The sequence below is a fragment of the Conger conger genome, chromosome 8, assembly GCF_963514075.1.
Source record: "Conger conger chromosome 8, fConCon1.1, whole genome shotgun sequence".
Lineage (NCBI taxonomy): Eukaryota > Metazoa > Chordata > Actinopteri > Anguilliformes > Congridae > Conger > Conger conger.
Window position 1 is genome coordinate 10,496,935 of NC_083767.1, and position 59,006 is coordinate 10,555,940.

Genomic DNA, 59,006 nt, shown 5'->3' on the forward strand with positions numbered 1-59,006 from the left:
CTTCAATACAAATGTTCAGTGGTTGGAAAATGTACTATTTACATGATTGTTATTGTTATTTTTAAGACTACAAGGATATTATTGCACTGGATATTATTATTCAAATTATGACAAACATCATATGAAGTGTTTTACTTTATTGCAGTTTGGGAATGAGTACTGACGTTGACTGACTGCATACATGTCTCTTTCCTGCACTGCATGGGCAACGATTATTTCATGGGGGATATCTATAGGACTTAGATTAGTGTGTACATTATCACCAATGAAAGATAACACAGAATGTGGCCACTATAGCATTCACAGGGTATATATTCGAACCTTATATTGCAATGAATTGTGAAATTATATTCATATTTTCTTTCCGGAAGGCAGTGAGAACAGCTAAAGTTCAAACAAAAGAAAGAAAAAAAGCTGTTAACTCCAGGACTGAGAAAAGGAAGCCAATAAACTAATTTCCAATATCATGAAGGATATCTTTAAAGCAAGCCTCATTTAAAAATGCTGTATTTTATGTGATGTGATGTGAACAATCACATCACATAAATGCATTTTCTATTTCCATATACAGAGAGAGAGAGAGAGAGAGAGAGAGAGAGAGAGAGAGAGAGAGAGAGAGAGAGAGAGAGAGAGAGAGAGAGAGAGATGCAAGCTCCAGCTATTTAAAGGTGCAATTTATAGCTTTGTGTAGCACCCAGGAGTAGGCATAAAATATTATTTCAAACAGGAAGCCTTCACAGAAGTAATTAGCTGCAATTGTTAAATTAACAGGTTTCATGCCACACTTTCACATTCTTGGACAGGTGTTATTTCTTCATTTAAATGAGCCATGCTGTACATTTATCTTTCTCTGTATGGGATAATAAGATCATTTTCTACTTCAACATAATATCGGAGGTTACATCACGAACCACTACATCAACATAAGAGTTGAACTCTTCACATTTTGCATACCCACATTATGGGTATTATTGTATATAAGTAAGGAATTTATTTAAATGAACCATGAAGGCATTTTGCTCCATCATGCTGAACAGCACTCGAAGGGAATATAACATAGGAACCGTTTTCACCAAACAACGTTCTTGAATCCGGTTTGTTTTCGACCATCTGAGCCATAAAGAGTAAAGAACACAGAGAAGAGCGATTTTTAGTCCAAAACAAGGTTGTCATGACAGCAGTGAGGAGAATGTGAGGGAGGGGGGGGGGGGGGCTCTTTGAAACACAGGGGGCTTCACAGGTGGGAAATGAAGAAGCTGAGAGCCCAGGGGAATGGAAGAGCCGGAAAAGTGAGAGGAAAGCTGGAATAGTTCAGCAGGAGCGGTCTGCTTTCAGAGTGCTTTGAGCTGTGCATTCAGGGAAGGCACAGCAGCCTCAGAAACACACAGTAAAGAAAGTGGAGTTAAATATTACCCACACAATCTTGGAACAGGTAGTCATTAGTTTACATGCTAAAGATTCCCGCTGTCACCTTTCTATGTTCAGATGTACATAAACATATATGTTTACTATGATGTGCATGCATTTATATACATATGAGGTTTGTAATGGAGCATCCAGTGTGTTATTGTTGGGGTTTTTTTGGTTTTTGTTTTTCGGTCCACAGACACATTAGCATTACCTGGTAGCAAATACAACCTGCCTGATAATTTCATTTTGCACATTAACAATTTGCAGAGCACTATAATATAGCTGTGTGCCAGCAATATTTAGCATTTGTCTTTCTTACAGCAGTGTCTTCTGTATGGGATGATTCAAAAGAACCCCCACAGAGTCGTAACCCTGTCCACTCTGACAGAACACGGCAGTCATGATCGCACAGGGTGTTCATCTCAACACCCAAAGCCAGAGCTACTTTCTGTGGCCAATAAGTCCCCAGAGCGCCAATTACGCGGGCTGCAGCCGGCCTGAGCTTACTCTTCCTGCCACAAAACGGTGACATTTGTTGCCGGCTAGGAATCTTCCGGTCTTCGGGAGACTGTCACATGAACTCACTCATCTGAAAACGTGTGTAGAGCAGATGTGTGTATGTGTGTATGCATGTGCAGATGTGTCCAGCACTCTAATCTGTACTTGGTCACAGTTGTTTCAGTTTGAGAAGAGCTTTGTCTGGGCTGACGTTTGTTCTTTGATCAACAAAGACAGCAAAACCCATGTCGACTTTATTACATCATTACAGTACAAGTTAATAGAGTCTTGGGTTTAACATTATGGCCCAGTTACACCAATTGAGTCAGGTTTTTCTGAATCCCATTTTCTTCTGCCTCAGATTCCAGACAGATGCTTTTGGAGCCACTCTGTGTAAAATAATAAATATCATGTATCTGTGTAAAACCTTGTTTAACAAATCCACTGTATAATGTTATGAAATCAGGGGAATTGGGATTGATTGACAGCAATCAATTTCAGTCTGACTCCGAACAGTCCTCTAAGCTTGGCACAGTTCCCCAGTGGTGACATTTTAAAGAGGATTCAATCACTGCAGCTGTTCGTGTATCCATCTATATTATCCTAATCAGCCACACACTACATCACCAATGGGATTTCCCCACTCTGTTTCCCTCTCTGCATTTATAACAGCCTATATCACATTATTACCCCAGAGGTGTCCTCATGCTGCATGGAAATCAACAGCCTTATGCCAGTAACGTTACTGGCCCAAAAGTCCTGTGAAAAGCTCTTTCTCCTGACAAAAAGATCCTGCCCACAATGGCCAGAGATAAGTAGTGAAATCTATGTGTACATAGCAGCCATCTCCAATAAAACCACAAGAAGGTATGGCTAAAGTTACTGAACTTCCTATTCCGGAGGTAGTTCTTATGCATGTTTTATTTAACAATTATAATTATTTGTACCTCTGGTATCAAAGTTTCTGGTAATAAAGATAACACATAACGAAAGCAATTCCTAAACTGAGATGTTGCAGTATTATACCATTTTCCTTTCAGACAAACGGTAACCTACCAAGTCATAAACTGACCGCATATGTACTGTAAAAGAAAAAAAACCTAGTTAAATCAAAATATCTCAATATATAGAGAGACTGATCAGTTGGAAACAAGCCACACCCTAAAGCCATATTGTCAGAGTGTTGTGTCAACATCTATGAAATAAAACATTAAAATCTCTGAAATAAAATATACACCAGTGATACTGTCACACTGCAATATGCTTTTTTCACACAAAAATGTAATGACATGGACACTTTCCCTCTTAGATTGTTCTGTGCATCAACAAACTAATCCCTCTCAAACAAATAATTCATATTAATACGAGAATCTGAAGACCAAGAGGACCAGAGCTTCCTTACAGCAATGCAGATCTTCTGAAAGGGACTCGAGGGAAGTCAAGTTTTGGCTTAACTTTCAACTGATATGTTATGAAATCATACATTTGTCATTTGCATTACTTCTTTTTCTTTCAGCCTTCACTGGGAATGAAAAGTAGAACAGCCTTAAATTTGTTTTTGAAAGTTGAAGCCATTTTCTTGGAATTGTATGAAAGGTTAGACTAAGATAGAGCCCATTAGACAAGAGGCTGTCTAATTAAATCAAGTGTTGAAATGTCATGGCGCCTTTTTCAATAATTCACATTTTCTCTTAAATTAAATTTAAATACATGTCTTGGAGCTGCTTTTAAGAAGTAAAAAAGTCAAGGTCTGCTAAGGATAACTTGTACTGATAATACATATATATTGGAATAGGGTCCAAACAGTATGAGCAAGCTAAAATCAATTTCCCAATGTCACTTGTACATTTCTTTGGTTTAATCATTTCAATATTGTCCTTGCCTTTGCCAAGGTTTTTAAACTAGTAACATCATATTTTTATCCTTGAAATGTCTTGTTTCAGACAAGAGCAGAGGGAAATAATAAGAAACTTTTAGGCAAAGTTCATTTGACTATTGTATTCAAACAGAGGCCTAGCTTCATAACTTTATGTGAGATGTAAGATGGAGATTACATTGTACACACCCAAACCGAGACCATATACTACTTCTAAAGTATTTCAAATGCATTCAGGATCCGGTGGAATGGGACCTAGGAAAAGGGCGTGAAATGGTGCCTGTGATCCAATTCACTGTAACCCTAAAAAATGACAGCATCTTCCAACACTCTTACTGGATGTTCATTTTTCTCTGGTGAAAATAACACATATAAACAATGAGAAATTGCCAAACACTACATGCTACATGCTCCATCATACCAAGATATTTTCCAGTGAATGACATGATCTTGCATTGTCCAAAGTAGTATGAGCCTGACTGTATTGACACTGATGTAAGGAAATATGGGTGGACCTATCTGATACCAGAGTGTTGATTTGCTCGCAATCATAGCACTGGTAAGGAGTGAGCTGGATAAATTGGCATAAAGGCAAAAAGTTAGCATGACCAAGGTCAGCAAGGTTTTCACTTCCAGGAATGACCACTCTCTCTCCGCATCCTTTTGTGAGTGCGCTGCCAACTCAGAAAGCGAGGGGGGGGGGAAAGCAACTGTTCTTTTTTTTTTTCCTCCCCCCCAAAGTAAAATATGATTGATCCCTGCTTGAGTGAAAAATCCCCCCCCCAGGACATCGAGTTTAAGGGAAATTTGGCTGCAAGCTGCCGATGATAAGTGAAGCCATTAGTATAAAGAATGCAATCTTCAGAGAGCGCTTGAAGAGTGTCGGGGTCACGGGAGCGTTGGGGTGTCAGCCGGCGGGTGATTCATCAGTTTTATTCCACTTATTTGTTAGTTACTGGGATTACCAGAAACAAAGCGCGGCCATATTTCATCCGCCATGGCCTGCATACATGCCCTGACGTCCGCTTAATGATTCCCACAGCCTCATCTTTTGTTTTCTTAAACAAATAAATGTCCAAGGAAAATACTTTATCCCACTAGCCTGAAATAGCAGCTTTTTTGAGGGGAGGGGGGTAAATTTTTATTTGTCTAGGAAGAGAAATTAATGAGGAAAAAAAATTTCTTGACATTTTTTATAAACATAAAAGCATCAGACTTTTCTTTTATGTGATCTGTACTATTATAATTATAAATTAATGTATTTTCAAGCAGTCATCACTGACCTTTTAATGACCTCTTAATGATGGCGGTGGCACTTTCTCGTCTAACATGATGCAAACGTAAATGAACCAACAGGAAGGAATGTTTACAGCTGTTGAGGTGTGTACATTCCTCCATGGTACTGACCTACGAACAACTGGTCAGTCCATTTTAGACCTTACAGGTGCAGTGCTACAGTAAATTAAAACTGATTGGAAGATGGGGAGAGGTGCATTTCTCACTGACAACCGATAGCCTTTGGGCACCTGTCTATTGTTGAGAGAAAATAATGCAGTGAACCCTACCTGACTTAAATTGACTCTACTATGCTATCTAATACATGCTAAAGCTTAGCACCTTTGTCAGCTAATCCATTCAGCACCCTTCTAATCCCTGGCAATTATCTGTAAAAGCCAATAACCTGAAATCCTGAAAGCCTCGACATTAATCAGCCTGGATTTTTTCGAGGCAGGTTCTTTCTAAGTAATAGTTACAGTATAGAAAACAAGATCCTTTATAATCCACCTTACTGCCTGCATTAGTGTTGTGATATATAAAAATGTTTTTAAGAAATTGAGTTTTGTACTTCTCTAGTCCTGTGTGTTACGACGGGGAGGACAGAGGAACCAGAAGCAGACACAGGGGTGTGGAAAATGGCAAGTTTACTCCCAGGTGATGGGGCAGACAGAGCGTAGTCACAAAACAAGCCAAGGTCAAAATCAGGGGTCAGTCCAAACAGGCAGAGGTACAGAAATCCACAAAACACAAAGAATAGTCCAGGGAAGCAGGCAGGGGTCAAAACAGGAAAACCAGATAAACAAGGGCAAGGGCAAGGAAACAAGGAGGCTAGAACTAGGGGAAGGAATCAAGGGCTCGGGAACAGAAACAGGACAAGACGAACTAGCAGCGTGCAACTAGACTAGACTGGACTAGAAAACATTCAGACTCAGACATCACAGGGGAAGACGAGTGCAAAGACAAACAAATATAAACAGAACCAGACATGAAATATGAAAAATAATAAATTACAAGAATAAATAATACTAAACAATGATACACTAACACACAGAACACAGGAACATAACACTGTGTGTGTGGGCATGTGTGCATGTGTGTGTGTGTGTGTGTGTGTGTGTCTGTGTGTCTCTGAGGGTGTGTGTGAGTGCGCTTGATAAATAAGTTGTTGTAAGAACAGAAGCAGTAAAAAACCTTGTCAAGCAGCCAGCCAGGCACATACAATTCTTTGCGAAATTGCAAAATTCCATTGACTTTCAACCTTCAGTCTTTTGAATGGCAATTTTTGTGATATTTAATATTGGCTTGTGTCCATGGTGAATATTCATCCATGTGCAAAGAATTGAGGAGCACATTTTTATCTGAAATGACAAAACGTTTTGTACTTGAGCAGAAAATAATTTTTAAATGATCTGGGGAGGTTCTTAATTCACCGCTTAAATTGTTATGGTCATTGAAAAAAAGGCCATGCGAGGTTTTCTTCTCAAGGTTTCAAAACATTTTGCTGAATGTCATAACAAGGCCAAAATCAATTATAAAATTGATTGGACTGCCAAATTGAATGAATACAAGTTGATGGAGGGAATTCAATTCCTCATTCATGGGGTTGAGTTAACATTCTGTGGGATTTTTCTTTCGTTCTCCTTTAAGCAATTCACATTTATGTAATAATATTAGTAAAGCGTACTACATGCTTTTAGTCCTTGAAACTGTTTTGAAAAAATACAGAGTGAGGTAATTACATTTTGTCAATGCATTCACAGGCTCACATAGCTTGACTGTCTTCATTTGAGATTGGTGACTGAGATAGAGATTGACTTGTGAATAGTTCATGATTGTTTTTTAATACCCTGCAAATTACTTTAGTTGTTAGAGGTCTATAGCTGTTCCAGGTGAGCACACAGCAAATCAATGTGGCTGTGATTAGACTAGAAAATTATGTAAGATAAATGATGTCCTTAATTGAGAATATATGCTTGTAAACATTTTACAAAGAAACAAATACCAGAAGAATATCCAAGTCTGAGTAAAGTACATCACGTGAGAACTAACTGGGTAAACCTTAGCACAAATACATTTTTTCAACAGGTATAGTTTAAAAAAGGATAAAATAAAAACATAAATAAAAGATTTGCAATTCATTGTTACGACCATAAACAAAGATATGATAAGCGATTGTAAATCATGAAAGCATATTACAATTCTGTATATTTTGGCATGTTTAGTTTAAGAACCATATGTGATGTGGGAACAGACAGTCAGAGTCACTAACAACACCTCCCTCTGCTTAATGTGTGAAGACGGTCTTCTTAAGCCAAACATAAATGAGGGCACTAGATGAGCACGATAAGAGAACACATTTATTAGGGTGAAAGGAAAAGCAGCAAATAAAATAACATTGACTAATAGTTTATATACTGAAACTGCATTTTTCTGCATTGCTGTGAACAAGAAGGAAATCAGTAATATTATGTAAGACAGCCCCAGTTTAATCCAGAACTAATCAGTTGTTTGAATGGCTGAATAAGACTTATGCTCAAGATTAAGATTTATCCTTGAGTTTTAATTGAATGCAGGGGTTATTCTTCAGGTCAATAACCATACAACAAAATAAGGAAAAGTGGTCCTCAGTTTTTAACCCACAGCATACTGAATATGGAAACTCATTTAATGCCCACCAATGACAGGCGTCACTTGTCAACACTCACAGCAGGCTCCCGAAGCGGATCATTCAGCCACCGTACAGTATGGCTGCCTTTGAAGCCATTGATCATTAATATTTTACTCAACTTGTCTGCGCAGGTTGGTCTCCTGGGTTTGGGACACAGTTCTGACTGTGTGTGTGTCACATCGCCAATTTGCTCCAGCCGCCTGACTGCTGGTGTGTGGACTTTGAGATCGGCGGGACCGCTCTGTGGCCTGCTCATATTCCCAGTTTCTGCCTGCCCTCATCCTCACACTGCACACAGATGGGACCCGTGCTCTCGTCTTCTCGGGTCGTGTGCGTTTTACGAGTGGGAGACGCATTTCCATACCGAGTGCCATATTCACAACGGCTCCACGAACGCCCCCCCTGTCACCTCTCCTGGCACTGTTAGAGAGCAGATTGTCATGCACTTAACAGCAGAGGATGCTGGGAATTATGAGTGCTGCAGGTAACAATGTGTGCTTTTAACCTGCAACCTTGGGATTTTTTAGTAAAACATAAAACATCCACATTGATACTGAATAACTGAATCAGTAAATGTGAAATAAGAATAAGACAACAGAAAGTTGTAATATACTGGAATGTGTATTTTATTTATTTACTTATGAGCACATAGATTGATTGCTGCATTTTCTTTTTTACTTTGATCCATTCTGAGACAAAAATCAAGGTTTTATTGAATTGACTTATTTTTAATTCAGCATAATAGAGGTACTGCAAGCCTGCAGTGGTCAATTAAATTAATTTTCATCAACCAATAAACTAATGCATCATTATCTACTTTAGTGGAGGTGATGGCAGTACATTTAAAACATATTGAATGCATTATACTGCATAAGGTGTGTTACATACAGTATAACCATGCCCCTCAATCTTTTTAATGTTAATTAATCTTATGAAGAAAGCAAAACCAATTTTCAGAAGCCATCCAAAACATCTACGTTGATGACTAAAAGAAACATACATACAGCGGGTTCAAGAAGTATTGGTACCCTTTATAAAAATGAAGAAAAAAGGCTGCATATAATAAACAACACAGATAATAATCTGTATGTTATGTTCAAAAATATGAGTCATATACCACATCTCATAAAACGCAACCGTAACAACAATCTCTTTGGAAGGGTGGGGCAAAGAAAGCCCTTACTGAGCACAATAACCAAATCCAAACATATGAGTTAGTGGAATTATCACTGAAAGAGAGTGTTATGGTCCAATCTCTCCAGACTTTGGCCTTTCCATCACTTTGGTAGAAGTTAATCATCAGTCCAAAAATTTTTGTTCCAGAACTTTCGTGGCTCATCTCTGTACTTCTTTGGCAATCGTAATCTCCCCTTCCAATTCTTAGTACTGATGAATGGTTTGCATCTTGTGGTATAGCCTCTTTATTGCTACTCTCTTAGTCTTCTTCGAACGGTTGATTGAGATACATTCTCCCCTGCCCTGTGGAGATTGTTTGTGATGTCACTGACTGATGTTTTGGGGTTTTTCTTAACGGTTTTCACAATGTTTCTGTCATCAACTGCTGTTGTTTTCCTTGGTCGACCTGTTCAGTGCCTGTTGCTCAGTACGCCAGCGGTTTCTTTCTTTTTCAGGACATTCCAAGTTGTTCTACAAGCTATCCCCAATGATTTCCCCTCTTTTCTAAGCTTCAAAATGGCTTGCTTTTCTCCCAAATACAGCTCTCTGGTCTTCATGTTGGTTGATCTTTTCTAACATAAGTGTGGTCTAACATAAAAAACCCAAAGAGTAGAGCTAAAACCAAGAGTAGACATTCAGAACTATTTATTGTTAACAAATCAATCTAACAGGACACATCTGGGCAACAAGAAACACCTGTCAGTCACACGTTCCAATACTTTTGGGTGGTCTGATACAAAAGGTGATATCTTCTGAGTTGTTTAACAAATCTAGATAAAAAAATTTGTTAGTTTACAGTATTTTTTGTGGAGCTTTATCAAGGCTGCCAATAATTCTGGTGCCCATTGTATATGTAGGTGACATTTAACATGGTTTATCGATAACTTTACAGTAACTATAAACTTGGAAATAAATAAGTTAAGTGTCCATGATGAGAAAATATAAATTATATTTAAGCATATGATTAACTCGTAATAATTTTCAAACAAAGCAATCCATGATATATTTTCTTAACACATTTTTTCAGTTAACATATTTTCAATGGGATAATTCATGCAGAAATCTTTTTAGCCAGTTCACTTTGAAACTGTTTAATTGGCTACGGAAGTTAAAGGGCAGCAACTGTATAAAAAATGAAATATTTGTAATTGCAATTTAGGTAAAATTGGCAAGATTTGCAAGATTATGTCCATGAAACAAATAAGGCAAGCTAATGAAAAACTGGAGAATTGCCTTCCTTTTCTGAATTTATTTCTTAGTTAATTTTCTTTAGAAGCTTAAAATAACACCGCCCATTTGTACGTATGATTCAATATCTAAAGTTTTTTTGGATATGGTTTCTCCTTCCTCAGAAGACAAATCTGTTCGCCTCTTTGTTCCGAAGCCAGCCGTGAAAGTGAATTCCTGTGAGGTTTTCCCCGTTTTGCCAGGCGGCAGTAATGTCGGTTTTATCTACCGTAGCTGGCGCGGCACGTTATCCCGAGCCTTTCAAACGCCACTGGCCCTTAAACCGAGCTCAGAATAGAAGAGCCCTCATGAACCTCTCAGTCTGAGCATGTGTTACTCAGCCCACTCTGCTGACGAGCTTCTCCTCCATCTGTCTCACCTCAATATCACCAATCCAGCTGGAAGCTATGAGCATGTTATCATTCTTTTGTTTCGCAAAAATGGGGCGGTAGCTTCAATGGTGCAATGGTCCTTGGACACCACTTTGGACTCTGTGGTACAAAATCATCCAAATACCCAATTCCACTTCTCACATATAAGTTTGGCCCTGTACAATGGTTAACTGAGAGAATGCAAATGACTGGTGGTGAAATTAGCCATTAGTTACAGGAACTGATGTCAAAAAATTATAATCCAACTTTTCTTGATTCACCAATAGTTTGATGGTTAAGTCTTATTCCTGGCAGAGAACTATGCTTATTGTTTCCAATTAAACATTGCACTTCAAAACCCTAGAGTACATGACAAATTTGCTTAATTGTTGAATCTCTGGTCCTGGTTATATGAATTTATTTTCTCTCTGCATCTGCATTCCGAATTTACTTTTATTTATTTTTTATTTCACAGCTGGAATGCTTCTACAACTATTTTTCGCTAACTGCATATGGTGAACATAGGCTAGTGGCTAATGTGGTTATTCAGGTCACCATGGTTGGACATTTTTTTCAATATTTCATCAAGAAAAAAACGTAGCACAAAATATATGTTTACATATTGTTGCTGTTTAAAGATCATCTTGCAAGTGGTGATAACACCTATTGATTTCAAAACAAGCGTACACCCTGAAAAATTTCAACTGACAATCTTAATTCCTCTGAAATTTTTAATTTGGGGTCTTAAGTCTTAAGTTAAGTCAGAAAAAAGAACATGCACAATTGCAAGACAACTAGCTAGCTACACTCCGTTTCTTCGTCTAGTTTTATAGCTAGCTAGATTACCCACTTTCATATTACCTTTACTGTTAATATTGTTGATTTTCTATATGCACCCACTCTGTACAAATTGGCATATGTGATAAAAATGGTCTATTGACCACTGAGGACCATGCTGTGTGCAGGTGCAAAAAAAAGTTCTTTTTGCAACTTGAGAACTGTTAACTTCAGAACTTCAGTGTATTTGCTGTAAAACCACCATATGAAACCAGCCAATTACTTTTTATCTTCCTCATGTCAGGGTTGGCTCAATGCTGAATGTAGATGACTACTATTATTTCACTGGATTCTTACATACTGTATATTTTGAGGATCTGTGTGCTGTTTCTAATTGTTACTGACAGATGGGCACACTGACCGTAATAGCTCCTTGATTTTAACTCACCAACCCCAATGTATAGAGTCCGACTTAAACATGTTATAGGCTGAATAAATCGTATGTCAAACATACGTGTAGGGCTTCATTGATTTATTATGAATTTTGTTAATGGTCCTAAGAAACCATAACAAAGAACTAACACTGATTATTGACTGACTAGCCACAAACTCAGATTATAGTTGGGGACTTTGTACTTTGTGAGCCATCCCAGAGAATCAAAATGGTCCCCCCCCCCTCCCATGAATTGAATCCAAAGTTAATAATTTAATCACTGCCTTGAGAGAAATAAACTTCATATTTTAATCCTGGAAAGATCCTTATCGCACTTTCACAGACTCATAATTTTTTATTTAAATTGCTTTGAATTGCTACAGTTGTCAAAGGCTGCCAACAGCCACGTTTTAATGGAAATTACCCTGACAAACCACATTTTAAAATATCAGAACCAGTTTCAGGAGGTTACCTGAATTAATTTGTCCTTCATCTCAGCTGATCTCTGAATAAAAATATTAAAAGGAAAACCTGGGGACAGCATTCCAGAGTGAAAAACATTTGTTGTTTACATTTAATGTTATTACTGATAATGTATGTACATGTGGCAAAATTAATGACATAAAATATCAAATAACTGCAAGCATGAAAATAATAATCATCATACTATAATTTATGCCATAATAATAACCCAATTTCTTTGTTTTCCCCAGTTTATAATAATTACAGGAAATATACAAGTACCAACATACATGTATCCTAGGCCTGCCAGCAGATATTCAAATTATGGTCTACTGTAAGACATGTTATCATTCAGCATCCCATCTATTTTATCTATGGCACCTTTCAACTTTGCTGATAACAGCCTCAGGGTCCAGTTTCAACAATGTAGTATGTTACACAGTAAAGAGGCAGGTGTTTATTCAACACTTCCAGTAGGGACCATGTGTACTCTATTAGAGTTAAACATACTCTGTACCTGAGTTTATTTAACACTGAACATAATAGAGTGCAGAATCATTGGGTCTGTAACTTGTAAACTGTGTCTTTCTATTATTCTAGCCAAGGACATAAGTTATGTTATATCACCCATTATACTGCATTCACCTAATGCACCCTGTACGTTACCCTCAGACATATCATTCCCCTAATATTTTTTGTGTGATATCATCAGTCTACATTGTATCAAATTTTGAGCTAATGTGCAAATTGCATCAAACAATGTACAATATTATTAACCCCGTAAGTATTGCCTTTTCTTGACACAAGCTTAAAAATGACATAACCAAAATAAAATAGTTACTGTTCTTGAACCATTTTGACTACAGGCATAATCCTGGTCTCTTCTGAAAGGTTGTTGTCCAAATATCAGCTAAAATGCATTTTAGTCATCACTTCAACAACATGCCTGTTGAAGTTTCTGTACTGAATGTTCTTACACATGGATGGGGGTAATGCATTTTCTCTGAAACTAAATTACAAATACTGGTTAGAGACGGTTGTATTTGGACTCATCCTTTTCGAGAGAGCCTATACAAACTTTTCTATTTCTATGTACTTTTGTAGAAGCATCCACTGAAGAAACAACAATGATAATTCTTCCAGAGAAATTCTCAGTAAACAATGGACATTCTATTAACCTTTCTCAGAGTTAGCACATTATTAGAATGAGAAACTATGCATTTGGTCCGCTGTACACTTGTCGTGAAAAGGACACTGACATTACCTTATTTCTTGTAGTATGTGGATTTCCACATACTGAAGTGTGAGGTCCCCCCACACTTCTTTTACCACCCATATGTTACAAAATAAGGAACTGTTGTCACTAAAGCAATGGCATGTCAAAATAGGTTATACAGATAGAACCGTGAGTTTTAGCAGTTTCAAACAATATATCTTGTTACTATAGTGATTGAAAATTGCAGGCTGAAAAAAGGAATCAATGCAAAAAAAGATTTAAGGAGTTAAAATATACACGTAAAAAAAGAAAGAAATTTAAGCATTTACCAAAAATATGACTGTGTTTATTTGTTTGTTGCAAAACATTTATAGCCAGATGGTATTGAAATACTGCAGACATTTACTCTTTGACCACAGTGAGATTTAGCCAAATGCCATCGCAGAACCCTGTTTTTTCAGCCAATCCTGTTTTACATGATGTTCTGAATTAAAAATAATTGCCTCGGCATGATAAAGAATAGCGGTTATTGTTAAAGCTGGCCTCACTGACGGCTTATGCTTTTGGAAAGAATTCATTTCCCAAGGATTAAAATTCTGATTTGGAGTTCCCCCTCAGTGGATTTAATTGGGTTCTGAGAGAATAAACAGGTGTTAAGTGCATTATTTAAGAATACAGCAAGTATTTCAAAGACACTCAAACTCATGAAGACATTTTCATTTAATCACTAGTTTTCTAAAAGTTTTGTGGCTACAGACGTCCGATGATCTATTTCACATCAGCACAGATGGTGTCTCATGGGAATCTTTAATCAGGTAACCTTGTGAGATCAAAGAAGATTTACATAATTCATTTCATATTTAATATGAAAAAAAACGTTCCATCTAATAATGATATTTTTTCAATGATAAAGCCAAGCCAAGTTTCTACCTTCAAAATAATGCATGTTTACCTGCCAAGAATTGTTAATTGAGAAGATACCACTGCTCCTGATACTAAAACTAAAGGGATTTTATAAGAATTAATTAAGGCCAATTATTTTGCTCACTCTTTGTGACATTCTTAAGAGAACTTATTTATACTACCGAAATTGAAGAATGTAGCAACCTTACATTTGAACTTCAAATTAAACATCAGATTCTTCAATTAGAGGGGAGACAGCCAATGCCGCTATACTGTAGAAACCACTTATGTTAACACATATTAATTAAAAGCTGTGGTAGTCTATGAAAGATATTGTTTTGGAGCCTTTATTTGGCCTTTATGGGAAACATTGTGTGAAAGTTGAATACCAAGGTGCCCTGGTAATGCGGATTCACTGGGGGAGGAAGAAGGGGCTGATTGCTTACAAGAGCTTATTAATGCTCTCCTATCCCTGCTGTAGGTGGCAGATTCGGCCCTTGGAGTCCTGTTAGCTCGTAAAACTGCTGTGGTGAAGCCTCTTTTCCAGCTGGGCCTCACACGACTTGTGCTTTGTGGCCTATTCATTTATTGTCCCCAATATAAGCATTTAAGGGAAAGATGTGCAACACAGGAAACTCTCAAGGTGAGTTTATTAACATTATTTAAATTGACAATACACAGCGGCATTTGAACTTTTTTGTAAGATCTTGCATTTTTGTGTTCCCGTAATTGCATGATTGGGCTTGACCAAATTAATTAAATCACATGTAAGCAGATTAATGAAGCCTATTGTCCTTCCAAAAAATAATAATTCTTTATATTTACAGCACAACCAAAATATTCCATTTGACATAATTTACATTTGGATATATTAAAATGGGGCAGCACGGATGGTGCAGTGGGTAGCACTGCTGCCTCACAGCAAGGAGGTCCTGGGTTCAAATCCCCGTCGGCCGGGGCCTCTCTGTGCGAAGTTTGCATGTTCTCCCCGTGTCTGCGTGGGTTTCCTCCGGGTACTCCGGTTTCCTCCCACAGTCCAAAGACATGCACGTTAGGCTGATTGGAGAGTCTAAATTGCCCATAGGTATGAGTGTGTGAGTGAATGGTGTGTGTGCCCTGCGATAGACTGGCGACCTGTCCAGGGTGTATTCCTGCCTTTCGCCCAATGTATGCTGGGATAGGCTCCAGCCCCCCTGCGACCCTGAGCAGGATAAGCAGGTTCAGATAATGGATGGATGGATGGATATATTAAAATGTATAGTTTTAAGGATACATTAGCTTTTTTGTAATACTTCATCTTTTTTGTTAAAAAGATGAAGATGAAGATGATGATGATGATAATGATTATGATGATGATGATGATAATGATGGTGGTGGTGATTATGAGGATGATGATGATGTTGATGATAATGATGATGATGATGATGATGATGATGATGATGATGATGGTGATGGCAGTGATGATGATGATAAGCTACATTTTCCACAGGCAGTTTCCCAGCTCAATATGTGCATTTTAAGCAGCTAAAGGACGGGGCTGTCCACAGTAATTATATTTACTGTGCACCATTTTCTCACCCGATCTTAATTATGGCTGAGTAGCCAGTTAATAATGAGACAACAGTATGAAACTTTAAATCGCTTTTAAAGGGATAAACAGGGTCTATGACAGACCTGTTTAAGTCCAGACTCAGGAGCAGATGGCCAAACAAACTGAGACAACCCTAACATTTCACTCCAGCAGCCAGAACCAAGTGCACAGGGAAAGTGCCTGCATGCTGCCCGTGCACATCTGCCTGCATTTTAAATACATTAGGAGGAGGCTTCATTTTCTGCACACAAACACACAAACACAGTGCAATTTGGCAGAGTGGGATGGTCAGAAACATTTCAAAGTTGAACATTATCATTAAGAGATGACTGCTTAAATGTGCCAGTAAATTAAAAACACTTTTTGTTTAGTCCTGCTGTCATTTGTGCATGTTTAGTGAGGAGAAAGAAACTGGGAAAATGTTTTTTTAAATAGTATGGACAAACTGTCAGCAAGAAAACAGATTTCTCTGAAAGTATCCATCCAAAACACGCCTGGAGAAAGTATTAATCTGCCGTCTCAAGGAGCTCGGAGAATGTTTTTGTAGTGGCCTGAGATTGAGCATCAGAAATCAAAACTATATTATTGCTAGGTAGCCTGAAGTCATGCAGAAATGTTTCATTATTATTGAACTGGAAAAACCTGGGGAAAACATTAAAATACTACTTAAAGCGATATGATGCAGAAACAGTAGAGGACACAATACAAATTACAAACGCAGGATGTAGTTGTGAGGCAACAGCCAATGATAATTTATAAACTGGATATTGCTTTGATTTTGCGGTTAACTGCATTATGTATATTGTCTTTCCTCAATATATTTGCAGACATTTTTTGTTCCGGTAGATTAATTTCTTAACCTCCAGCCTTTTACAATACGGCCATTTTATGGCACTTTTACTGAGGATATGAATAACTGAGCAGAGAGAGGAGAGGAACTTTGCATGCTGAGAATAATACAATACATGCAGTAGCCTTTCCTGCAAACAGTTAGCAACGTGTCTCAGAAGGTAATTATGTTTCTGTCAAAAAAAACACTACAGCCCTCCAGAAAACCCCCCTGTGACATTACCGCATTGTGCTAAACTCTGGGGAAAAAACACTAGCACTGACTCTCCACAAAGTTATTGTTTGAATGTCTCTTGCAACTAACACTGTTCTGTGAGGAAGTTTGACAATGATCATTAAATTCAATGGGGGGAAAGAAACACCACCCAATTAGAAAATATAAGAGCCTGTATGCACTGTGTCATTAAAGCTGGCCATGAGGCTAAGGGTAAGCTGTGTACATGCAGGGAAAATGAGATGTGTGCTTGTGGGTGAACAAACAAAACTATTATTACACACAACAGCTCGGTGCTCAAACTGCCTCTCATCACTTTCTGCTGAAAGTTCTCCCTTGTTGCCCCTTCCTCCATTTCACAGGTTTATTTTTTAAAAATCTGATTTCAGCACGTCTTTAATGGTTGTGGTCGCACTCCTAGCTGCACTCCCTGATCTTAAAGCGAGCTTCTACAAATATGCCCGCTTATTGCCCTTTTACACCTTTCTCTTCACCCCTCCATTTCTTGAAGTTTTCAGTCTCTCGACTTTGGTTCTGCTAAAGAAATGTGAACTCCCTTTAGACTCTCAAAGCATCTATTCCAGGCTCGATCATGTCTCTCCCTCGAAGCAATATCTGTACTGTAGGTGTGTGCCAAACTTATTCACAATGTGGATACGGGTAACAACACCAAAAATATTTTACCTTTGATAGAGAAAAAGGGGAAAAAGTTATTAATACTGAGACTAAGGCAAGGCAGGTTTAGTTGTATAGCACATTTCAGAGACAATATAATATAAAAGTGCTTAACATCAGATATTATAATTAAGACTTTGAGGTTAAGATTAATTGATATTAAGAGATTAACAGATAAAAATGCTATTATCGTCTGTTGTGTCTGTGATTATCCTGGCCTGCACCTGACTTCACAGCACAGCCTTTCACAGATGACGACAACTACAGAGGATCAGTATCCTGAGCCAGTGTGTTTATAGGCAGATTACGTGACATACAGGATTAGCCAGTGACTTGTTGAGTTATTGACCAAGCATTTGTATAACTCTGGCGTATGCCTGTCATGAAAAACAAAAAAGACAAAGAAAATGAAAAAAAATTATAAAACGTGAAACATTTTATTCCCTCGTGGTATTGCAAAATGATGTCGCTTGACTTACCATCAACCTTCTGACCAAAACACCAGTACTGATGTTCATAAATTATTCATTAAGATGATATCCTTTATGGAATGAAGGTGTCACACATGCTTTATGATTTCTGAATTCTGAACAAAGCACTTCTTTGTATAAAGTGTGATTGTAAAAAATGAGTTGGTTTTTAAATGAGGGCAATTTTTATATTACTGAACTGTAATGATATAAAGAATTGCAGTGGCACTTTAACATACATTTTGTACAAAAATGTAGCTAGCTACTTTGTACCAATTTCATCAAAGTAAGCTTCATTAAATAATTAATGAACTGGATAATTATGACAGGCAGTGAAATGTCAGGGTAGATCATTTAAGCAAGCTGTTGACTATAGACCGGTGGGAAATGTCACCATATTATCAATCAAGACAATGAGAAATAAACCTGCTTTAAAACTGAGAATGGTCCTTTTCCTGCACAGGCTTCACCCCTGAAAGCACTGCTTAAATTATTCAGCATCATACTGTAGTGTTTTCAACCATGTACACATGGTTAACACGTGAAAGAATCAATGCAAATACATCTAATTTTATTTAGAATATTCATCGCTATGTCATAAAATGTGAGGAAGGACTCACATATGCACCGTTATTTAATGTACATTAAATGAAACTTTCTTATCACTTGCTGGTTGTATTTTTTATTTTTAGTTTTGCTTTCAGTCTTGTACTACGTTCAGATATGTTCTCACCTTGGCCTGCCTGTGCAAGTGGAGGGAGAACGCAAACAGAATAACAAGACAAAGAAGTGTGAAAGATAACGATGTGTGAGACAGGAGAGAAACATCAGACACGGGGGATTATCAGAGGTATAACGGGGCTGAAAGGGGTTGCACAGTAAACCAGTGAAATCGTGTGGGCGAACTCTGCGGGTTGAGGAGAAGTTTGAGAATATGTGGGTTGATATTGAATGCAAGTGTGAGTGCATTTGGAGGCATCGTTTATCCTCGTGTACGCTGAAACAATGGGGCCGAAGATACCAAATATTAGGGGATTTAACATTCTGGCAAATGCTTTTTTGAAAGTTGTCTTGAATGGAGATTAAGCTACTGCGATATGGACAATGTATATAATAAACCTCTGTGCTTGGTGCCCAGTGTAAAATTCTATGTAAAGTTGAATTGAATTGTAGTCTCACTCATTCACTCACTGAATTGCTTGCTCAATCACTCACTCACTCACTCACTCACTCACTAACTTAGATTTCACAGCAAATGAGGTTGACTTCGTTATTGTTGATTATTGTTGAACCACTGAGCGAATGGCAAATCACCTATATATGTTAACAGAAAGCTGACATACCTACTGCTGATGATTTAACTCCATGTACAGTATGGAGACAAAACTACTGTACATGGAACAGTGATTATTTTCTGCACTTGTTAATGACCACTCTCTGCTTCAAATCAGAAATGGATTAAGGGTTCTCTCTCCGGAGAAGCTCCAACCAGTCATTGAACCAGTGCTGTCACTAAAATATACCAACACCCCACACCATAATCAGATATACATCAATGTAAATTATGTGCTGTGACATTGCATGATCTGATATGGGTTGGCAGGGGGAAAATTCCCTCTTGAAGTTGTCCTTTCTTCTCCAGTCTCAATATGTCAGCAGCTTTCATTAAGGTGAAGAGGCAAGACGTACTTTGCTTGGAGCGATCTCTCATTTTGCCATGTCTTTTTACATAACGAAGCTCTGTCTGGCTATAGTATTATAAGATGGTGAAAGTGATCTGCAGAACTTTACCGCACACAACTGAAAGGCCACCCTAAACACAAATGAATATGAATACCTAATGCCTGTTTTAAACACATTTATTGCTATAGCAATATAATTTTGGTGGAATAAAATGCATTCATCTTGCACTATAACCCTGTTATAATATTCTCCTGATCACAATTTGAGTCGATGGCATACTTGGATCAAGGGTGACATGCAACCGCACTTAAACAGTGTATTGCTTCACAAGTGCTTCTACCAACATATTTAATGAAACAATCACGCTCGTATATCTCCTCTTAATTTGTTACCGGCCAAGAGATTTCACAGGTTAATCCTGATCTTGCATGTCTAGAGGAAGATAGATTAGATGAGAATCTTGCAGGAATGCTAGTTGCTTCTAGATGCAGCAACTAGAATTAGCAGCAACAAGTTTAATGTGAGGATACAGTTTCCAAGCCCACACTTAAGAAAGGGTTCCAAAAGGTTCCTCTGTGTTTCCATAGAGAAACCCTATTTAATACATGGGTTATTTATCAGGCTAAATGGTCAATGTAGGAGCATTCAGACTTCACACCTACCGTGCCATAGAGGTTTCCATAAATAACTGTAAAGAACTAATACAGTATTTTCAGAACAAAATGTGACAAGAGTATAGTTATGTTAAACCCTACTGTAAAAGGCATGTTTTATTGTTCAACAAGCCATTAAATTCACCATGTGTGTGCTACGTGCCATGCCTTTCTGCACTCTCTCCACACGGTAAGTTGACAAAAATGCCGCACACGCAATTACCGCGGGGTGGTGACAAACCAAGGCCCTGATTGGGATGCATTTCTTCTTAACAACCCACACCAAGATAAAAAGAGGAGAGAAACTGTCCTCAATGAGTGCAGTTCTATTGTCGTTACAATTTCTCACTTCTCGAAAATCACTTATGAAGCAGTTAGCGGAGCGAAACATTCCTCATGTTTACTCACAGACTCAAACGAAATCCTCTCTCGGCTTGTGGAGGTGTCCTCCGTTTACTCACCATTAGCTCCTGAAATCCATGTCTCCGTTGCCTCCTCCTCTCCCCCCGCCACGACACCTCATTAGTCCGCCGTTGTCCAGAAGGAGCCCAGGCTGCTGACGAGCAAATAAAGAACTTTAAAATGAAAGACTTTTAAACACTTCATCCTTGACTCTTTCCCTGTTTGCTTCAGTTCATGAATAAAGAAGCAACATTTAAATTACAGGTCAAACTAGAATGCACGCTAGTTCAGTGAGCTTCTGAATCCAAATTCTTCAAATTAACACAAGTAAACTGACAGACAACATTGACAAGCAAGATTAATGTCAAATAATTCGTAATAAAATAATTCGTAAAATAAAATGTAATATCACACCATTGGCTGTTTAAGTCCTTATTGTTCCTGGTACTTGGCTAGTTAATATTATGAATGTGTGTATGTATTTGGACACCTTTGAAATACATCACCAACCTTTCAGTTATAAAGTTACAATTGACATTCAGGAGATGTCAAATTAAGATGATACACAAACTCCTTGGTACATAAAAACTCATCCCCGGACAAATCATATGAATTATGCATTTTAGAACTATCCCTCCTGTATAGGGTCGCCGTGCTTGACATACTTACGGAAGGGCCATCACACATGCTTATGCCGATTTATGGACGACACGTTACATAGACTGTACAAAGATATGCAATAAATTTCACCTTAGGGCTGAAGGCAGAGGGCAATTGTGAAAGGGTGTGAAAGAACAGCCTATCCAATGAGACTGCCTGTGAGGAGACCCCATTACAGTCTCGCAAAGGGCAGCTCTGATTGATGAAGCCATATTCTAAAAGGGCACTGCTTTTGTTTGATCATCTTTAACAGAGATCAATAAATGGGGAGGGGGGTGAGGAGGGGGTGTAATAAATGCTCTTTTGTGCATTGCTTTTAGCCCTTGGAGAATGTTTGCAGCTGTATAATGGCCTCTTTTCTCCCAACCTGGTTGCAGTGATTTTCGTTGTAATGTGTAAGGAATTGCCATGTTGCGAGGAGAAACTCATGAATAAAATATCAAATTGTATTTGCCGTATCAATAATGAAAAACACAATCCCACGGCTGGCTTCACAGGGCCGAGGAGGAGGCCCATCTTGCCGGCTTGTTTGTCGGCCGGTTTGGGCAGCCGCCGTTGTTTTTGTTCTCCGAGATTAGAGGATAAACATGTTGGATTCCATCTACTTTACCGCTCGGACCGCAATATCGCGGCGCTTGTGGGCTCGTGGGCTTGCGTGCGGCCAGGGGACCGCGGGAGACATCCGCCGCGCCGCGTGAGGTGAGGCCAGCCATGTCGCCGGAACCCTCGGGGCCGGCCATTTTACAGCGTTATCATTTTTCTGTTATGATCCAAACTGAATCAGACCATATCAGATGACTCCAGCTGCATGCTAACAATAGTGGTGGATACAGCAGAAGTTTTGCTTTAGTAGCAGCGATATTGATTTTAAGTAGGAATTTAAGTAATGAATGTGCTGTAAAGCTTGCAGATGTAAATGCAGAATTTATTTTTGGACCAAGTATTATGTTTTAATATGCTTTAATCTTGATCAAAGCTTCAACGGAAAGAGATTTAGTTGTATTGTACTTGGTTGTATCGATTGAAATGTGCTCCTTCAAAAAGTAATTACTGACCTTTCTCTACTTTTTGCTAAGATTTCTTCTATGGTTCCAGTTATGTTTATCCCTTGACAACCACATGATTCCACAAATAACAGTAGCACTATTGCTAACTTTTGCCGTTTTATTCCGGATTGATCCCTTGGCACAGTCAGCCAGCACAGTCCATTTTTTTACAGAAGGAGTACACACCCAAAAGTATGCACTGATAAAAACAAAGCTGTATTGTCTAGTGATGTACAGAGTGTGCTGAACTATTTCTTTTTCCTAAATCAGCTATGGCATTTTCCATCAAAGCCAGTTGCACAAGACCGAATACCTTTGTTCCCGATTTGAGTGTCACTGAAGTGAGACATATAGAAAAGTGCAATAGCATTACCATTCGATTTAACACCTGGTCATGCAGGTGGGCATTGTTGTAACTCTTGAGGCAACGCAAAAAAAAAGTTCGCTCACTGGGGTCAAGAGGAGTCAAAGCAAATTTTCATAACAGAAGCCATATGTGTTCCATGCTCTGTTAGTGGTGATGCCAGCCATTATCTGGAGAGTGCACAGCAATTTAATCACTGTTTACTTAAAAAAAAGTGCTTTCATGTAATGTTATTTCAAATGGCCAATCATCTCTAAAATCCATTACCAGTAAGACACGCTATTTAGATGTGCCATCATTTTTATCTCCTTGCACAACACTTTCTGACTGCTGAACACCAGGCCTGGCCAGGTGTTCAATTTGCATAGTAACACCATAGCAAAGTTGGACAATGTCACATTAATCATATGTAAATCAGAAATATGGGGCATTTGTTAGCGTTGTTCTTTCTTATAGAACATGCCAAATACTGAAAAACACGTTCATGCATAACTAAACAAGGAGAACTGCATTTCCACCACCATTGCAATAAACTTTTATGCATACACCCACACCCTATAGTTTTTCACTGTTCCTTTAGACCACAGTGTCTGAACCCATCCATAAAGGGCTGCAGTAGTTGCAGGTTCCAGCTTTTGATTACAACTTACATATTTACTGATATTTCATTCATTGTATAACTACAGCTTATATGAGCTAGTACAGTATAATGAACACTAAGCTGCTTAATATACCCTTAAAAATGTTCACACTCTGACAATGATGAAATTGTTCAACTATATTTTTAGACACACACACACACACACACACACACATCAGTGACTTTGCACTTATATTTTAATTAGGCTAATGAAGGGTAAATAAAGTACACAAGGCACAGGCACAAAAATACATTTTAAAGGCCAGCTAATCTATGAAATCCACTGGGCAACATCATCATCGCAGTCAGAAGGTTGCTGGTTCCCGGCCCTGGGTTCGTCGAATCTCTGAGCACGACACCTAACTCCCAGTTGCTCCCGACGAGCTGACTGGTACCTTGCATGGCATCCTATTGCCGTGGGTGTGTGAGTGTGAATGGGTGCATGAGAAGCACCATTTAATGAATGTTCAAAATCCAACCTGAAGCACAGATAGGTTTCTCAGTACTATTGAAGGAGATGAAAGTAGTTTCAGCGCTGTATATTCTAAGAGATATGGCCGGGTGAGAAATTAACACCAGCCACCAGCCAGATAAATTTGATCTGCGGCTGGTACGTTTGCCTACTGTAAAAGCAACTCTGGCAGGTAACCACCCATCACTTGGAGGTCCTATTCTATTCTAAATATCTAGCTGACAGGTAAAAATTCTGGGATGCACCAGCCACAGTTTCCTGCCCTGGATAATGGATATGGCTCCATAAAAATATAAATGTTTATTAGAGAATGACTGGATACTCTTTTGGCAGTCACATTATTTAGGCACAACCCATGCTAGTACTTAGTAATTAGCTAGTAGTTAAGTAATAAAAAATCATATGTAATTTTAAACAAATCGGATATACCGTATTATCTACAGTATTTGTGCAGTCCTCGCACCATACAGGCAGACGCATATGCATTTATACAGTACGTCGTGTCCACACGCTTGGAAATCAGTCACAATAAAACAAACGAACCGAATTAGCATTAATTTGGCAAGCTATAATTCGCTTCATGATTTAAAAGTAAACTCAAGGCCCTGGCATGTGAGCTTTGCTGTTCTGGGCTTTGGCTAAATGCCTCTTGCGCCCCCTTCTGGAACTATAGAGAATAATAAATTACACACGTTTTCCACGTCAGTGGAATTTAAAAGAATATGAACACATTAATGATCCAGTATTCAAGAAATCCCCAATGAAAATGTACGTGCTGATAAAACACGAGACATGTAGATTATCATTGTCCAAGATTCAATTAGGGATACACAAGTGGAGCCGGAGCGCTCGAACATTAAGTAGTACCTGCTTTACAGTGAGAACAAGTTGTTATATTCCGTTATATACTGTACTCCACGCATTTACTGCATTAAGGGCTTTTAGGTTCCCTCTGTTAGAAGAAATCTATTTCGTCACACGTGTGGAGCCTGTATAAATCACTGTAAATGCCATTGGTTTAGTATACGCTTGCCTTATCCATCTGAACACGCGTCTTCAACTACTGATTGTTTTTTTTTTTTTTAGAAAAGAAGAAGCTATGTTTTGAAACAGCTGATTGCTGGTTAACCAGTTCAGACCAACTCAAGCTTGAAACAGCTGGTAGCTGGTCAGTTGAAGCTGGTCATAGCTGGATTTTACACCAGGGTTCAAGTTCCAATTAGGAAAAAAAGACAAATGATCATTTTAAGATAAACGATAAAACGGTAGTTAACAGGTCGAAGATCAAGTCCGATTAGTTTCACGGTAATTTTACCACTAAGATTAGGTTAGGGTTAGGAGCACTTTTCGGGTAAAGCATGAATTTAATGTTGTCAATGAAAGTAATCCTTGGTTTATCCTTGATGCCGACTTGCTCTGCTGTGTTGCCTCTGGTTATTAATACGTGGCCTTTCCAGGACGCGACGGCGAAAGGTAGCTACCCAACTTATTGGTAACTATCTTCAAAAACAATAGTGTAATGCAGTGTAATGTCTTTCTACAAACGAATCAGAATGGATGATCGAATACACTAGCCATTGTACTGTATCCCGATTCCAAGCTCATTCACATAAGGGAAATGAATTACATCAAATTCACGGAACCAGTTGTGTGGACAGTTGTATTTATTGACAATGTTTAAAACAAACTTCGCTTCGCTTCGACCCAAGTTGTCAGCGAACGCTCTCAAGTTGTCGAGAAAGTTTAATGTTTGCGGGCATTATCTAACGTTACCCAACACTCGCCACCTCCGGCGACTGATGTCACCCGCTTTATCGGGCCATGCGGAAGATTTCTGAAGTGTTCTTGGGGAAAAGACAGCAGTATCGTTGGCATTGTTTACAGCATATAGCTAGCCTTCTGTTCGTTGTGCTTTGCCTTGCTTAGACACCAGTGTTGTGTCCTCTGCTGACTTGATCCCCTTGTACGATTTCCTCTCCCTCTGAACCTCAGTACTTTCCTTAATTCGCTGGATATTAACACGCAAGCTGTTAGTAGGGAGGGCAAAGTGGAGCTTTAGAATGTAGACCGCTGTTTGTGCACGTGAGGTTGCCAATACATTTCTCGCAGAAAACGTAATTTGTCCACTTTTTTACTTCACAGTATAGGTGATCAAACTTACAATAACTAAGTGCTAGCGTGTTCTAAGCCTTTACTGGTCCCTGTACGAGGTTAGCGTGATGTAGCTAGCATACGCAAATAGCACAAAGTCATAAAATTTGCTTTTTAATGGCACTTGGTCATTCGAACGATAGAAATAAAAGCATTCGATTTTGTTCAACGGACCCGAATATTTCTGTCGCACCGTCCATAAATCGCAAAAGTCCCACCATAGGATTTATTTAAATCTTTAAAAGTTATACATTTTCTGAATCGTCATTAATTTATCTTGTTGCTATCAGTGATTCGGCGTGATCCGAGAGTTAAGTTGCTATGTAAACTACGTTATGGGGGCGACATGGCTCAGGCAGTAAGAGCAGTCGTCTGGCAATCGGATGGTTGCCGGTTCGATCCCCCGCCCGGGCTGTGTCGAAGTGTCCTTGAGCAAGATACCTAACCCCCAAATGCTCCTGGCATGGCAGCCAATCGCTGTCGGTGTGTGAGTGTGTGTTTGAATGGGTGAATAAGAAGCATCAATTGTACAGCGCTTTGGATAAAGGCGCTATATAAATTCCAACCATTTACCATTTACGTTAGAAGGATACAACTACTTAAATGTAGACGCACGCTCGAGAGCGTTAACATCATTGAAGTCTGACATGTCTATTGTCAAAATCCATTGAAACTATTAAAAAGTAACCAGGGACTTTGGACTTATAAGGCTGGACAGTATCCAGCGAAAATATTGACCTGGCTACAGTCATAATTCTGAGAGTTCGAACTGCCACCAACTGCCATGTAAGAGCGCTATTGTTGCGTCACCATTTTCGAGCTCCATAAATGTAAATAATGGAATGTTGGTGAAATCTGCCCGTTTTTCGGTGCCGTCGGGGTCCAGCATTTAACATTGATGGAATGCTGGTAAAATGAGCGCTTAAAAGCCACAAAAACAGTAATTTCATCACATTAAAATTCCACCTAAGCAGAATTATTGTCCACAACACGTTAATTTAAGGTTAAACTGAGATTTTAATCATAATATTCATGTTGATTTCTGGAAATAGATTTTTCGGTTGTCCTCCCTACTGTTAGAAATATTGCATCAGTAGGGATTCAAGGGTTCAAGTTCCAATGAGGAAAAAAAGACAAATGATCATTTTAAGATAAACTACAAATCGGTTGCAAACTACAAATGTCCTCATATGTATTTTAAACTTGTTACTCCCACCTGTTTACATGAGACTCTGGGACTGCAGAATGAATAGCATAATGAAGGGACGTGTTTGCTTAAAAAGAAGCTTGGCTTTGTCTGTCTCAGCACCCATAATTAGATTAAGGTGAAATGATTATAGAACAAGCAGCGATATGTTATTTTACATGAGCTGTCAGTTCACCGCGAACGCGATTTCGCAAGTGGCGTTGTGTTACCTGTGAGGGATATATTAATACACTGAAGGCTCTCATTACCTTCAAAGGTGACGGCCCTTCGAACAATGATACCAGAACAGCCAATTATTTCTTACAGCTACAGGCAGCGTGATGCAGGAGAGTCATATAAGTGTAAGCAATGATGATAGATAACGGTAAGGGAGATATTTAGGCAGTATTTTTCGGAATACAGCATGTATCTCCCAGACTGCCAAAATCGTGGCTGGGATAACAAGGCAGAAAAGACAGACAACGGTTTCTGAACTCAGCAGGTGATCACTAACTCATTTTGGGATGAACTATGATATTTGTTTTAGTTGTGCTTTTTTATTACTGGTCCTCAATATGTCTCAGGGCATTAGTTTATACCCAACTTCATTGCTGACAAAAGTTATGGATGTTTTTTTTATTTTTTTTATTTGCAGATTCAAAACAGAAACATACTGGACTAATTCCAAACAAAATTCAAAAAAAGAAAAACCTTTTCATTCTGAAAATCATGAAAGCCATTCATCTGATCATAATCACAGAATCACACGAATGTCTAGTATTTAGGCAAATACAGCTGCCAATTACACCAAATTAAGTTTAGGTTGTCTTAATATGTAATATGCAATAAGTAAATACGTCTTTATGTGTGTTCAGTTTATAGAAGTGCACATTGATTTTATATGATGAGAAATACAGCTAACAGGACATTGTTTCAACTGTCTTGTATCAAAATGGTCTTCCTGACGGAAACCAGTATAGTAGAAAGGTGCTCCTATCTCCTTCTGGAACTAATTTTTGACCTTAGAGTAAATCAGACTTTGACAGCCACATGGCAGCAGCTACTTCTGTTATGAGTGCTCAACAATGGTTGGCTAATGGCTAAGTGTTGTAACAGTCTTGTATCTCCTTTTTGACTATTTTGGTAGACACATATAAGATTTGAATCCCAAATCCCCAAAATAACTGCTATTATTGATCAACAGAACAATAATAAATATTGCCATTTGAACTCCAGTATCATTTGAATAGGGAAAACCATTAAACAGAAAAATAAATATAATAAAATGTATGTTTTGCTATACTGGGCTTATTTTGCACATAGGTCAAAGGAATATGCTATGCTGCATTATTAAGATTTTGTTGACATTAGGTTCTTATTTGTTTATTTATTTTAGCTTATACTTAATGTCTTGTTTTTATCATATATCTGTGATTTCATTGAGTAACATATCTTGCTTGCGTGGCTGTAGATGCATATCTAAGGTGTTTATCGATATGTTGTCTTGCTGAAGTGAGCTGCAGTAGATAACATATAGATGTAAGCCCTTCTGCTAATGCTAACCTAAAGTAGTACAAAAGAAGATAATGCGACGTAGTGGGGCTGGCAGGACAGCCAATCTGAAGAGGTGTCTTCATTCTTTGTCAGAAGCTGGTCAATAATTCTGCAGTCCTGACCACTTTAGGAAATGTTCAAGGAAAAGGAATAATAATAATAATAATAATAATAATAATAATAATAATAATAATAATAATCCAATGCAACATATTCAAAATAGAGGTTACAGGAAAAAATAAATATTCCATGACTTGCAATCCATCAGGGGTTCTGCAGACATTCTTGTCGTATTTCACCAACTTTTAGCAAAATTTGGCTAATTTGTGGTTCTTTTTAATGAACATTAGAAGCAATTCTAATTCAATACAAGATATTTGTTAGGATGTGAGCTGAAGAAAGTTCTGCTTATACACCAAAAATGCCGCTAAACGAATGGAGAAAATTAAGGAACAGCCAATGATCTTTGGGAGGCTTAACACGCATCATGTGACCTACAGCCTCATCAACAAGGAAGTAAAAACAGGCGAGCAAAGTACCGAGATGAAACTGTTAGCTGGGTTGTAACCGTATAACTGTACTTGTAAATGGACTGATAATAATCTTGTTGGCTGTTGTTAGTAAGGTTTGAACTGTGGTGTCTGTCAGTTATGATATAGGCGTAGTCACACCACTGCTGGCTTTGAAACCGAAGCAATCCACAGAAGTAACTTGCTAACTAGGCTAAGCAATGTCGTTAACCTGAACAGACCTACATCGATAAAACGGTAGTTAACAGGTCGAAGATCAAGTCCGATTAGTTTCACGGTAATTTTACCACTAAGATTAGGTTAGGGTTAGGACCACTTTTCGGGTAAAGCATGAATTTAATGTTGTCAATGAAAGTAATCCTTTGTTTATCCTTGACGCCGACTTGCTCTGCTGTGTTGCCTCTGGTTATTAATACGTGGCCTTTCCAGGAAGCAACGGCGAAAGGTAGTTACCCAACTTATTGGTAACTGTCTTTAAAAACAATAGTGTAATGCAGTGTAATGTCTTTCTACAAACGAATCAGAATGGATGATCGAATACACTAGCCATTGTACTGTATCCCGATTCCAAGCTCATTCACATAAGGGAAATGAATTACATCAAATTCACGGAACCAGTTGTGTGGACAGTTGCATTTATTGACAATGTTTAAAACAAACTTCGCTTCCCTTCGACCCAAGTTGTCAGCGAACGCTCTCAAGTTGTCGAGAAAGTTTAATGTTTGCGGGCATTATCTAACGTTACCCAACACTCGGCACCTCCGGCGACTGATTTCACCCGCTTTATCGGGCCATGCGGAAGATTTCTGAACTGTTCTTGGGGAAAAGACAGCAGTATCGTTGGCATTGTTTACAGCATATAGCTAGCCTTCTGTTCGTTGTGCTTTGCCTTGCTTAGACACCAGTGTTGTGTCCTCTGCTGACTTGATCCCCTTGTACCATTTCCTCTCCCTCTGAACCTCAGTACTTTCCTTAATTCGCTGGATATTAACACACAAGCTGTTAGAAATATTGCATCAGTAGGGATATTAATCTTCCAAGACAGGCAGAGGAGATTATCTGCCAAATGGTTATATCGGGAGCCTATTTGCTCATGGAGTCACGGCAGGTGGTGCTTGCCATTTGACACCTGTAAAAGCTTTTACATCAAAGTCACTTGTCTGTGAACACTTAAGCACAGTGTATAGAGAAAACAGTCTCCTAAATCGAAAAGTCGACAAAGACTGCGGGCACACTTGCACAGACAGATAAGTGATTGCTCCTTCTAGTCATCCACCACTCAAAGGCTAGTTAGTCAGCAGCCTTGATAAAAGCAATGTCATGCTATAGTGACGGCACTAGTGTGTTTCTGGTCATAGAGATATGAATCATGCTGTAGGACTTTTGGTAATGCTCCTTTATATCCCCATCTATTGTAGCATGGAGCACGCTCGGTTCTGGAGGCTCAACGCTGGACGCCGTGGAAAAGGGCTGCGCCCAGTGTGAAATACAGCAGTGCGACGGCAGCGTTGGTTACGGAGGGAGCCCCGACGAGACGGGAGAGACCACGCTGGATGCCATGATAATGAATGGGTTAGACTGCTTGCTGAAACTGGCTCTTTTTGGATTTAAAAAAGACACTTGGGCTTTAAACAGAGGTGCACAGATTTACAGACTTGAGTAAATACCAGAAAAGATCATCACTCCACCATTTCACAGATAAAGGAATTCCAAACATTTGAGTCTTTTAGCCTCATCTTAAATAAAAAGCTGAGTGGTGTGCAGATCTTTGTTTTTTAATGCAGTTACTCAAACTGTGCCCAAATCTCTTTACAGTACCCCAGAATAAGGGTCTTTTTAAAGATTACATTTCTTGCAACATTTGGTGATGGGGTTTTCTTATGGTTTGGTTCTTTTTATGTAGTGACACAATGGATGTTGGAGCAGTTGGATGCCTCAGGCGAATTAAGAATGCCATTGGTGTGGCTAGGGCAGTGATGGAACGGACCAAGCATACGTTCCTGGTGGGAGAATTGGGTAATAATTGTTTTTCACAATTTATGCAAGAGACTGAATTCTCTTTTACAGGTTTACATTTTACACCGTGACACTTAGCAAACAAAAGGGGATAGATTAATACATTTACAAGAATGTCTGATGTCAGAGATTCTTCCTAGTACAGCTGTTTCACAGTAGTGGAAGCAAATCTGTTCATCATCTCAGAATGTGGTGAAATCTGTTTATTTGGACAACTGATTCAACCATTGGATTAAGTAGACTGCATGACTTCTCTTGTTGGTTTTGGCAACAGGTACATAATTGCAACTGTCACTAGCCTTTTATGCTGTGAACAGTTTTTTCTCTCTTCCTGTCCACACAGCTTCTGCGTTTGCAGAAAATATGGGATTCCCTGCTGAAGATTTAACAACCAATAACTCGCTTGGTATTTTCACAAAATGGCTGACGGACAACTGCCAGCCAAATTACCGTCAGGTGGATGCTCTTTCTGCTGTAAACCATGTCATCTTTCTACATTCTAACACACTTGCCAATGCAGTTAATTAGTTCAACGTTTTATGCCTGTTAGTAAATTATAATAATTTCAGAATAATATATCCAGAATGCTTACAGAATATCAGCCAAAGATGGAAATGTGCAATAGGAAGAGTAAGAGAAAGATCTATCATGTGGGCGCATTATAAATACTAGTCTGAGTTGCTTAAAATGCTGCATTCATGTTACAGTTCAGAGGACTTTTTGGGGAAATATCACCCTAATGGCAACCCCCAAAATACCATATGCATAATTAAATCAATATGAATAATTAATCATGACCAATATGAGAAGGATTATTCTTGATCCCAGTATGCTGTTAAACTTGGCATGAGCAAAGCTCAATGGAGATACATCAACATTCAGACAGATAGGCAGTGTTATTTTTAGATGAAAACACAGCAGATAAAGCATTGGAGCAGATGGGCAGGGGCCAGACTGGACCACGTGACCACACCAAGCCACGGTTATTTCTTACCCATGACGAACATGCATGTCCAGTATTATTTGGAAACCAAACCATTCCCATGTCTTACATTTTAATGTTCAAGGTACAATAGGTAAGATTTTTGTGTTAAAACATTGTTACAAGACCTTTGTAAATCCCTTCCTATCATTGAAAAAGGCTCACTGACATGTTGACTCACCCTCTGCCTTTGTTTATAGTCCTTAAATTCGGGTTTCAAAATATACAGTTGATGGCCCGACACTGTACCAAAACATTGTATAACCGTACAATAATTCAAGCTCATTGGTTAAAAATGTGTTCTAGTTGCCACAGCCAATGGCATTTCAACGTAAAGTGTTGTGGTTTGAAGGTTTTTGTTGCTGCTATTCCTCTCTTGACCGTTAAAAGTCAGAAATGACCTATTGTACCTTTAAATACTTTAGAAATAACAGTTATTTTAGATTATTTCAGGCTTTTGGTCACTGGTTAGTCTCTCTCTGTCTCTCTCCAAATCCAAAATGAACAGTCATAGCTACATCTTGACATTTCTTCCACTTCTCACATTTGACAGGATGTTTCTCCAGACCCTTCTGAATCCTGTGGTCCATACAAGCCAAAGACTACGTTACAACAAATTAAGGGACACCAGCTCATCAATATCCATGCCCATGACACTATTGGTATTGTAGTTTTATATGGTATATAAATGTACTTTGTAGTTTTGCCAGTTAGCATAGCCATAGTGAGGCCTTTTCTCACTTTTATTGGTGTTCTAGACCATATCATCTTGAATTGGGTTATACGTTATAGCTGCAGTAGCTGCAGCTACATTTAGCTACATATTACTAAAAAAGACTGTGAAAACAGTCTAAACCCTAAGGTGTATCTTATTCTATTGTATATTCTCTTATACATTAGAATTAATTATTGGTGATGTGTAACCTGGCGATGTGGACAGAGTCTATTTTCCTGGCACTCATATTTCCTCATTAATTAAGTCACTAGATATTTCCTTTGTTTTGTTACTTTCTAGAAAATATTAAAAACCTCACTGGTGGTATGACATGGAGCCAGATCATTAATTAAGAAGGGAAAACAAATATTCTCATCACTTGTGAAAGCAAATTGTAAATATTGTTATTATTTGGCACTAATCAGGCCTGTAATTCGTTAGAAACATGGCTGTGAATTGTACTTTGTGGATACTGAATTCATTTATTTTTTTTATTATTGAATTGAGTTGAAGGCCTTCAGCTCTGATTTAAAAACCTTTCAGCTCCACTTTATACTCTCGTATGACCATGGAATGTAAAATCGCACATCAACAGGGTCTGTTAAGTCATGACTGTGACATTCACTTATATCTGAGTGAAATACCCACAGTTGGTGTGTGTGTGTTCTGAATGTGGACTCGCAAACAGTTTCCCCAAGTTTGTTTCCTGTGCTTTTAGGGATGATTGTGATCAATCAGGCTGGACAAGTGGCAGCCGGAACATCGACTAATGGAGCACGCCACAAGGTCCCGGGGTTTGTACTTAAACAGCTGTGCAGCTGTGCATCCATACGTTAATGAAGTTTCCTGCAGCTTGCTATTTGGAAAATGGGATTCTGAGTGTAGCCAAGCGGGCTCCGGTCTGTATTTAAAGAACAGAATCAAAATCAATTGTATTCAGTCCATTTTGATTTATGTATTGGTCTCTAGTCTGTTGTCTGTTATCCATAAAGTTGCATGAGTATGCTATAACAGAGTGCACTTTCAGCTTTTTTTTATTGCTGCATATTTTCAATACTTATTTTCACCATTTCTATGTTAAGCAGCCCTGATTTTCTAGTTCTCTTGTCTGTGTGTGCACTATATTTTGCATGGAATTCAAGTCTGCCTCAGTTTATTCGATCAATTTCCTGTGATGAGCAGCGCTCGCTGTGAAACCCAAAGTAGACATTGTTGATTTGTTTGTGTGGTGTTTCTCGTCCTGTTCTAATAGCCGTGTGGGGGATTCGCCCATCCCCGGAGCCGGTGCGTACGCTGACAGCACCGTGGGGGGGGCTGCTGCCACGGGAGACGGTGACATTATGATGCGTTTCCTGCCAAGGTGCTTTGACTTGTAGAGCAGACCTCATAAGCAGACTCTCTCTCTCTCCCGCCCTGTTTGACTGACACGACACAGGGATGACCGCCCGAACGGCAGAACGGGTGTTCCTGTCGCCCCGAGACTTGCCGGAATGCATCCTGACAACGGGGCTCTTCTAATAACCCTGCCACTTCCTCCCGCTGAATATTCAACACCTTCAGCTCAGTTGGAAGTGTCAATAGTTTTATTCTTTTTTTCTTTCTGCTATGCAGCTGACAGCTGTAACCAGCTGCGGTTATCTGAAAAGTTTTAACGTGACTTGGGGAGGGGGGGCATGGGAATTCACCGTAACGTAATATCCAACAAACAACGGGTGGGAAGGTGGCAACATGTCAGTAGATGTATTCATACTGACTGTACAGTGTGAACATTCCGGAAGATAGCCATCACGTTTGCCTGTTGTGTGTGTTATAATATGCATACTATTGCATGGTAGCTGAGAGTTTGGACTGGACTGCATGGGATCAGCCATGGACGAGGACACACTGCACACGTATTCAGCCTTATTACTGTAGAGGAGCGCCTGCTATTTGCATGTTCCTGACAGAAGGGCTCCGGCAGTGGGACATGGAGGGAGGAGAGGCTACTGTAACAGCACAGCAAATCTGTCATAACTTTCTCACACACAAACTTTGTGTGAGGACGGTGTTGACACGGTTTATCTGCTCCCTTCATAATTAGTTACCTGGCTGTGGAACAGATGAGAGCAGGTGTAGACCCTTCCACTGCCTGTAAAACCGCCATCGGCAGAATCAAGCAGCACTTTCCATACTTCTTTGGTGCCGTCATCTGTGCAAACACCACGGGGAGTTACGGTGAGTCGTAGGTCGACAACACGTATGACAATTGTGGACAGATGAATTTATGCAACTGTATTGGTGATCAGTAATCTTGTTGCCGTTTGCTTTACCGTAAAATTGTATCGTTTGGGAACATCTTAAAATGTTGGGTTTTTTTCAAATCTTCATAAATCTTCCTCTCTCAAAGGAGCTGCTTGTAACAAAATTCCTGGATTCTCCAAATTTCCTTTTATGGTGTCCAACCCGAAATCCAACGTGCCCATAAAGGAAACGGTGGATTGCATTTAAAGGTGCTGAAATGACTTCAGATAATCTCATTCCCTTCTGTCCATACAAAGCCTGATCTCTGAGACTGAAATGTATGGATTTTTAAAGTGTATTTTTAATTGACTTTAGTATTTGTGTTTGTGGGGGGAGACACAGAATGTAAGAATCGTGGATACAATCGTTTTGGAATAGTGCTCATTTAGTTTCTGGTTTGGAACCATCTTTAAATCAGCCATTCAGTAGTGTTAATTCAGCCATTTTAATGCTTTTTAATCTGTATATCCAAACGATTCAAATGTTTCCAAATGATTCATATTAGTGCCTAACCTGCACTGTATCTGCAAAAATGCATATACGTATGTATGTCGGGCCAGTTGTGCAGACAATTTAAGCCTAGTCCTAGACTAATGTCAGTTTTCAATGGAGATTATCCATACAAAACTAAGCTTAGCCCTGTACTAAACTGAATCTGTGCGGACACAATATGATCTCCCCACAGAATACAGCAATTTCTTAATAAAACAGATAAATAAATGAGACCAGTGTGAGAATTTGGATGGTAAAATGTACTTTTTATTATTTTTGAATAGTATCTGCAGTTGAAATAAAAAACACTATTCTACAAAATGTATGTATTGGGGCTAATGATTCCATTTTTTTAACTGACTTGGTTGATACTTTTATAATGGTTTATGCAGTCCATTTATAAACCAATGTATTAGTGCATCGCAGATGAAGTGCAACATTTACAGTACAATTAGTTCCATTCCAAAATATACACTTTATACAGATACAGTTTAGCACATTAATACACAGTAAATAGCAGACATTTGGCAACACACATAAGCTAAGAAATTTGTGTACGGACATGACCCTAGAACTAGCTGTAGACATGCAGCACATAACACCAATAAAGAACAGCGGGAGAAATACCATTCTGGACTTCAGCAGATGCTGGGGTTGACGGTTGCCTCAGCAACCAGGAACGATCTTTACTCCGGGGCCGTTCTCCGCCCACTGGAAAAACTCGCACTGTTTGGCTTTTCCGAGAGCACATACATAAAAGTTGCGTCCGTTGTTGGGTCCAAGTTTCAAGACTGTTCGCATGATGCAGCGTCTCCCATGGTTACAGAGGGGGAAGTGCAGGTCCGCCCACTGCCAGAGAAGACGCGCAAACGCACAAGCATGTTTTTCCATTTCAAATTCAATTACAGGGGGTCCCTCTCAATAAAGCAATCATGATGGGTTCAATGACCTGTAAAAGAACTTATTCAGCGTATTCCTCCATTGCAATTATCTATAGTTTGATACAAGAGTTCTGACTAATGTTTCACTTCAATAATGCTGTGAATGCTAAGTATGTACAAACTGAAGAGTAAATTAAATTCTGCCTTTCATGTCATCTACATTCTCATGAGAAGTTGTTTATAAAAGAGTTTCTATTGACTGCTGCAGAAAGATAATTTATATTAATCTAACTTTGTTGTGTTGTATAGTTCTTGTCAGAGGGAACACATCCAATAGATTTGAAAGAAGGGAATGTGGAATATACTAGCAAGTTGACCACAACCGAACGATGCATAATCAATGATGAAGATTTGCCTCGCATGAAAGCATCATGTCTTTGCCCGTTTGCCTTACCTCAAAGAATTGGCACTGGGCTTCTCGAGGGAGGGAACAGGCGAAGAACTGGCGGCCCTGGTTCTCCCCCTCTTTTCGGACCACTCGAAGCACACAGGGGCGTCGGTGGGCCTCACAGCAGGGGACGGCGGGAGGGGAGGGTCCGCTCTCCTCTGGGCTCCTGATCAACAGAAACGTTTCAGAAAGCTGGAGCCTGAGGGGCGGACGCACACAGAATTTACACAGTATCACTTTTTAACCTTATCATTCCCTAAAGGGCCGTTCATATATGAGTATGCAGGATATTCAGCCATTCAGTGTCATCCTTATATTTTATCAATAATTAGTACTTGTGTATAGTACGACTCATTCACTGAAAATAGCTTTGTTTAAAAGGAAGTAGACCCAAATCAGGATATGGTCAATTTACCAATCCTTTATCACTGATTATTTACTTATAGCTGACTCAGGGGCTAAATTATCGGGAATTATTGCCACACATTTCTTGTAATTGTAAAGGAAAACTCTATACGGTTTGCCACATCCACATTTTGTATCTGTACAAACTGTTACTGGTGGATAAGCAGGTACACAGTTACCTTGTTAAGTTACGATGTCTAGTCGGCGCTTTGTTCTCAGAAAAAGACTCGTGATCAATTCTCATTTTCTTCTGCGGCTGACTGCAGGAGGCCTCAAATTCCCCACTGGAGAGGGCCCAGCTCCTTCTCCGGAAAGTTCCGGAGCCATAATTGGGACTTGTGTTCCCCAGACTGAGGTTATGTTTATTTAAATCTCTCTGCGAAGTGAGAGGATTCAAACAAGTCCTCCCGGAACGGAGTGCGGGACTTTTCATCGGGGAAGGCTTTCCGCTCAGACCGGTGAAAATGAGGGTGGAGGTTCCGAACGCGGCTCTTCGGTTGAATTTCACTTCCTCCTGTGGTTTGGAGAAGGCATTGCAGGGGTACTTGATCAAATCTGGGCTAAAAGCGGAAAAGTCCTCTTTCATTCGCTCTTTGGGACCTGCGGAGGGAATATTCAAGTGTAGATACATTAGCATTTAAAGCTGCACAACCCCAGACCAGCATTTTGCACCATCTGCTTTATTTCAGTGACTGATAATGGATTACTCCTTGCTATTAGTGTTGTAAATTACATCCTCAGTGGGCCACACACTACACCTTTCTTCAACAGCCCCTAGTGATAGGGGCCACAATAAAAGCTCTCCGTTACTACTGTAAGTTGTGGGGTAGCAGAACCACAGCCCTCCCATCGACCTATCAGAATGAAGATTGCAGCAGCTGTGTGTTACTCACGCTCAGGTCGCGGGGTCAGACAGGCATCACATGACCTGCCGCTGGGCTTGTTTATCAGAGTGCAGAGGTGACAGGCCCACTCCTGCTCCTCCTCCTTACACACCTCCTCACTGCTCCCCAACCCTCGGCCGTGCACCCAGCCCACCAAACTGTTCCTGCTGGGAAGCTTGCTTTAAAGGGATAAAAAGGGAAACCAGGTAAATTATAATGTTCACTGTAGAACAGCTTTAAGTGGCAGATGTGCTGAAAACAGTTCAGTCATATTTTGAACTGGGTGCTCCATGAATCATGGGAGAACAAAGATTTAGTAATTCTTTTCAAATTGGCACAATCATTCTGGGGTAACCATTTTAAACAGAGTGCATTTCTATTCATTACAGAAAATGAATTGCAGGTCTTTTCAGCAGTAGAAATCCACAGCAGAGAAACCTAACCTGTAACAGAGGGTACTTTAAATTCTCTCACTACTGTGGGTACTGAGAATTTTGGGGAACTCATCCAAAACACAAATACACTTTTGGCATTTCTGTTGCATCATTTACCTTGCAAACAGTATCTTATTCTGAGGACTTGCCATGGAGTCTGAATCGTGAGCAGAGGTGTCTGAGGCTATTTTCCAGGGAAGGGTTCAATTAAAATAAAATGAAGAAAAAAAAAAAAACGGCCCTGTAATGCAATTCGGGATTTGCCATCAAGCCCCCGAAAGCCTGTCTCAACAAAAGCAGGAGGGAGTTAAGCTCGCATCCTGCACGCCAGGCCTGCCAGCTCATTCCCAGTCCTGGATCCTCAGAGCCAGCCTTCCTCAGACGCACCGGGAGAGGACCATAATCTGCAGACAACATGACTCACGTTCACCAAGGAATAAGCAGGACCAGTTTGTCTGATAAGCCGGAAATCCTGCGCAAACAGCGGCCTGTTTGAGCCGGAGGAACAGCGGAGGGGAGAGAGGCGAAAGGCACGTTTTACCCGACGTTAACCTGGCCCGCGTCCGCGTTCTGACAGCGCTGGCAGAAGTACGTCATCCTCCCGTCCTCTCCAAGTCGACAGACGGTGACTTTCCCATCGCACTGACCGCAGGTCGGCCGTTTGTACACTTTGTAATGTTTGTAGAGCGGAGATCCGGCTTTACGGCACTGTTGGCAGGGATGCGCGAGTTAGGTTTCCCCCCGGAGTCATTTCTAATGTATTCTCACAGAGTGAACGCACTGCTTTACAAGACTAGTGAATCTGTCCATATATCTGTCTCATACAAATTCAAAAGTGATTGTACTATGACAAGTGTGCATTATTAGGCTTTCAAGTACCATTTAAATCAGTATCTGTTTAATCTTAAACAGAGAAATGACTGAAATGCTTGTTTCTCAGTTTGTGCACACTGAGAAGTTTGTGCAGTGTAGGATTCTTATATCATATTCATGGGTGAAAGTGCATTACTAGTAATTGTGTTATTCTCACGTTTTAGTTTCTGCAATGGTAGGACCAAATCTCAAATTTCAGAATCAAAATAATACTGCCTATATTTGGATAGACAATCTGTCAAACTAATAAACTATTCCCATACAACAACTCCAGGATGTTGACTTGGAATGACTTGATACAACATTGGTGCACCTTGTAAAACAGGAGTGAAGTCACGCGTCATCTTCACTAGATGACGGATCTGCACTTCTGTCAGTTGGTTGACCTGAGGAAATGACATTTGTGAGCGGAATTCTTAAATCTGTTGCCTTCTGTATCTCCACAATAGATATATAGATATATTAGAATTATAAGAATTACAAAACTTATCATTGTTGCATTTCTTATTGTCTTGACTTAAAATGTTGAAAGATACCTTAACTGCAGGGTTAAGTCCACTGTCGAATAAAGCTTCGTTTTTAATTATGTTTCCCACTCCCGGCAGGACTGATTGGTCTAAAAGTACATCACACAACATGCGACAGCCCGCCCTTTTCACCACGTCTTCTGCTCGAGAGAAGCTGAATTTGGATGAGCAGACATCCAAACTTTCCATGGCCCTCACTTTCAGCACACAGGGCTCCGAAAGTCTAAAAAAAAAGAAACCAAAGATTATAAATAAATGTCTTTCTTCAGGTGGACTCTCAAAGGAATGGTGAATCACATGATTACATGATCAGCATAGTTTTGCTATATTTTGTGACCAAATGGAAAGAAAGTTACGCATTTTAAGTTGTAATTCCAATTTATATTGGACAATGTTGACACACAAAACCATTCCAAATCCAGACAAGCTCTGGAGAGTATGTAGTAAATACAAAAATCCCACATGGCAGGAACTGAAGTGAGAGTAGACAGAAAGTACGATAGATTCTGATCATATTAGCTATAGCCTGCTGATTTCCCTGATGAGAAGCTGGGGGGGAAAGTGAATCAGTCCAAACATTCACGCTGCATTCAATTAGCAAAACTGGAAAATGACAACTGCATCAGCAGAAAGCGCTTTTACTGAAGACAGGAAGAGTCACCTGATTTCCACAGTTGAGTCGAAGAAACAGACGGTATCGCTGGTCAGCTGCACTTTCAGCGCAGGGGGCGTGCCCTTCCCCAGCTGCCGGTCACATGGGTTTACCCTCATGGAGCCATTCATTCCAAAGTGAACTCTGAAATAAAGAGAGAAAATCAAACTGGTGCAGGTTATAGTAGAGTGGTTGTATGGCTCAGTGGGTGAAGTGTTTTCCAAACTTGTATAAAACACGGTGTTGTACCACTGGTGTAGAGTGGTCTCCGGTTTCAGATATTACTGAGGTGTAAGGACACAGTGTGAAAACAAGTCCTTTAAAGAATCAATACCTCAGAGCTCTTTGGCCAAAAAACAAGAAGAGTTCTTTCCCCAACGTCTCCACACCAGTGTACTGGCACCCCCCAAATACCTGGAAGGAGTTTGTTTGAGGCTCATTTTTCTGGGGAAAGAAATAAATAAAGCAAAAAAAAACCCATTAAAAATGTCATCCAAATCCCTGATTTAGCAACAAACACGATTCTGGATGCTACAATGGAAAGGAGCCTGCCACCCTCCTATACCTTCTAAATGCCCACATATCCTTAAAACCCTACATTCTGCTTCAATATCACATTCCATGTCTGAAAGTTACATATTCAAAATAATTCATGAACACAAAAAAATGACGCACGTAAAAGTCCTGCCAAGAGTCAAATCCAGGTGGTTGAAACAAAATACCACTTCTGCATACCGTTGTTGTAATGTGTGCTTATTTGTGTTACTGTCATCTTCCTGTCAGCTCACTGTTTTTTCCCTGCATCATTCTCTGTAAGCTCTAGAGACTGTTGAGCGTGAAAATTCCAGAAGATCAGCTATTCAAACCACCCTGTCTGACACCAACAATCATTCCATGGATCACATTTCCTCCCCATTCTGACATTTGGTCTGAAAAACAGACCCCCTTGACCATGTATGCATGTTTATATGCCTTTTGTTGCTGCCACATGATTTATTGATTAGATATTTACATTAACAAGCTGGTGTACAGGTCTACCCAATAAAGTGCTCAGAGAGTGTATCTGTAACTTGGCATTCACATCTCGAACATCATAGCTAGCAAGTTGGATGCAAATGTAACGTTTGTTACATGTTGTGTATGCTAAGGTGGATGTGTAATTAATAATCTAGAGCTCAATGTATAGAAGTTATCAAATGTAATAAAACATTTTTTAAATGAAACGCCATTTTTCCAGTTGGTTCGTGTGCTGATAAATCATCTTGCCAGCCAGCTGAACTTGCGATTCAATCAAGCTAACGTTAGCTAACTTACTTTTGGTGTTGATCCACGAATTTCTACAACTTTTTGTCCGGTCTTCACTCTTGAACGTATCTTCTCTCCATTTAGTGTGCATCCCGGTCCTTCAACCATTATGGATCCAGAAAGATCGCAATATTATGGTCGTATCAATATGGCAGATTAAGTAAGGTTATCGAGCTAAATGCTGTTTTTTATACCGCTTTAAATGACAGAAGTCAAAACAATTAGAAATCGCTTGCTTTTAACTACTCAGCAAGCTAACTACTTACGCGCCTTATGTTTGAAATTTAGGACTGCGCCACAGAATCCACTAAGGAAGGAGACTTCGTTTTGCTTCCTGTTTCCGCAAAAAAGTTCCGGTTATCTATATAGTTTTTAATTGATGTATTGAGTTCCAGTAATGAGGCGGAGATGATGAGACGTATTTTTATATCAACAATATTTGATTATTATTGACGATAAACCTCAATAGATTCCAATATTTTTTTTAAATCGTATAAAATTGCAAATATTCACAACTGAAAGAAATATAATGACCTCATGTCATGTGCCTTCAAAGCAAAATTACGTAAACTACAACTATAGTTCCCTGCTGTGAAATTCAGCTATGACCATTTTGAAATTACCAGCTACCAGTTCTTTCAAAACTTAGCTTGAGCTGGTGAAACAATGTTGAGCTAATAAACCAGCTACCAGCTGTTTCATCTTGAGCTGCCAACGACCTCTAATCATCACCCAAATCTGGAATGTATCCCCAAGAAAGGAGAAAAGCTAAATTGACACCTGTGCAACAAGAACCATTGTCATTTTAATGTGATTATCATTTCAAAGTAGAGTAGCTTACTATATAAACCTACTCGGTTGTTTGCAGTTTAATAACAGACTTCTTATTTTAAATCCATTTTGAAGTTAATTAATTAAACCATACAATCAAAAATATGATCCATCTGCCTTACAATCTGTGCAGAGATTAAAGGCATGGAATGTGTAATATAAAATTAGAGAATGTTCTCCCTTTAAGCGGGCTTGATGTTAATTATTAATATGAATAATAATCTTATTTTATTCATTCAGGGTAGACTAACTCTTGGCAAAACTTATTTTTATATTTTGGATAAAAGTATGCATGAGAAAAAGTATTTATTTATGTTTTGTGAATTATTATTTACCAAGTATCATTCTTTAGCATCAATTTACCTACTTTCTATGTTGTACAAAGGGGCATTTTGCATCTCAGAAGAGCAACAACAAAGAAATCACCCATAATTAGATTTGAGATTTACATTTAAGCATTTTTACATTTCATGCAATAACTATTTACTGGAGAATATGCCCCCATTTTCTCAGTTTCTCATTATGTAATATTAAATATATGAATAAGCAAAATGTTTAATTAATTCTAAAATCTTGCGGCTTTATAATAAGAAACAATACTGCCTCAGAACATTCGGATGAATGTAAGAAATGTTATACAGTATTTCCTATTATTATATATGAGTTTGTATATGTTTTATGAATGTATTCTAGAATTCATATTTAACCCTTTAATGTTCTGCTTGACTGTTTGGTAAAAACAAAAAACAAAAATCCCACAGTTTTTTTCTGGGTGAGGACATTAAACGGTAAATGAATAATGATGTATGAAGAAAACACATCACTTCATATATTCTCTGCTAAACAGCTGTCCTAATTTTTCATTTTCAGTGTTCTTTAAAAACAATGCAGAATGCTTTAAGGAAAAACGTCTGCTGACCCCTGCTGGTGAAATTACATTACAGAAATTTCACTTTGAAATTTAACTGAAGCCTGGAAACAGTCGACTAATCGAGATAAAATGTCTGAAATGGCCATTGGATAACAGCAATACTACCTAGATATGTCTAATATTCCAAAACTGTACAAGAAATAGAATACAAAAATGTCTCAATGTTGGATTGGTCAAAAAATGTAATTTAGTTACACGTTTATAATAATATCATGGTACAGTATATTTATCTCACAATTAACATTGATATACAGAGGCACTTTGGCACAATGACGAGAGAGAATAAATAGATTTGCACATAGCTGAACGACAGGACGACACCCAGTTCAGAGAGTTCAGAGAATGAGAGACGTGGTAAAAGTTGTTTCACACTGCCATCTACTGGTGATAATCAGTAATGAGATAACTTTCTCTTTCTGGAGAAAGATTTTTCACATACTGTAAAAGAGCTGGAATATTTATTTGTTTTAAATGTGCCCGCTATTTATTGTGAACGTCGGCAAGTATCTAGTTTTGCTGGTACAGCTATGATATATTTGGTTTAAATCTGAGAGTTAAAAAATGGAAATTGAAAAGAGGCCAAGTATAGCAAAAGTGAGCTGGGTTGCTACTAAATAGAACACGTACTGTAAAGGTTAATAGGGTTAGCAGGATCCATCCATCCATTATCTGAACCCGCTTATCCTGATCAGGATCGCAGGGGGGCTGGAGCCTATCCCAGCATACATTGGGCGAAAGGCAGGAATACACCCTGGACAGGTCGCCAGTCCATCGCAGGGCACACACACCATTCACTCACACACTCACACACTCATACCTACGGGCAATTCAGACTCTCCAATCAGCCTAACATGCATGTCTTTGGACTGTGGGAGGAAACCGGAGTACCCGGAGGAAACCCACGCAGACACAGGGAGAACATGCAAACTCCACACAGAGAGGCCCCGGCCGACGGGGATTCAAACCCACGACCTACCTTGCTGTGAGGCGGCAGTGCTACCCACTGCACCACCCCGCCGCCCAGTTAGCAGGATATAAGGCTAAATATAGTAAGCATACTCACTGTACCGTTGCCAAAGAATGGCAAGGCTTTTTAAATTGAATGTTAGGGACACAGAGTTAACTAGTGAGATCCAAGTAGCCATTTATTAGGGAGAAAATGTATTTTTAAAAGCTTGCCATGCTTGACAATATCCTTTGTCAGAGTGAATCTTGAGTGAATCAGCAGATTTAAAAAATATATCTTATCCAAGTGTGGCAAGATCAGATCATGCGATCAGATTAATTCAGGCTGAGAAAATATCCCAGCCTGAAACAAGCTTTGCCACTTTTGCATGTATTGACAAATATAATCAGCTGTCCATAATTGACAGCTGTGTACTGTATCATGAGGTTGTGTGTCCCCTTGTGCCCATTCCAGTGGCGTGGGGTTGTTGTACATGGACAGGTACCCCGCAGCAGCTGGCTTCCCTGTTTGGGCCCTCTGGTTGCTAGGGGAAAGTCAGGACAGTGCATGTGATCCCCTCAGCACATCGCAGCCTCATTCCAGAAGGTCCACAGCGAGCGTTGAGCAGCAATGACTGAGTTTGAGAACAGGCCCTTTGCCCTCCAGCTGTCCAACGTTTACCTCACCATACTGGCACTGTTCTGCTTCAAGCTCTTTGTGAAGATAACCCTCAACTTGCTCACATACTTCTACATCATCAAAGGGAATCGTAAAGAAGCGGCACGGATTTCTGCCGAGTTCTATGATTTTGGTCAGGGACAAAGTAAGTGCTCTTCTCTGAACTAAACTGTGCCCCAGACGGGGTCTCCACAGGGTCTCAGAAAGGTCAAACGTTCATGCTGTGCAGCTGTTGTGTTTGAGTTTTATGGAAATTATAATTGTCTTTTTCATATATTTTTCCATTTTTAAGATAATTTTTTACACATAAATATTTATTCTATGGGGAACTAGATTTTTGCATTGAACAGATTACCACTGTCATCTGTATTAAGACTGTGAGGCAGGCTGTAACAAAGCTGCAGTTTGATTGGTTAATGTTGATGTGTTTTCTACCACACTGTCACACAGCATCATTGGACAGCAGCTTTGTATCTGAATACTCTCTGTATATCTATATACACAGATTTACATACCTCCAAATTTAGTTATCCTTATACATGCAAGAATTTAGGTACATTTTCTTGTTCTAACAATGTTGTACCCTTAACTTACTTGTAAGGGAAAGAAAAATAAGGGATGATCAACATGAAGTCTATTACATAAATGGTGAAGACATTATACACTCAGTGAGAACTTTATTAGGTATTTATTATATTTATTTTTTTGACATATTAAGTCTTCTGCTGCTGTAGCCTATCCACTTAAAGGTTTGATGTGCTGTGTGTTCAGAGATACTGCATACCACTGTTGTAATGTGTGGCTATTTGCGTTACTGTCACCTTCATGTAAGCTTTGACCAGTCTAGCCATTCTCCTCTGACCTCTCTCATTAACAACGCATTTCTGCCTGCAGAACTACTGCTCTCTGAATGTTTTATAGTTTTTTGCGACATTGTCTGCGTGGGATTGGCTGATTAGATAATTGCATGAATAAGTAGGTGCTCCTAATAAAGTGCTCAGTGAGTGTATATTATATATTGTATAAGTTATATATAAAACCAATGTAAGAGGTTTGGTTAATAATTTGTCTGTGCAGAGGTTTTGGTGGCCTTTAAATCATATATATATAATAACTTTATTTTGCCAAGATACTCTATATTGAGTACATTATCAATAATTATTCTCGAAATAACATGTCTATCATGTGAGATGGAAGTCTTTAGCTGTATGCATGTTGATAGCAAGTAGCAAGCAAAATGTTCTGCGTATGTAGTCTTGTAGGCAAACATATGATCAGTTTCTGAAGCCAGAACATATATTTCTGCATTGTATTATCGTTTGCCACATTAGACACATGGACACATGGCTGACAATGGTTAACATATAATTACTTATATATAAAGTAAAATAAAATGTGTATGCCTATTATTGAAGAAGGTAAAGGTGCTGTACATTAGAAACTGAAAGTGCTTTTGAACGGCAAATCATGTATTAACTTGCAATCCATTCTGCACAATGTTGTGCTATTATATTATATTTTCCTTCAGAAAGTACTGCCTATTAATCGTAAGATAGGAATATTCTTCTTGAAATTGAAAATAATCCACTTGTCTCTCAGATTTTTTTTAACCATTTGTAAAAGCAGGACTATTGCTGCTTCATAGTCTGGATGTATTTCTCATTCTCTAAGCATAAAGAATAATGAAAATTTTAGATTACTTTTGGGTGAGCTCAAGATTTGTTTGGGTGTATTAAATACTTTTTGAAATGTCTTGGTGGTGGTGAATAAGATGTGTTTGTACTACCTTTCCTTGTCACTGAGCACTCATATATCTATGCCCTTCTGTTTCATTATCACGACTTGTTGCTAAGGAGACCTGCATTAATGCACAGGGCAGTCCAAGTCATGGATGTGTGAACTACTGTAGCGGTCCGTGAAAAATGAGAACACCAACAAGAGCTTAAGGCTTAAATCCTTTTTTAAGTTTGGGAGCTCTAACCACCATTATAGCTTAAATGCTGGCGCTGTGGTCAAGCTGACTTTTAACCTGATTTATAAATAGAGTGGTGCTATGTGATCCCTTTCCCATCCCCCATACCACCCCTTCAGCTCTTCACTTTTGTGCTAATCGCTAACGCTGGAGCTGTTGTCAACAGCAGCTCTGTGTACTGTATCAACAATACAGTCAGCCAATCAGGAAACACCCAGCTCCACTCTTACACATGATTAAGCAAGGGCTTGTTCAAAATATGTCTGAAGGGCCAGCCACAGAAAGCTGTGAGGTAGAAAAGACATCAAGGAAGCGAGGCCTTGAAAAAACAAAGGATTTTCCTTCAAAAAAGAAATCTTGGGGTATCTTAACTAGTCAAGGTCAGTGCTACATTTTAACCAGGAAACCTCAGTAATGGTACTGATAAATGTTGCAATTACTTGTAAATATGCCAAACCTGCCAAAGACCTGGTTCACTTGTGCTGCTGCTTAGTGTATGATATATTATTCTTCACATCATTTTTTTACATTAATGCAGATTGTCAGGTATTAAAATGCTCTTACTCTCTCAATTTACAGAACACATCAGGGCATAGCCTTTTAGACAGACATGGAAATATGTTCTAATCAGTGCATCTCATAGAATTTTTAAATCTAAACAGAAACAAGTATAATGTTATGGAAAAGATATTGCATTTCTGTTTGCAATAAGGAGGAGATAATGGACTTTAAAGGCTTCATCAGCTATAGGGCCAATGTTTTAACTTTTTTGTTGCTATGTTAAAATAATCAAATTGTGATCTGCACTGTTGTTCAATACTTTTTTCATTTTGTACACATATCATTTTAATGTACATACAGGGCTCATCACTCTTACCATAGGTAGTCCTTTTCATATATATATTCTACTTTTTCTAGAAAGTTGGATGCAGTTTATGAGTTATAATTAAAGTCAGGTGCCTAGATTAAATCATAAATGTAAATGTAAACCCATGCTAATAGGTTTATTAAACCCCAAATATTTTATGGCAAAATATTATTACTTTTTCCTGGGAATTATTGCAAGATTGCTTGAATGAAACCTGGAGACATGGATACCAAAGAACACAGATTGATTTGGTTTATCACTGGTAATATTTTGAACTTCGCAGTACTGTAAAGTCTGCATCCAAGTTTCAAGTTGCTGCAAGTTCCCAAGAACACCAGATGGCTCTCCGAGAAGTCTAAATATAGCCTCTATGGACTAAATTTTAAGCTTGTGAAATCGTTACTTGTCTGAAGAAAACGCTGTATTTCATTATGTTTTATATTTATGAGAGTACTGTCAAAGCATTGTTATTCAAAAATCTTTTTTTTTTTAAATGTAAGTAAAATAATTCACATCCAATGGTGCTTAACAGCAACACATATATCATTTTTATCCTCCTCTCATAAGTGCAATTTCCAATTTCCAGTTTCATCATTTTCGAGATGCATTTAGCAAAGGAAGAAATGAAAAGTGCATTAATCATGGTAAGCAGTCACCACTGCATCTATAGAGCAGAACGCCACTACAACAATTTGGTAATGCTAAGCAGTCCTTTTCCTTTTAACATTTCACATCACTGAAATAAGTGTGTAAGTAGATTATATACAGTCAAATCTTTATTTAGAAAACTTTATTTTCTAATAATGGGCTTCAGGGTTTTGCCTTGCTCAACGTTTAATCACTGTACCCCAAGCGATGTTTACACACTGTAGCAAAGAACTGAAGTGTGCCAACATGATCAGAGTTAAATGTGATAATTAGGCGAAAATGAAATCTGGCATCAATTAAAAACAAGCCCAGCGCAAGGAGCCGCAGGGGGCAGTGACACAGGATGGGGCCAGGAGACTGGGACTCGATGCAGGGCTATACTTAGCTCTTTCCTCTATCAACGGTCTTATAGATGATTCAAGTGGAGGATGATGATAAAACGGTCTGGAACGCTTCAGCGGTTATTCTGGATATTGACTCAGGTGTGTACTGGACTGTGCATTGTTCATTAAACATGTTCTGAGGCACAGCTGTCTGCAACCAGTGCCAAACAGACACACCAGGGACCTTGTAGTGTTATTTTTCCTACTGATGGATTTGGATTGTAAGGATGCATCAAAAACATACTATCTATTTTTTTAATAGAATATATTGTATGCTGTGCTCTCCTTCTCAGTCAGCAATCTCCACGGGTAATATTGTGCAATACAGAACAGAAATGATACTTTAACACCGTATAATTTTCCTTTGGATTGATTTCTGCGTCAGCATCCCAGCTATCCAGATATATAGACTCACTGGATGTCATTCATTTTTCTTTAAAGGCTATACATCTTAAATAAATGTATGGCTATTCAGCCCACCCTCCAACACAAATGTGGCCTTAGCCTAATAAGATGGAGTGACTGGTTATTCTGGTTTTCTTTTTGGCTTTTTATCAGAATTGATATTGAACAGGTTAAATGATCTGGTCAGCTGGGTCCAATTACATATCAGCTATGCAATGTGGTGCTTAGCAACAGTCCACTGCGATCACATATCAGACATTTAAGAAAGATCATTTGATCAACTTTATGCCAATATAATAATCACCAATATAGTAAAAAAATATAAAGATGATTTAATGTTCTAATACCCTGTTTCAGTTGAAGGAAATTCCATTTTGACAGAAGAGGAATCACGTTTTATGTTAGATGGGTAATTATCTATTTAGCAAAGTGCCATCAAGACAAATTACAATGTTATTCAATGAATAACTGTGACAAATTGAACCAAATAACATAATTTAAAAGATGTATAGTTATAAAAACAAGGAAACATATTGTGGGAAACATATTTTATATATTTAAAGAATAATAACACCATCTGCTCATTAACACAGAATGGTAGATGTTGCACCATTATGCAAAATAATGGAACTTCATGTGATTGGTTCCCCATAACATAAGCCCTGCTGGACTCCTGTGATTGGTTGTTAAGGGCATTCTTTTCCAAATGACTGTGACCATAATCATGGATGACTCAGTAAAGTCATTTTTACATGGTTTAACTGGATGAGTACCATCATGGCGGTGTCCTAGCGGCTAATTGTTAGCTGTGAGCGGAAATGAGATGTGTGTTCTGTGTCTGAGATGTGTGTTCTGCGTCTGAGATGTGTGTTCTGTGTCTGAGATGTGTGTTCTGCGTCTGAGATGTGTGTTCTGTGTCTGAGATGTGTGTTCTGTGTCTGAGATGTGTATTCTGCGTCTGAGATGTGTGTTCTGTGTCTGAGATGTATGTTCTGTGTCTGAGATGTGTGTTCTGCGTCTGAGATGTGTGTTCTGTGTCTGAGCTGTGTGTTCTGTGCCTGAGATGTGTGTTCTGTGTCTGAGATGTGTGTTCTGCGTCTGAGATGTGTGTTCTGTGCCTGAGATGTGTGTTCTGTGTCTGAGATGTGTGTTCTGTGTCTGAGATGTGTGTTCTGTGCCTGAGATGTGTGTTCTGTGTCTGAGATGTGTGTTCTGCGTCTGAGATGTGTGTTCTGCGTCTGAGATGTGTGTTCTGTGTCTGAGCTGTGTGTTCTGTGCCTGAGATGTGTGTTCTGTGTCTGAGATGTGTGTTCTGCGTCTGAGATGTGTGTTCTGTGCCTGAGATGTGTGTTCTGTGTCTGAGATGTGTGTTCTGTGTCTGAGATGTGTGTTCTGTGCCTGAGCTGTGTGTTCTGTGCCTGAGCTGTGTGTTCTGTGCCTGAGATGTGTATTCTGCGTCTGAGATGTGTGTTCTGTGTCTGAGATGTGTGTTCTGTGTCTGAGATGTGTGTTCTGTGTCTGAGATGTGTATTCTGCGTCTGAGATGTGTGTTCTGCATCTGAGATGTGTGTTCTGTGTCTGAGATGTGTGTTCTGTGTCTAAGCTGTGTGTTCTGTGCCTGAGATGTGTGTTCTGCGTCTGAGATGTGTGTTCTGCGTCTGAGATGTGTGTTCTGTGTCTGAGATGTGTGTTCTGTGTCTGAGCTGTGTGTTCTGTGTCTGAGCTGTGTGTTCTGTGTCTGAGCTGTGTGTTCTGTGTCTGAGATGTGTGTTCTGCGTCTGAGATGCGTGTTCTGCGTCTGAGATGTGTGTTCTGCGTCTGAGATGTGTGTTCTGTGTTCTGTGTCTGAGATGTGTGTTCTGCGTCTGAGCTGTGTGAGCTGTGTGTTCTGTGTCTGAGCTGTGTGTTCTGCATCTGAGATGTGTGTTCTGTGCCGCAGGGTCATGGGCAGACCGGTCCCCGCTTCACGAGGCCGCGGGGCGAGGCCGGCTCCTCACTCTGAGGAACCTGATCTCTCAGGTGGGCAAAATATTATACCTCTGTCCCTTAGAGATATTTTTCCACACTACGACAGTGTGTAGCGCAATCCTGTGAGCAGTCACCTATCACACCTCCACTATCAGCCGCTGTCAGCACTGCCCAAAGGGCCCCAACTACTCATCAACTATTTTGCCTATATGTTCTTCCTCACCAACTTGCTAGTGGGGCAATTGGTTTTGTTGAATTGAGTTTGTAATTTATTGCCTGTATGCCTGAAAGTGTAGAAATCAGTCTTCAGAAGCAGAATTATGACAGAACACAGAATGACAAAAAATATCAGAAAATCACACAGCAGGCCCTGCCCTGGATCCATCTAAGCTTTTCTGTACCCACACAGAACGGGTTAGTTTACGTTTAGTCCTGATTTCAAATTTTCTGATTTGTAGGCCTCAATCAGCTAGATTGTAGCCTTCTTGGAATTAAAGGAATAAACAATTAAATGTGCATTATCAATAAACAGTACTGAAATAGTAAGCTGAAACAGCTGTTGCATTTGTCATTTGTCGCTGCAGGGGTACAATGTGGACGTGCGGACCATTGACCATGTCACTCCCCTACATGAGGCCTGTCTGGGGGACCATGTGGCCTGTGCCAGGGCACTCATCGATGCTGGGGCAAATGTATGTGACTCGAAAAAAACTGCCCTAGAATAGGGCAAATACATGTACAATGTAGTGTATATAATTCTCAACATGGACAAGGATGTGTGTGTGTGTGTGTGCGTGCCCTTGCTTTTGTAAAATAAAATGAAAACTGTCTTTATGCTGTTGGAAACGGCATTTATTCATTTCTACCAAAATTGATGGTATGTAATGTATACTCCAGTGCATCCATATAATTCCTTTTAAACTCATTTTAAATGTGATGAGCTGTGAGGTGAGCTAAGCTGACTGACTGTGGAGTGAAACGCGATGCCGTGGTAATGTCTCCCAGGTTAACGCCACCACCATCGATGGCGTGACTCCTCTGTTCAACGCCTGCCTGGTAGGCAGTGCCACATGCACTGAGATACTCCTGGAGAACGGAGCCAATCCCCAAACTGCCATATGTCAGCCGTCACCCATTCACGAAGCCAGCAGCAAAGGTAGATCCACTGGTCCCTCCTTTGCTTCACAAACTGTGTACTCCTGGACAAAAATAAACATGAGAGAGAGAGTGACAGAGAGAGAGAGAGAGAGAGAGAGAGAGAGCTGTGGCACATTTGTCATGAATCTCTCTCGCCCAGGTAAAAGTGCCTGCGTTGAGGCTCTCATCACATGGGGGGCTGATGTGGACTATGACATTCCTCACCTGGGAACACCCCTGTTCATTGCCTGTACGTCCAAACAACTGCACTGCACTCGGAAGCTGCTGGATAAAGGTACGTCCTGCCACAGAAGCACAGTTTTCACATAACTCAAAATGCAAGCAGTATATAGTCTGTAGAGTATAGGCCATAAACCAAGAAAAGAAACACACAAAAGTCTGATCTTTTCCTCTAATAAAATGAAAAACGGACTCACAGTACCATTTTATTTTTATTTATGTAAAGATGCCCATTATGAGCACTAGGTGTCAGCATTGGGCACACAGAAATGATTAGAGAACACAATATGAAAATAGAAATTGACTTGACTATTTTTTGTAACGATATGAAGGAATGACTTATAATGTTGCATAATTCATGCATATGACATGCTTCTCATTGATGCTCTGACACTACTTTTCTCTGGGTGACCGTTTTGTAGAATTTTTTTAAAGGCGCATGAGTAGAGTGCCTGATGATTAAAACATTCAATGCAAACTTAATGGACAGGCCATTAAATAAACATAAAGCACCAAGACGTAATTCCGTTTTGAGAAAATAGGAACCAAAAAAGTGTACTACACTGTAACAGTACTACGTTGTACAAGTATTACATGGAAAACATCATGAAATGTGTGTTGCATGATCCGGAGGATTACCTGTTTGAAAATTGATCAGATATTTTTGTGCAAATGGACTTTGTTGGGTTTTTATTTTATTTTATTAAACACAGTAATACAGTAACACCTGTTCTGATGGTTTTGTCCACGCAGGGGCAAACGTGCAGAAGGGCCGGTTTCTGGAGACTCCGCTGCATGCCGCGGCTGCACAGGACTGCACGGACGTTGTGAAAGCGCTGCTGGAGTACGGGGCCGACGTCAACGCCAGGAATCTGGAGCTAAAGAGACCGGTGGAATCGGCTCCACCCAGCAGCCTAGCGGAGGGTTTCCTCCTGCTTTACGAAGGTGCGTCATTAAACCGTGTCCCCCTTTTGCAGCGTATAAACGAGACCTGTACCCTCAATACAACTGTTGTCATCTGACTGAGTAACAACACAGTGAACGTTAAGCCTCCAAACTGTACCCACTTAGCAAGTTTAGTCTGGCCAAGCCCAGCGACTGCCCTCATCAGTCACTTTCACTCGACCCACATACAGAAATGGCGGTCCACGGGGGGGCTGGGCCATCGCTGGGCCAGCCCTAAATTGCTATGTGGGTACTTTGTCACGTGAAGAAGAGGCAGGGTTGAATAACAAGTCTGTGCCCCCTGTTTATCCCACAGCCATGCCCCGCCAACTTAGCCAGCTGTGCCGGCTCAGCATCAGAGACTGCCTCGGCCAGTCCAGACTCCACCTCATTCCACAACTTCAGCTGCCCACCCGCCTGATGAACTTCCTGCAGTACAGATAGAACAGCCACACACAGGACAAACTGCATTACCTGCACTCAAACTTTCCTTTAACAGCCTGCAACACACACAAAATATCAGTCTGTGTGGGTACACCCAAGCACCCATTGTGTAGTCACAGGCCATATGTGCAGAAATTAAATTCGTTTTATACATTGTGACTGACTATGTTTCCTGTTTTATGTACATAGACCTCTTAAATTAAATATTATTATATATACACACTGAATATCCTCAGACAAGTTTAATATTCTGAATTACAATTCAATTTCCTGTTAATGGTCACCCGTTCTTACATTTTTAATTTTGATTTATTTTGTGAGGTAGCAATTAGTCATGTTCTCTGTTGCTTTCGGATATTGTAGTATTGTGAACAGTAGGGTATAATGAATTACGCTACGGTATTGTACTATTGATTACGTGTCTATTTTGGTGGAGCTTGTCATTTTCGCTATGCACTGTGTTTGTACCTATATCGTTTCTCCTGAATAATGTGAACTATCAGATAAATAAAACAACCCTTTAATGAAACAAAAACTGTCCAATGTTGTAAGAATGACTTATATCCAAACGTTCATGAAGTAATAGCGCCATCAAATCCACAGTGTCAAGTGCAGAACAACACTGCGGAGTGAAACAAACAAACAAAAAAACCACACACACACACAGTGAAACGCTTGTTGCTATGGTTTCCTAAACAATGGATGCCTGCCAAGGGTAGAGTGGGGACTCTGAATAGCATGTAGCTTGCTAGGTTCCACTCTAAATCGAATTTATCAACTGAGGTTCTATGGGTAGTTTACGATGAATTGAGTCGTCATAGCGAGTGACAAGACGCGCGTTTTATTATTTTCTTTCTGTTGTATTTGTACGCTCACAACCTTACACTCGAAGTGGACACACACAAACCCATTAGATACCCATAGATAGCAATGGCTTACGCACAGCCTCTCAAAAAGACAGGAGTGCCACGAGAAGTTTTAAAGTGGTTGCAAAGTCTTGATTTGTCGCTTTCAACAAAGAACACCCGCAGGTGAGTATCCTTGCTTGCTTGCTGGTAATGTCATTATATAAGCTAGACGACCAATTTTCATGTCAGCTGTAAGTTATCTGCATTAGCCTGTGTCTGAAAATACCAACATGTCACCAAGTAACGTTAGGCCTATTATTAAAAGTTATTTTTAGCTCAATTTTATTAAGTGTGGTACTTGAGATGTTTAATAGAAAATATGCAGCTCGACATATTCGCTTTATTCTGTAGAGACTTTTCAAATGGCTACCTTGTAGCAGAAATATTCTCCTGGTACTACCCTGAAGATTTCCCCATGCACTCCTATGGCAATGGGACATCACTCCCAACCAAACTAAGCAACTGGTCTCAGATTGAAAGGGTGAGCATCAAACACACTCGCTTACTGAATGCTGAGTTGTCACTTGTCGCTGTCCTTTCAGAGTTTGTAAGCAATGCTGTTTCTGCTTCTGCTGTAAGTGTAAGTGTTCTTTGTTGTTCATGTGAACTTTCCCAGACTCAGGTGTCAGTAGCAACTTTAAACTGATGCACACTACAAAATAATGCTAATTACAAAATAAACAGAATAATGCAGTTAATACAAATTGCTCATTCAAACCTAAAAAGATATTAGCTATCTTCATTCTAATGACAAGGTGAATGAGAAATATCAAGTATGCAAACATATTAGCATGGCATATTTATTTATATTGCATGTGGGTCAGTGTGCTTATCCATACCTTAGGTCTATGTGTAGTACGAATGTAAGTTTAACAGATAGCAATCAGTTGGCTTTCTTGAAATGCAAGACATTTAAAATTGAATGAACAAAAAACAAAAAAATGCATTGCCACCAAAATGAATTGATTTGTGTGTTCGTGCACATGCATGTGTGTGTGTGTGTGTGTGTGTGTGTGGTTGGCTATTGGTTTTCAAGTTCCTGTTGAAACAAAACATCATGCTGCCGAAAGATATGATTGATGGGACAATCCACTGCAAACCCGGAGCGGCAGAGCTTCTGATTCAGGACGTTTACTCTCTACTGACCAACCGGCGGTACGTGAACCCCTGTCACTATCCATGTCTCTACCACACCGAGACCCAGCCAGGTGATCCACAGCTGTCTCTCTCTATAGTGTCAGAAGCCTGGGAGAAGATGACATCGACTTCACGGACCGCAGTTACCAGGAGAATTTACCCATGGTGGCGCGGTCCACGGCTTCAAAAGCCATCAAGAACAACCTGCGACTCAGCGAGGTGATCGCCGAGCCCAGCATCCATGCCAACAAGCAGAAGATCCAGGCCATCATCCACACGCATCTGCAGCGGAGGCAGGCGGAGAGGGCCGAGGACCCCAGTGAGTTCCCACATCCAATGATAATGAGTGGTCTTGTGTAATTATTATGTAATTATCATTAACTAATAATGTCAGTGGGCGGCACGGATGGTGCAGTGGGTAGCACTGAGGCCTCACAGCAAGGAGGTCGAATCCCCGTCGGCCGGGGCCTCTCTGTGTGGAGTTTGCATGTTCTCCCCGTGTTTGCGTGGGTTTCCTCCAGGTACTCCGGTTTCCTCCCACAGTCCAAAGACATGCAGGTTAGGCTGATTGGAGAGTCTGTGCCCTGTGATGGACTGGTGACCTGTCCAGGGTGTATTCCTGCCTTTCGCCCAATGTATGCTGGGATAGGCTCCAGCCCCCCTGCAACCCTGTTTAGGATAAGCAGGTTAAGATAATGGATGGATAATAATGTCAGTGTTGCACAGTTTAAAATCCTGCGAAGAGTTCAGAACCTCAGACCTCACCAGGCAGACACACACACCTGAGCATGATTCATAAACAAAGCAGATGCTTGTTTTCTTTGTCTGGTACTTGTACAAAGTACCAAGTACTTAATCAGTTTAAGTCACATCTACTGTCCAGAATATTTTAAAGTACACACACACACAAACTATGTCATGTCCGCAATGTAGGGAATAGCAGCTCTAAGTCTCTGCCACTGCTTCCTGTCTTATCAGCTAGCTACAGGTAGCTATCCCTGTCACCACACCTCAATATCCAAAGCACACATTAAAAGAAACTGAAAAATAGTGTTTTTTGACATGCACTGACATGCAGTTTCTTTCTTTGCTTTGTGAAAGAGCGCTTCAATATGAAGCCCACACTAGGTGAGCTGGCTGTCAGACTGCCCCCTCCAGAACAGGGGTGGAAACAGCCCTCTGCAAGCAAGCGATCTGCAAGTAAGCCTTACGTCTGACTACAGACATTATTTAGGGTTCTCCTCTGTAGTAAATGTGTGTCAATTCTATTTTATACTTGATTGTATGAATATTTTCATTACATTAATACATGTTTTAAACTTTATAAAGTCTGTCTTATAATGTTTTATACTTTTATCTTGATTTCAGTTGGGCTTCGAATTTGGGTATTTCAGTCAACTAACCAACATGTCTGTGTGTACTCATAAGTAGCATTTTCATAACAGCTCATTGTCCTCTCTGTTTTTTATTTCTCCCAAAGAGATGTCATCTGCCACCAGCGCAAGTAACGCTATTGTCCAGTTCAAGGAGATTAATGTGCGGCAGACAGATAAACCATCTGTGCTGTCCAACATTGACATGCCTTCGCAAATCAAAGGATTTTGAGGTCAATACATCAAGAACATCCACAAAATAAACATCACTTAGCAGTATGTTTGCAAATGTGGCTTACTTGTATTTGTTTCTAAAATACAGAAAAGGAAAAACATCAAATCCACCTCACCTCGTATTGTGTGAAGTAACATCATTTGTGGTTTGTGGTGAAGGACTGATACCATAGATAGGTACATAAGAGGGTTTACTTGGATTGGTCTATGACGGTTTGTTTACGACTTTTCTTATATCATACATTTTAATACTCAGGACTCCTGTATATTACGCAGCTTTGACAGGTTCTAAATTGATATTGCATATATTACACAAATATTGGTTATCATTCATTAATCTTCAATAAAGTTTTTTGAACTGTGAAAATGTCAGAAATTGTGCCTCGCTGTGCCTCCATTGTTAACGTGTGCCTCACATAACATGATTACATCAAAAAACCACTATAAAATATCACCCCACGTACCCAATTTCACGTACAGTAAATTACTTGGTAAATAAAATATAATAATCCCGTTAACCAAAAATATTGCCAGCCAACAGGTGGCGCCTGTAGAGCATGTTTATCTTCTGCGATTTAGGGTGTGTTCAGCAATGGCAGAACTGCGCCCATTGCACGGCACGATGTAAA

General features: G+C 39.5%; 4 protein-coding genes across 8 annotated transcripts; 3 read left to right on the forward strand and 1 right to left on the reverse strand.

The window, feature by feature from the left end:
• Positions 1 to 25,159: 25,159 nt before the first annotated feature.
• aga (aspartylglucosaminidase) lies at positions 25,160 to 36,241 on the forward strand. Of its 3 annotated transcripts, none has more exons than XM_061252555.1 (9): positions 25,160 to 25,487; positions 30,854 to 31,007; positions 31,339 to 31,451; positions 31,795 to 31,907; positions 32,987 to 33,095; positions 33,867 to 33,942; positions 34,401 to 34,508; positions 35,229 to 35,362; positions 35,535 to 36,241. In XM_061252555.1, exons 1-9 carry the CDS (start codon positions 25,373 to 25,375, stop codon positions 35,633 to 35,635), a joined length of 1,023 nt encoding a protein of 340 aa, XP_061108539.1. In that variant the 5' UTR covers positions 25,160 to 25,372; the 3' UTR covers positions 35,636 to 36,241. The 3 variants fall into 3 exon arrangements, with proteins under 3 accessions (XP_061108539.1, XP_061108540.1, XP_061108538.1); XM_061252556.1 differs by lacking the exon at positions 25,160 to 25,487 and adding an exon at positions 29,349 to 29,431; XM_061252554.1 differs by lacking the exon at positions 25,160 to 25,487 and adding an exon at positions 29,401 to 29,880.
• Positions 36,187 to 42,801, reverse strand: neil3 (nei-like DNA glycosylase 3). Its single transcript, XM_061252553.1, is given in 11 exon segments — positions 36,187 to 36,769; positions 37,256 to 37,415; positions 37,834 to 38,254; positions 38,548 to 38,717; positions 39,514 to 39,680; positions 40,159 to 40,171; positions 40,173 to 40,231; positions 40,382 to 40,595; positions 41,034 to 41,168; positions 41,359 to 41,468; positions 42,339 to 42,801. Coding segments are annotated over 11 exon segments (1,731 nt in total). The 5' UTR covers positions 42,438 to 42,801; the 3' UTR covers positions 36,187 to 36,586.
• Positions 42,802 to 45,653: 2,852 nt separating this feature from the next.
• Positions 45,654 to 55,221, forward strand: LOC133135643 (ankyrin repeat and SOCS box protein 5-like). Of its 3 annotated transcripts, XM_061252815.1 has the most exons (8): positions 47,848 to 48,067; positions 49,616 to 49,685; positions 51,931 to 52,010; positions 52,544 to 52,651; positions 52,965 to 53,115; positions 53,257 to 53,391; positions 54,090 to 54,281; positions 54,598 to 55,221. In XM_061252815.1, the coding sequence occupies exons 2-8, from the start codon at positions 49,616 to 49,618 to the stop codon at positions 54,723 to 54,725; spliced, it is 864 nt and encodes a 287-aa protein (XP_061108799.1). In that variant the 5' UTR covers positions 47,848 to 48,067; the 3' UTR covers positions 54,726 to 55,221. The 3 variants fall into 3 exon arrangements, with proteins under 3 accessions (XP_061108797.1, XP_061108798.1, XP_061108799.1); XM_061252813.1 differs by lacking the exons at positions 47,848 to 48,067; positions 49,616 to 49,685 and adding an exon at positions 45,654 to 45,860; XM_061252814.1 differs by lacking the exon at positions 49,616 to 49,685 and having other exon boundaries at positions 47,846 to 48,067.
• A 202-nt stretch (positions 55,222 to 55,423) lies between these two features.
• spata4 (spermatogenesis associated 4) lies at positions 55,424 to 58,657 on the forward strand. The gene is made up of 6 exons (XM_061253134.1): positions 55,424 to 55,756; positions 55,985 to 56,114; positions 56,670 to 56,788; positions 56,869 to 57,089; positions 57,872 to 57,970; positions 58,251 to 58,657. Exons 1-6 carry the CDS (start codon positions 55,656 to 55,658, stop codon positions 58,373 to 58,375), a joined length of 795 nt encoding a protein of 264 aa, XP_061109118.1. The 5' UTR covers positions 55,424 to 55,655; the 3' UTR covers positions 58,376 to 58,657.
• Positions 58,658 to 59,006: the final 349 nt, after the last annotated feature.

Bases quoted from the DNA above. Each gene is read 5' to 3' on its own strand.
- aga (XM_061252555.1), top strand. From the start codon at position 25,373: ATGAATTTAATGTTGTCAATGAAAGTAATCCTTGGTTTATCCTTGATG. The intron at 31,452-31,794 runs GTAATAATTGTT...CTGTCCACACAG, and splicing joins GTTCCTGGTGGGAGAATTGG to CTTCTGCGTTTGCAGAAAAT. The intron at 35,363-35,534 runs GTGAGTCGTAGG...CCTCTCTCAAAG, and splicing joins AAACACCACGGGGAGTTACG to GAGCTGCTTGTAACAAAATT.
- LOC133135643 (XM_061252813.1), top strand. From the start codon at position 45,668: ATGACTGAGTTTGAGAACAGGCCCTTTGCCCTCCAGCTGTCCAACGTT. The intron at 53,392-54,089 runs GTACGTCCTGCC...TTGTCCACGCAG, and splicing joins TCGGAAGCTGCTGGATAAAG to GGGCAAACGTGCAGAAGGGC. The intron at 54,282-54,597 runs GTGCGTCATTAA...TTTATCCCACAG, and splicing joins TTTCCTCCTGCTTTACGAAG to CCATGCCCCGCCAACTTAGC.
- spata4 (XM_061253134.1), top strand. From the start codon at position 55,656: ATGGCTTACGCACAGCCTCTCAAAAAGACAGGAGTGCCACGAGAAGTT. The intron at 55,757-55,984 runs GTGAGTATCCTT...TTTATTCTGTAG, and splicing joins TCAACAAAGAACACCCGCAG to AGACTTTTCAAATGGCTACC. The intron at 57,971-58,250 runs GTAAGCCTTACG...TTTCTCCCAAAG, and splicing joins TGCAAGCAAGCGATCTGCAA to AGATGTCATCTGCCACCAGC.